General features: G+C 57.2%; 1 protein-coding gene across 3 annotated transcripts; it reads left to right on the top strand.

Moving 5' to 3' along the window:
• Positions 1-13802: 13802 nt before the first annotated feature.
• KCNJ12 (potassium inwardly rectifying channel subfamily J member 12) lies at positions 13803-60485 on the top strand. 3 transcript variants are annotated; one of them, XM_054571104.1, is made up of 3 exons: positions 54901-55060; positions 56215-56502; positions 58673-60485. In XM_054571104.1, the coding sequence occupies exons 2-3, from the start codon at positions 56250-56252 to the stop codon at positions 60016-60018; spliced, it is 1599 nt and encodes a 532-aa protein (XP_054427079.1). In that variant the 5' UTR covers positions 54901-55060; positions 56215-56249; the 3' UTR covers positions 60019-60485. The 3 variants fall into 3 exon arrangements, with proteins under 3 accessions (XP_054427080.1, XP_054427079.1, XP_054427081.1); XM_054571105.1 differs by lacking the exons at positions 54901-55060; positions 56215-56502 and adding an exon at positions 13803-14094; XM_054571106.1 differs by lacking the exon at positions 56215-56502.
• The last annotated feature ends 8883 nt before the right edge of the window (positions 60486-69368 follow it).

Below are 69368 nucleotides of genomic sequence, written 5' to 3'. Positions count from 1 at the left end.
CCATTTTACATAAAAAACTTTAGATTGCTGGGGCTTCTCAGGAGCTGGTCCCAGGGCCTCCACGTGCCCACCAGAGAAATGGAGATGCTGATTGTTCCTGTGGTTCTGGGGCTTCAGGCGAGGCCCGCAGAAAGGGCTGGGCGCCGATCGCTGAGGCCCTCGTGGTCCTGGCAGTGGCTGCAATGGCCTTGGGGGCGTGTGGCGGGGCAGCCCTCCTCGGAGCCCTTCCCAACACCCAGCCCTGGCCCAGCATCAGGTGTCTGGATGAAGCTGGGGAGTGGCAGGCAAGGAGCAGGAGCCTGAGGAGACGGGCGACTGTCCTGAGGCGGAGGAGGCCGGGGCTCAGGGGGAGGCTGCCAGGGCCCCGCAGCCGGCGGCCCTGGCACACTGGCCCATTTTGCTGGTGGGCAGTGAGGGCCTCAGAGGTCAGGGCAGAGAAGACGGCGGAGAGCGGGGAGCAGAGACCCCTAATCTTTGTCCTCATTCATTCATTCGTTCACTGGCTCACTCATTCATTTGTTTGTTTATTCTCTTGTTCATGTCACCCTCTTCCTCCCTCCCTTATTTAGTTCCGTTACTAGCCCCTCAGCTCCTGCTGTGTGCCAGAATGCCTGTTGAATGTTGGGGACAACAGGCCAGAGGGCTTGTTGCCAGTCTGGGCTTGACTGGAGAGGAGTATGGCGGTCTGAGAGTAGGCAGCTGTCCCTTCTTCTCCTCTGCCCTACGCGTCCACCACATGAACCCCAACGACGCTGCAGCTCCTGTGTAGAGGGAAAAGACCCAGCTAAACGTGAAGTTTCTGGGAAGGTTGGGGTCAGATGCTACAAAGATCTCTGGATGGGAGAGATGAGTGAGAAAGCTAGTGCTCTAAATGATGAAGGAAGAAAACAGGTGGATAAACAGATTAATGAGCAAGTGGATGGATGGATGGATGGATGGATGCACAGGTGGTGGGGTGGGTGGAAGAAGTATGGGTGGACCAATGCACAGGTGAATGAGTGGGTGCATGAATGAATGAATGGGTTGGTAGATGGATAGACAGATGGGTAGATGGACAAATGGACTGATGGATAAATGGGTGGTTGAATCAATGAATGGATGGGTGCATCAATTGATGGGAGATTAACTGGGTGGACAGAAGGCTAGGATGAGGAGGATGATGAGGAGGAGGACGAGGAGGATGATAAAAGTGCCTATTGTTTATTGAGCACATCCCGTGCACCCTGCCTGCACTCCACACACTCAACCACACTTCTCATTACAATGTATTGAGAGAGGGATTTATGTTCCCATTTTACAAATAGAAAACTGAGTCGCAGATGTGGAATGACTTACTAAGGCCCGCAGCTGAGGAGAGGCTGAGACCAGATTTGAGGCCAAGTTGGCTTAGCCTTCAGTGCTGCCTTGCTCTTCAGGTGGGGTCCCCACCGCATGAGTGGTCACCCTTTGGGGGCCGGCAGCCTGTCTGGGCACCTCCAGGCTCCCCCCAGCAGCCCTCTGGAGGAGGAGGTCTCTGTGATGATCTGTTGGCTTCAATCTGGTGTTTATGGCTACATTTGCCCCAGAGAAGTGAGGCAGTAAGAGCAGCTCACCCACAATCCTCCACGCTACACTGGTGCCCCGCCTGGGGGGCGGGGGTGGGGTGGGAGGGCACCTGACATGCCTGACTGCAGACAGAGGGGCCCGTCCCAGCCAGTCCCGTGATTCCAGGGCCTGTGCTCCGTCTGGCCCCCCAGACCCCAGCCTCACCGCTCCGAGCCTTGGTGCCCTAAAGGGACAGTGGGCATCCTTGTGAGCATGCTGGCTCCCTCGGGTGTTAGAAACGTGCAGCGAGATGGTGACTGTAAAGTGCTTGGCACATAGCGCCTGCCCAGCTCCCGGCGATGGCGGTTCCGAGCAGCGGGGCCGTGGCCTCGTGGGAGACCCCGGGCATGTCACTGCTCTCTGAACCTCAGTTCTCTTCTTTTTGACATTGGGTGCTTACCTTGTAGTGCCGTTAAGATTCTATTCTTTCAACAAAGCTTTATTTTTTCCTAGGCATGTTCTAGGTGCTAAGGATACAGCAATGAATAAAACAAACATTCCTGCCTTTGGGAGAGGCAATTAACATATGTAAGTAAATTATACACTATAATATGTGGGGATAACTGATATAGAAAACAATAAGGCTGGAAAAGGGATGATGGAATCGGGAGGGGTGCAGTTTTAATTAAGGTATCCAGAAAGACATGTCCCCGGGAAGAGGCACCTGACAGAGACCGGAGGTTGGTGGGGAGGGAGCCGTGCGGAGATCGGGGAGAGCTCTGCGGCCGAGGAAGGGCAAGCGCAAAGGCCCTGGAGTGGGCAGGGCCTGCTGTGTTGGCGCTGCAGGGAGAAGTGTGAGAAGGAGGGGGCAGGAGATAAGATGGGAGAGGTAACAGGGGGCCTGGGGGCTGTGGCTGAGCTGGGAGTCCTGGGCGTGTGTGAAGCAGAGGGTTTTCACAAGCTCCAAAGGCTGTGATAGACAGGAAGGGGCTGTTTCTCTTCAGCAGAACAGCCTCTCCTTTCTACTCAGCCCTTCAGGGACTCAGCCCTGCCTCCCCACCCCCCCGCCGTCCCCCAGCCATGGTGGCCGCTGTGGAGGCTTCAGGGAGCTGGTGGCTGCCCTAGACCAGGCCCTAGGCAAGGACTGGCCGTAGGAGCCCGAGCTGTGGGGCGCAGGCTGGGAGACAGCCTGCGTCCCGAGACCCAAACCCGGGCTCCCTGCTCCAAACAGGAGACAGGAGACTGTACATGGGAAGGCAGGCATGTGCCCGGAAGTGGCGTGAAGCCCTCATCACTGCTAGTGTCGCCTCTGGAAACTTTATCTTTTCCATCTGGAAAGTTTGTTGTCCACGTTTTCCTGCGGCAGAAACCCTAAAGATGCCCATGGCATAGGCACGCAAAAGTGGAAATTGTTTCGAAAGCAAAATGATAAAAATCCTTGCTGAAACCCTCACTGCCCTCCCTAAATGATGCTGGGGTAGGGGTGTGTCCAAACTCCAGAGGCCCTGAGATGGTGCGGCTGAGAGAGCCACTCCCAGGGACGGGGCCGGAGGCCCGTGGCCAGCAGCCGGGCCAGCGCCGGCCTCGCCCAGCATGGGTCTCGTGCTGACACAGCCCGGAGCCCTGTCTTGCTTCCCTCACTGTGCCCATTTTGTGCTTGAGCCCTGGCTCAGCCAAAGGCCCAGGAAGGGTCCAAGGACAGCGGTGCCCTGGCTGTGGCCCTGACCTTGTGGCCGCACCTGACCCTGCACTCCCCTGCCACCCACATGCGTGACGAGCTGCCCAGAGCATCCCCCCGGCCCCCCCAGACGCGCCAGGCCTGCGCTCAGGGACAGCTGGGTCTCGGCTTACTTGCACGCCCCTTGTGATGCAGTGCTTGCTCGCACGTTTGGCCTTGAGCTCCTTGGATCTTTAGAAAGGTTGTCCTTCCTTCTAAACTGATGCACAGAGGCTGAGCGTTGGCTTCCACGAGGCCTCGGTTCTACTGACCCCACACACCCCAGCTCTTAGCACTAACCGTGTGCTTAGTGCTCCCTCTCTGCTCCCGCTTTAGGCATCAGAAAACTGGGGGGAACTTGAACCCTGAAACCACTTTCCTCCGGGAAGGAAGCAGTGGTGAGGAGCTACTTCACGGCTACGTGACCCTGGACTTAATGTCTCTGTGACTCAGTTTCCCTCATCTGTGAAATGGCAGCATGTTCTAACTGGGGGAATGAAGGTCTGAGTGGAGTGGGCACCTGGGGAGTCGAGTGTATTGGTCACAGGGACGGACTGACATTCTGAGGCCCGTGGGGCTCCCCCAGAAGAAAAGGGTGCCAGCTTTGGGGACCCACGGAGGGGCTGATTTCTCCACGCGTTCCGCCCCCCCCCCCCCAAGGACCCTTGCCTCCCTCCGCCCTCCCAGTTCTTCTTGTAGCCCCTCCCCCCTCATCCTTTGAGCGCAGCTTCAGGGGCTGGAGATGGTGGGTGTGCAGCGGCTTCTGGAACGGCCAGAGGCATCCGAAGACTGGCCAGGGTGCTGGGGAAGGGTGCTAGACCTGCAGCTGGTGGCGGCAGGGTTCTTTGTGCAGACTTGGAAACCGGGGCTCCAGGGGTGACAGCATGAGGCCTCCCCAGGGCATGTGGGGGCCAGCGGCATCTCCCAGCCACAACACCCTGCCTGTCCCTCTAGCCAGGGCTCAGACATCCCCGCTGGAAGGGTGGGAGGCAAACTGGGGCGTTCTCCGAGGGACGTGCAAGGCCCAGGGTGCGGCACACAGGCCCAGGACTGGACGGTGGGGCCCAGCTCTATCGCGGTGCCATTCCTCAGGCCCTGTCCTGTGCCTCTGACTCTCCTCAGAGCCCTGTCTTACATGCATCAAAGAGCTCACAGAACCCCGAAGGGGCCAGATACCGCGATAGCTAAAAGGCATATTGTGATGGGTGAAATATGTCCTTTTTTTATGGATGCATTGATAATAAGGTTGAATGGAAGGTTTAATCTCAACAATTCCAGGCCAGAAATAAATGCAAATGACATTTGGGAGAGGCGGGCAATTCTGCCCCAGCCTCGCCCCCGGGGAGTGGGGCAGGAACACAGCTGTCAGCTTTCTCGGTGATAATGCCCCAGGCAGTGCTGATGGCGGTGGGTTTGCTGCCTCGGTTCGCAGTCAAAGGAAACACTGAGTTCCGGCATTCCAGCTGTGGGGCGACGGCAGAGACTCGGCTCCGTTCAGACAGGCAGACCCAGAGTCCCACCCCAGCCTCTCCCCCGCTCCAGCACTCCCTGCCAGGAAGAGTGACAGAAGCCACCGCAACAAGGCCACGTTTGGTGACTAACGGTGACAAAGGATGACCTCTGGTCTTCGGGATGCCTTGCATTGTGCCAGACACAGGCGGGTGCCTCTCCCTCCGGTGGCCCTCACCACAGCTCTGCAAGGCAGGCACTGGGCTGGTGCCCGCTGGGCGGGAGAACAAACTGAGGCGCAGTGAGATTAGGTGGCTTGCCCAAGGCTGCCCACCCCTAAGCGCCGGTGCCAAGCTTTGAGCCCAAGCCCTTCTGGCCCCAGACGCTGCGCCGTCCCTCAGCCCCGCCAGGAGGCCTGGAACGCGGGCGGGGTGCACCGAGGTCTGGCTCATGTAAAGGGTCGCTGCCGAACCCTCTTTGTTCACGGAGAGACATTCCCTCTGGCCGGGCTGGGCTCCCTGGGTTTACAACTGATTCTATATTTATCATTCCCATTCCAAGGCAGGTCAGTGGGTTTTATTTTATTTTATCTATTAAAAAACTTTTTTAATCCTCACCTGAGGACATGCTTATTGCTTTTTAGAGAGGGGAAGGGAGGGAGAGAGAGGGAGACACTGATGTCAGAGAGATACAGCGACCGTACATGCACCCCTCTGGGAACAGACCCTGCACCCCAGGCACATGCCCTGACCAGGGACTGGGCCTGCGACCTGTCGGCTCAGTGGACGCTGCGCCAGCCCACCGAGCCACGCTGGCCAGGGCCGGGTCAGTGGAGGTGGTACTAATTGCCCCCGTGCTGTGCGTGGGCCAGCCTGGCGGAAGTTTGCGCCAGCTCTAGGGCCAAATTCCCTAATCTAGACCAGCACCAAAGCTGCGGTGAAGACTTAGCCAGGCAGAGACGCAGGCAAGGAGGGCACTTGGCCGGGAGAACAGAGGGTCAAAGGCATGGCGGTGGGCACCCTAGGACCCCTCCAGGGGAGCCGTGCAGACAGGCAGGGCCGTCCTGCGGGAGCTTCTGTGAGATGCAGGCAGCCACAGAGGGTTTGTTAATCACCACAGACAGGACAAGGCGGGCAGCTCCTCGGGGAGTTGGGAGCAGGAAGGAACCAAGCTTGGAAGGGAGCAAAAGGGGGTGTTCAGGAGGGTGAGGGGGGCTGGGGCTTTCCGGACCAGCCTCCCAGTCTCCTCCTTCCCTTAGCTCTTGGCTATTTTAAAAATTAATTCATGCTGGGGACACAAGGAATCCTTAGATTGGGACTTATGGAGCCCAGCTCTCCAGGTAGCCAGTGTCTGTTACTTTTTTCCAGAATATTCTAGCAAACATACACGGGTGTGTGCATGTGCCTGTCTCACTTAAAAATGAAAAGCCAGGTGGCATCCAGTGCCCTCTCTTCTGCCTGCGTCTTTTCACTACTTCTTGGAGAACTTTTCCCATTAGATTCACTCAACAAGTATTTACTGTCAAGTGTTTTCGCAGGGCCAGGTGGACCAGACCCCTGTTCCCATGGAGCCGACGTCCTTACCCGCTTGCCGCTGCACCGGGGCTTGCGCCTGGGCCCCCACTCCCGGCAGTGGCCCAGCGGCTGCTGCTGCTCTGCGTGCATGAGAAACTTGGGCACGGTCGCACACATCGCTGCCAGAGCGCAAGCAGCTCGTGGGATAAATTCCTAGATGTGGGACTCCTGGGATGAAGAGGCGTGCCTTTTTATTTATTTTTTATATTTTTAAAGATTCCATTTCTTTATTTTTAAAGATTCCATTTCTTTATTTTTAGAGAGAGGGGGAGGGAGGGAGAAAGAGAAGGAGAGAAACATCAATATATGGTTGTCTCTCACGTGTCCCCCACTGGGGACCTGGCCCACAACCCAGGCGCGTGCCCCGACTGGGAATCGAACCGGCGGAGCCTTGCTTCGCAGGCCGGCGCTCAATCCACTGAGCCATACCAGCCAGGGCGAGGCGTGCCTTTTTAACTCGGCCAGCTGTCACCAGATTGTGATTGAAAGGTTGGGGTTTAGGGTTTGGACAGGGAGGTGACCCAGGCTGGAGGTGGTGTCGCTCCAGGTGGAGGAGAAAACACGGGACGGAGGCGGGGTGCGCTTGGGGAGGGAGGCAGAGGTCCCCCCTTGGCCCAGTGTGGGCCAGCGAGCCTCCCGTGTGAGGGAAGGCGGGGTCAGAGAGAGGGACAGCGACACCGGAGGGCTGTGATGGGGCACCCAGGAGGCTGTGGGGGCCCCGAGGGGGAGGAGATCCAGCGTGGGGGGGCACCCAGGGAGGCTGCCAGGAGGGGGCCTCTTCATCGAGGACCCCCTGTGCACGTGTGGCTGTCCTGGGCCCTTCCCAGGATCACCCCGGGGTCAGACGGCCCGAGCCGCCTAGGTGCCAGGCCGGGCCGTGCTGCAGGGGAGCAGCACGGCCGTGCCACAGCTGACAGAACAGGAGCTCGGAGGCCGAAAGCAGGGGCCGAGGCCCCAGGAGTCCAGTCACGCTCCTCACTGCCCGTCCCTGAGAACGGCCGGGCTGCGGGGGCTCCTGTGAATGGGAGCCTCCGCCAGGACTCCGAGGAATGGGCCTCAGCACAGCAGAGAGCCGTCCACCCCACCGCCGGGCTGTCAGGCTTTGCTGCACTGACCAGACAACGTGACTTATAAACATTGCTTGCTGTGCAAACTTCAGAAGCCCCGAAGTCATAGGATGTGCCCATGCGTCATGTGTGCCCAAGCTACTCTCAATCCTCACGACCCACCCAGCGGAGGAGGGAGGCTGAGCCGCGGCTCGCTGGGAGGGCGCGGGGCCCGGGTCCAGGCCGGTGGGCCCAAGACCGGCTCACTGAGGGGCAGGCGTGGGCTCTGCCTGCATGCCAAGTGGGGGAAGGGCAAGGTCCTCCCTCGGGAGGACACACTACTAACAGTTTCATCTCCAGACTTTCAAACTTTTTCCATGGTTAATGCCAATGTACCTGTAGTTTTTCTTAACATAACCAGGACCAAGCGCTAAGCCCTCTTCTGCCTCGTGGCCCTTTCTCGGCGGGTGGGGAGGGGAGCGGGGTCGCAGCCTCCAGCTCTCCAGCAGCAGGCCTGAGGGGCCTGCCTCTCTCTGCCTCAGAGCCAGGCCCTGCTCGGAGAAGAAGAGGCTGAGGCCCAGGACTTGAGACCTGCCCCCTTGTGAGGGGGGAAGGCTGCGGGGTTGGTCGCTGATGTTGGGGGCAAAGGCCCCGTCCCTGGTGTCGTGGGCCCACGTGAGGACCTCAGTGGGAGTCACACTGTGGAGGCAGGCAGTGCCCGCCAGGGTGGGGGGGCAGGGTAAGTGGCTGGGTTACTTCTGCAGGGAGGGAGGCCTCCTGGAGGGAAGCTATTTTTAACCGTGAGAGAGTGAGAGACACGGAAGTGACTTCCCTCCCTCCCTTTACTGCCCTTTGTTCCTGTCTTCCTGGGACCTGCAGGCCCTGCCTGCCTTTCTGGAAACTCTGTCCCCATAGAGGAAGGAAGAAAGGGAGGGGGGAGAGGGCGCGCCTGGCCTGTGCCACCTGGCGCATCCCCCACAGCTCTGCCCGCCGCTCTCCCGTCCCCGTTACAGGGGAGGACGAGGGCGAGGAGGTTTGAGGGGCATTTGGAGTCCTTGCTGCCCTTTTTACACCCACCGCTCCCACACGCGGCCCCTGAGTGCAGGAAGAGAAGTATTGGAACCCATCTCAAAAATCTCTTAGGTTAGAAAAGGGATTGTTTGGGTGGCAAAACTCTCAAGTCCAGAGGTATATCTAAGGGCCCCAAAGGAGCAGATCTGGAATCTTGTGTCTCCCAACATCTCAGCCCTGCTCTCCTCTGGGTGGGTGTTGTTTGAGGGGGTCACCGTATGAGGGGCCAAGAGGTCCCCAACAGCCCCTGAGAAACAGAGCTCCTTTTCCAGCTGATTCAGCCAAAGTCTGGGGACTGGTCCTCATTGGTTGGCTTCAGTCACATACTCATCCCTCAGCCAATCACAGTAAAGTTCACAGCCAAGCCTGGGTCACTTGCCTCCTACCCCTGGGCCCTGGAAATGGTCTCAGCCCCCTAGGAACCAAGTGACAGAGGATATTGGGTATAGGTGGTGAGTCTCCAGAGAGCAAGGTTCCCCAAAGAAGGGCCCAAACGATGGGAGGACATAGACCACTGATCCCTGCGAAGTTGTACAGCCAGAGCAAAAACTTCCCGACACGCAGGACAGGCCAGATCACCTGGCGCCTGAAGCCCCAGCTGGCCGTCAGCCCCGTCCCTGTTCCCCCCGCTTCCACTGCCTGTCCTCCCGACAGCCGAAGCTCCAGGGGCGGCAGGGAGGAGGGGCAAAGGCAGCGGGGTGAGTGTCAGAGCCGTTCAAGAGGGAAATAAGTCAGTCGGCCAGCTCCAGGCTGAGCGGATCAATGCCTACTTCCTGATGGGGTGGGCGGGGCTCCGTGTCCTGTTTCCAAGGCTGCCAGCCATTCCTGAAGTTCTGCTCTCCTCAGATCAATGCCACAGGGTCAGCCCTGGGCCTGTGGGTACCTGGGGACAGGAAGGGGCATGTGGCCTCAAACGAGCAAAACGGTCACTTTCTTGACCCCTCTGCGCCATTACCCCGTCCGCAGCACCCCTGGTAGAGGCCCACCAGGGCTGGGCAGCTCCCATCCCCCCAGGCAATCCCGTCCACTGCCACAGCTTGGCCCCATCTGGGTGTCATTTCTTCTTCCACCAACTGGGGTGGCATTTCTGTACCCATCAGCTGGAGCCATCACAGCGTCATCCTGGGTGGCGAGTCCATGCAGGGGCGTTTAGCCCGGAGCCCGGCACAGCCAAACGCAGGACTGGCGCCATCCGGGGTCACTGCCTGTTTTTGCTCCTGGGGAAAATGGCGTTGAGAGAAGGGGCCGGGCTAAGGGCAGGGCTCCTGGGCCCGGGGTCCTCCCGGCCCTGCCGCTCGCTGCCTGCCTCCTTGGGCAGCCTCCCTGCCCCTTGGCCCTGGCGCAGTGCCGTCCTGCTCGTTCTCGATTTCTGGCCAGGGGCTTTGTGTGTCCCACGGACACCCGTGTCTGGCCCAGCCAGGCACCGTCCTCTCGGACTGCCGATGGGGCGGGGGTGAGAGGCGGGTGGGGCGTGCGCCAGACCCTGGACACCTGCGTGGAGGAGGAGGCAAGGCTTCTGCTGGGCGCAGACCTGGGGTCTCCTGAGTCTCTCCCAGGTCCCTCTGTCCTGGGCCCCTTTCCTCTCACCCGGCAGATGTCCCCGGCAGGCCTGTGGTGTGCAGGGCCCCGGGCCGCGAACATGCCGAACAGAGCTGTGTCTGCCGTGGCAGACGCGGCGGGCCTCGGGGGACACCGGCAGCGACTGGGATGCCTCAGCGTGGGGAGGACAACACGGGCCACTGGGGACCCTGGGTGGCCTTCTGCATGAGGTGCTGCCTGAGCTGTCCCTGAAGGAAGGGTCGTTTGGAGAGAGAATCCAGGGACAGAATTAAGCTAATGGCATCTGAGGGCCCGAATAATGGGCCGGTGTGTCTGGAACAGGAAGTGCAAGGGGGCTGGGCCTCGGGGGCTTGGCTCTCACCTCTGCCCTAGAAGAGTTTGAACTGCGCCCTGACAGAAGCCTGCTTTACATTTCGAGGGTCTCCCCCTTGATGCAGGGGCTGGGGATGGGCTGAGGTCCCAGGCTGGCGGTGGGGGGTAGGAGAGACCTGGTGGGCTCCTGGGAGGAGGTAGTCCTCAAGGCACTGGGATGCTGGGAAGATTCTGGGGCCACTGTTGAAGCTGCCTGTGGTGGCTCAGTGAGGGACTGTCTGGTTTTCACATCTCAATCAATGATTAATTTATGACTGAAACAAATGCATTGGCATTGTCATATTAAGACATGAATATTACAAGAGCCGGCAGACTAAGCCTGCTGCCCATTCAGACCAGCAAACCTCAGCCAGCACGCTGCCTCCCCCCACCCTCTATGCCCTGATGGCTCTGTGGCCTTGGAGGTGACCTTTCCTGCCTGGGCCTCGGTTTCCTCAAAAGAAGGAGTGGCTGCAAAGGGGCTGAGGGGCCCTGAGGGCTCCCAGCCGGGCCCTGAGGCCGCCAGGTCTGCAGGTGCGTTTTGAATGGCTGCTGCCTGCCGGGCCCAGGGCCGGGAGAGAGGCTGGGCCCCACCCTGGAGGGGAAGAAAGAGGATTTCAGGTTAAGGGGAGCCAGGCACTGGGCAGAATCAGAGGGGGTCGGAAAGGTATGCTCGTTGCTGGAACCCCCACTCTGTGGGGGGCTGCAGACCCCTGTTCATCTCATCAGCTGTGACGCCACAGAGGGCCGTTATTATTCTCGCGGTTGCAGCCCCATTTTACAGAGTGGGGGTGGGACCTCAGCATGGGCCATGTCTGGGGCCCTTCCGCCCGGCCCTGCTTGCGGGCACCCCCCTCGGCACTAGAGGGAGCGGTGACGTGGGCCTTGCCTGGTGAGGGCTCTGCGCCCCTTTGCTCACAGGCAGGAAGCCAGGGGCAGGTGTGTGGGCTGGTTAGCGAGGTTCCTGTGCACACACCTGCCCTCTGTGCCTCGGTCCCTGTGTCGGGAGCATGCGCACCCCGCGTGGCTTAGCGAAGGGCCCTTCACCCACGGCCTGTGACAGCTGCTTGTGTGCCGTGATTATGATCGAGAATTGAATTCTGACATAGGAGGTGGGCCAGTGGGGGGAGGCAGAGCCTAAAGGGCAGTGGCCTGGGGCGTCAGGCCTGCACCTCTGCAGGGACATTCTTTGCTTGGTGACCTTGGGTGAGACGCTTGCTGTCTCTGTGAGAGACATGGGGCACTGGCTCTGGGGAAGTCTCTGGGCCCAGGAAGAAGACGTGGCTTGCCTTCCACTGGCCCTTTTAGCCAGCAGCAGGGTGAGCACTGTGTGTGTGTGAGGAGTAGGGCTGAGAGCCTCTAGAATCCTAGACACAGAGGTGCCCCCGATGTTTCTGTTCTTTGCGCAGCCAAGACCCAGCCTCCCGGCTGAGGAGATGTGCTGGGGCCTCGGGGGAAAAAGGGGAGGAGAAGGTGGGCCTCTGAGCCACTTTCCTCCTCAGTCACTTCGATGGAGAAGGAAGAAAAGTTTCCTGAGAGCTTTTGGTCCCCTGGGAAGTTGGTCTCTGAGAAGGATGAGGAAGCCAGGACACTGAGTACCAGCCACGGGCATCGTGGGGGTGTTTGGCTCGCATCTCCCGGGACGTCCCTCTCTCCGCCCTAGGCAACCATTCCTGGCAAGGGGCAGGGCTCTGGTCCTGGGGACAGACCTGGTTTTGAGGCCTGGCTCCACCTTCCTTCAGCAGCTCTGTGACAGGCAAGTGACCCTCCCTCTCTGTGTCTCAGCTCCTTTACCTGTAAAATAAGGCCAGTGACTCCAGGGGGTCACAGAGACAATAAAATGACTCTCGCAAGGTCCTTAGCAGGAGCCTGGCACGTGTGGAGTGCTCTTTCACTCAGTCGGGCTGCGCTGGGTGCTGCGGGCGGGCTGTGCGCTGGGTGCTGCGGGCAGGCCGCGCCACGGATCCTCGCTGCAGCCCCAGGCAACAGGAAGGCTCGCTATCCCCACTTGGCGAGACAGGAAGTGTGGCCTGGGGAGCTGACTCGGCTGCTCCTGCGGCTGGACAGCGGAGGTGGTGGGATTTAAATCCCAGGCAGCATGAGGCTGGGGAACTCTTTGGGTGGCTTGGGCCAGGTAGCACTTTCCACCTTCCTGGGGCCGGGATCCTGGGCAGGAGCCCAGGCTGGAGCCTGGGGCAGGTAGGGCCTGCAGACTGCGCTGTCTGAGCTGCTTACAATCTGGGCGTTGGCCAGAGAGCCATCCTCCTCGGTTAGAATCCTGCAGCCAGTCTCCCTGCTGTGCAGACACATAATTATATTTCACATTAAAGGGGCAGCTGGAGGCTGAGGGGGCCTGGGAGTCATTTCAGGCTTGTGCTCTGGTACAGACCAACCTCCTTGACCCAGTTCTGTGGTTCCAAGGCTGAGCTGGGGGTCAGACTGGTGGTAAAATGGGGTCTACCTGGGCCGGGGCCCAGCTGGCTAGGTCTGTCTGCCAGGATGAAAGTCCTGGGCCAGCAAGAGGCTGAGGGATCTGAGGCCCAGACAATAGGCCCCAGGAGGCTGGGAGGGCAGACCCCCTGGGGGACAGACTGGAAAAAAGCCTGAGCCTCCAAAGGTGGGTGGGGGCGGGGGGCGGGGGGGGGCGGGGGGGGGGCGGGTGGAGAGAAGGGGTCACATGGGGGTCAGGTCTGCAGAAAGCAGGGCCAGAGGGAGGAGCCCAGAGGGGACCAGAGAGAAGCCAAACAGAGTCTGAGATGGGCAGGGAGCAACGCGGGGAAGGAGGGGGATGGAGTGTGTGCCCGTGTGCGCCTGGTGTGCAAGTGGGGGGGGATTGTACAGGAATGTGCAAGCCTGGATCTGGGCGCACATGCACACACGTGCAGACACTGCCCTGAATGTGCACATACAAGTGTGTATTCCCCTGTGCACTTACACCCGTCATGTATGCCAGGGCATAGATTTTGTATGTGTGGATGAACTTGTGTGCCAGCAGCGTTGCACTAGTGTGTGCAAGATCCCCTTTGCCTGTGCGTGCACGCTCTCCGTGCACCTGTTTGTGCTTGTGTCCCTGGAGGACATGCCTCTGTGTGTGCTCGCGCACTGGCGCGCGCGCGCGTCCCAGTGGGCAAGTGGCTGGTGGTGTGTGTGTGGGGGGCATCCCAGGGCTGGGGAAGCGTCTAGCTAGGCCAGGACCCGGGTGGGCGGGGGCAGCGGCGGTTCGGCGCGCGGCAGGCGTGCTCTCGTTTGAGAGTTAGAGGAGTTGCACAGCTGGGTCTGGTGGCAGCGAGGCGCGGAGCTGGGTGCGCGCCGAGCCTCAGCCTCCCGCCGCTTCCTCGTCTCCATCCCTCTCTTGCCGCTTCCACGGGCCTCGCTGCTGCCACAGCCTCCCTGGGAACTGTAGTCAGGGTCGAGGGGCTGGTGCGGCTGGAGCCGGCGGGGAGGCGCGGGGCGCCGGAGCGTGGGGAGCGCGCCCGGCCTGCCTGAGATCAGATAACAGTCGGCGGGGGAGGGGGTGCGTCGCCCGCGCTTACAGCCCAACGGAGGGACGGACTACAGCCGCGCAGCCCGGAGCGAGCGCCCGGTGCCGCGGGGCGCCGTCCGGGGACGCGACCCCAACCTATGGCTAGATCGGAGCGATTGACGGCCGGAACTGGCGCGCCCCTCGGCATGGAGCGCCCCCGGGTGCTGCCCTAAGGCGGCGGCGGCGGCGATGCAGCCAGCGCGGCGGCGGCCGGGGCCAGGAACGGCCGCCCGGAGCTCGGAGGACGCGGAGTGCGCCGCGCCCCGGGCACTGACCGAGGTAAGTGCGGGGTCGCCCGCTCTCCCTGGGGGCCCGGTTTCAGCTCCCCGCAGGCCCCCTCTGGGCTCAGAGTGAGCATGAGGTGGTGCGACTACTGGGAAAGTGGGGTGGGAGGATTTTTCTTGTCGTTTTCTGTTTTTTCCCCCCCTCCATTGATGAGCCATTGGAGGAAATGCTGACTGCAAGCTTGTCTTTCCCTGCCATGTCTCCGGCTACCACGCCACCGGGAACTTTGCTCCTTGCTAACCTTCGTTCTGGGGGCGCTTCGGGAAACTTTGAGGCGCTCTCGGTTCCTTTTGGCCGACTTGCACACGGGGATTCAGGAGGCACTTCGGGCGCAGCATCAGCCCTGCGCATGACCTTCCCGGAGACCCTGGGATCAGGGTGGGGGCGCCATCTGCCAATGGCCCCGAAAGTGCCCCTGGGCCCGAGACCCGAGGGTCTTTGGATTCGCTTCTCCTTGTCGCTTTCCGTGCCCTAATGGAGTAAAATGTTCTGGAAATGCTGTTCTCTGCTGGTGAGCGAGCCGAGGGCTCCCGCTGAAGCTTTTGCTTTTAGACTTGGGCCTGGACCGCAGAGGGTCTGGCCCCACAGCTGAGCAGCCCCTGAGGCGTCAGGGCAGGGCCCCCGCGACTGTGCTGCTTGGCTCTGGGTGTCTGGGGAGGCAGGGGTGACGCGGGTGGAGGGGACTCGTCCCTCCCAGGGCAACTGGGGCGGAAGCTCCTGGGGAGACTTGAGAACGGACTGAGGCCCAAGCGGGCGCCTGTGAGGCTTGTTCAGAGGCAATGTGCACGCCTCATGTGAGTGCTTTAACACCTGTGTTCGGAGTGGGAGGTCCCAGGAAAGTGTTCCTGTGGAGGTGGGCTTCAGGTCTAGGAGGTTCTTCTACCTCTCCACAGCCTGGACTTGCTGGGACCTCGGGCCACCTGCTTCCCGTTGTCTAGGGGGCATGCCCATCCTGGAGAGCTGTGCTGTCTGTGACTATTTCTCCCTTCTCATTTACTCCCTGTGCTCAGGCCGGAGCCCTGGAATAAGGTGCTGGGGAAACCCTGCCATCCAGACCCACATCCTGATCCACTAGTTTGCAGGCTCTGTCCCTTGAAGCACAGAGGCACCCTTGGGGGGCTGATATCAACAGCCACCTCCTTGAAGGTGTGAACCCAGAAGCACCGGCCTTCTGGCCGGCCCCTGCCCACTGCCGGCCACCACTCCAGCCTCCCCTTGTGCTGGTGCTCCAGACTCTAGGCTGCTGCCATGTGGCCACAGAGGGTCAGGTCGGAGATCCCAGCCCTGCGTATAGCCCAGGGAGGCTTCTGGTAGAAGAAACCCCGCCCCCCCGGCCCCCATGTTGGGCCTTAAGAGACTCCCCAGCAAAGTCTACCCATAGCTTTCTGGGTTACCCCTCCCTTCAGACAGGGGACCAGAGGCTGGCAGCTCCAAGGGGGTGCCTTGGAAAGGCACCCATCAGGTAGGGCCAAGACCCCTGGGGGAGAGCAGAGTGCAGAGGGGCAAGGACAAGGGTGGGGGGCGTTCCATTGGGCTGGATAATGGAAACCTCTCCACCGGTGCACCTGCTGAGCATGCACAGTGGGCACCCTTCATGCTGGGTGTTGACAGACACCTGGCAGACACAAGCCCTAAGTCCCTGACCACCTCCTTGTCCAGGTGAGGGCACAGCAGAGCCCCCTCCCCAGCCTGAAGAGAATTACCCTTCTCTTGGGGAAGGGAACAGAGCCTGAGTTTGTCAGCCTGTCCCTGGACCCTACCCCCTGCCCACCTGCCACATCAGACTCCCATAGGGCTTCCAGGATGCTCAGGAGGGCACCCTTCCAGGTGAGTGCCTGGGGGAGGGATATTCAGGAGCTGTGCTCTGCAAGGAGGAGGAGGTGCCCAGAAAGGGGTGGGGCCTTGTGAAAGCCACACAGCAAACCAGGACTTTGAGCAGAAGCCCCCTAGCTCTCTGCTGCCAGGCTTCCTGTCCCAGGGCCATTGTGCCCCTTCCCTCAAGTCTGCCCAGAGCAAGACAAGGCACTGTGAGTGGTTTGGTGGCAGTGAAATAATGACAGCAATGACAATAGATGCAACAGTAACAGGGACAGCAGCACCCTGCAGCACTGGGACCCTGTCTGCCTGCGGACAGTTTCCTCTGGCCTGGCCAGGCCTCCGGTGTCCTGGGCCATAGTTGGCAGTATTAACCATGGCACCCAGAGGCTTTGGCGTATGTCTCAGGTGAAAGCAACTGTGTCGTCACCCCCGGCAACCTCTGTGGTCCTTGCCCGGCCCCAGGCTGAAGGCTGCTGGGGCCTCCTCTCGGGCTACCCAATGGCCACCCTCAGTCCTGCTGCTCCCGGGCCTGGTGCTGGGCTGGGTCAGGCCTCTGAGAGGGGCAGCTGACGTCTGCTGCTGGGTCCTGCCAGGGCCTTGCTGTGACATGCAGGCACACCTGCCCCTTTGCTGGGCCTGCTGCTGGAGCCCTGCCGTGGGCTGGCACGGAGGGGATCTGGGCGGGAGGCAGTCTGCGGGCAGCAGGAGGGCTGGAGGCTGGGCCCGCCGCTGGGAGGGTGCGGTGGGCGTGGCCTCAGCCCCAGGACTGCTGTGCTGGAGAGCCAGCAGCGTTGTGGACACAGAGCAGAGGCTGAAGACGAAAGAAAGAAAGAAAGCCGAGGAAGCTGGGTGATGGGCCAGGCAGGGAGGAGCCTTGGGGTGGGGAGGGGAGCTGGGCCAAGCAGGCAGGTCTTCTAGAGGAGCTGGGGACGCAGGCAGGACTGGCTCCTTAGCTGGTCGCTGGCTCAGGGCTCAGCGCTCTGCCAGCTGATTTAATTTCCTAATGGTTTGCCAGTGCAGAGGGTGGCATCAGCTTCATTGTGCAGATGGAGGATGCGAGGCTCTGGGAGGGACTGGAACCTGTGCCCCTTGGTCCCAGAGCCCAGGCACTCTCCTGGGGGCAGTGCTGTGTATTTCCTCATTCCACAGACACCTGCCAGGAGCCTCTGTGGACCAGGCTGCCCGTGGGGCTGCCAGAATGGCATGACATCCCCTCCTGCCACCCCTTCCTGCGGAGCTGGTCCCACATAGGCCTGGGTGTCTGCTTGCTGGTCCCAGCTCCCAGGCTGCGTGTCCCTCGGACCTAGTGAAGGCCTGGCCTGCACTTGGTGCTCAGAAAGGTTTGGTGGGTGCTTTCTCTGGCCACAGAGACCTCAGCGGGCCCCGTTGTGTGGCATGGGCTGCGGCTGGTGGTGAGCTCGGGGTGGAGACCCCGGCACTGTGGTGCTCAGCTGGGCTCCAGTCAGCGTCTGGCATACAGACGGTGCTTAATGAAGCAGTGATGAGTAAGTGGAGACCTGGCCGTGCCCTTGAGGATCTCAGTGTTTGGGAGGAGACCAGAGCAGACAGTGAGGGTGAGCGAGGCCTGTGGTGTGGCTGTGGCTGAGTTACTTCTCCTCTCAGGCCTCGGTTTGTCGTCTGCGTAGTGGGACTGAAGCCCCAGCTGGGGAGGCTGCTGAGAGCGCCCAGGGTGGGAGAGGAGAGATGTGAACCTGGTGCGCGCACCTCTGGGCGAGGGGTCTCAGCAGCAACAGGTGTGTGAAAAGGGCGCTCTCTGTAAGGGGAGATGTCAGCATTTGTGATGCCAGAGCCTTGGGAATTCGGCATTCCAGCCCAGCCCACCCTTGGACGCGTGAGGCCCAGAGAGGGTAGGCGTCTGCTGCAGCGGAAGGGGCTTTAGACGCAGGCCTCCCGCCCCTGCTGCATCCTCGGTGCCCCGCTCCCTGCACGCTCCCCGCACCATCCGAGGGAAGCACGCTCCCCGCACCATCCGCGGGAACGTTCCAGAGCTCAGGCCTTGCTCCCTGGCTGCTGAAATGGAAGCCTCAGGGGGCAGCATGAGGCTGAGGGGGCCTTTAGGACCCCTGGTCTGGTGCCCTAATTGGCCTTCTGTCCTGAAGCACGGGACACGGCTCTGTTGCACGGCCAGGTAGGAGTGGAAACCCCTTTCTCGTGGCCTCAGGGAGCAGGTCTGCCCACCAGGCTGGACTGGCTGAGCATGAGGACACAGGCTTCGAGAAGGCCAGGGGGCAAAAACTAAAGCCTGCAGAGTGGAGGCTTTTGTCAGGGCCCCCCCAGCTGCGGCTGCTCGAGCTCTGAATGTGCGTTTGATACGCCCTGGGTGTTTTAGTCTCAGCAGAGCCCCGGGCTCAGCACCCTGTCATGGCTTCGCTCTCACGCAGAACAAAGCCACACTCCTCCCCATGGTCCCCACGCCTGGCACAGTGCGGTCATCATTACTGGCCTCATTTCCACCAGTCTGTCCTTCCACGCAGGCTACTTGCCTCCTCCCTTGCTGTGCCCCCAAAATGCCAGGCCTGCTGCTGCCCCAGGGCCTTTGCACTTGCCGCTCCTGTTGCCTGAACAACCTCCCCCAAATCTCCACAAGCCCCTGCTTCCCCGCTTTCAGGTCTGGCCTGGGTGCCGCATCCTCCGCGAGGCTCCTCCTGGCTCTCCTGGGTAACAGCATGGCCTCCCTCTCCCGCGCTCCTTCTCTTGCATTTTTCTTTTTAAAAAAATCTTATTGAATTTATTGGGATGACATTGGTTAATAAAATTTTATAAGTTTCAGGTATATAATCCCACAACACATCATCTGTATATTGTATTGTGTGTTCGCCACCCTGAGTCAAGTCCTTTTCCAACACCATTTATCCCCCCTTACCCTCTTCAGCCTCCCCCTCCTGCGTTTTTTCTATGCAGAGTGTAGGGCTCTCTGCCACATGATGTTTTCCTTGCTTCCCTTGTTTGCTGCCCGTGCCCCTGACACGCGAGCTCCTTGAGTGCAGGGTTTTTGGTCTGACTCGCTCGGGGCCGATGCCCAGTGCTACAGCAAGGCCCACCATCTGTCCGGGCTCCGTAAGTGCACGGGGAATGATTGGCTGCCTCGTTCGCGCATGGTGCCTGCCGTGGAGTGAGCACTCCGTAGCCGTGGGAGCCAGGATTATCGTTCCATTCTGCAGATGAGAAAACTGAATCTCAGAGAGGTGCCAGCACCGCCTCAGAACCGTGGAGCTGGGTGGGGGCAGAGCTCCGAGCCTTGGGCCGGCCGGCTGTCGGTGTCAGAAGGCGTGACCTGGCATTATGTCAGTCAGGCCCCTGCTCTGCACTGGGCTGTGTCTGCGACCTTACCTGTTTCGAGCTCTGAGCCTGCTGTATCCCTGGCCCTTGGCCTGCTTTCAGCTTAGGATGTCCCCACTGCACCCCTGTGAGGGGTAGAAGCTGTTCTCATTGCAGATCCGAGCAAACTGAGGTGCAGGGAGCCCTGCCACACAGCCGCCATGGGCTCCCGCTTCCCGTCCATGAGTCACAGTGGCCTTCTGCGCACCTTCCTCCAGTGAAGTGTGCGGGGCCCGCTGCAGGGCTGGGCTGGCCCGGGGCTCGGTGTCTCCAGCTCTTGCCCAGTTAAGCATTTTCAGGTGTCTGCTGGCCATCTGTATTTTGTGTCAGTATGTTTCACTTCCCCAGCCCAGTCTCTTTTTTGAACATGACACCAGGTTAAACATTCTTGTTTTTTATTGTTTAAGATTTGCTATTTTCAACTTGAGCAGCTTCCAGTTTAAAAAGTCCCACATGCTTCCCACTCCGACGGCCTGTGGCAAGGCGAGGCGTACTGGAGCAGACCGGTTCCCAGGGGCTGTGGCCCGCCAGAGCCGCGGGGCTCTAGCCGGCGCTGGCCGGACCTCTCTGCTGGACCCGACTCGGGCAAGGCTCTGTCTCTTGAGGCCCACCCCTGGCGCAGGTAGAGGACTGGGACCTCACGAGGACCAGAGTTGTGTCCGGCTTGCCTGTGGCTGTTGCCAGCTCCTGACCTGTTGTTACCCTGTGAGGGGTGTCCTGGGTGGGGGGGATGTGACATCCCCATTGTGGGAGTGGGCAGCCTGAGATCCAGAGAGGGACAGCCACAGACGGAGGTGGCACAACTCTATAGAAGCAAGGGGGGACAGTGGAGGAGACCCTCTGCCCCGCGAAGCCTTCTGGCAGCTGTTTGGAAACTTACTGAGGGAGCTGGGGCTGGGAGGGAGGGGCGTGTGGACATGGGCAGGTGTGGGCTGTGTGTGCACCTGTGTACAAGTGCGCATGCCTGCCTGCATGTGTGTTCTGTGTATGTGAGGGAGAGGCTGAAAGGCCAAGGACAAGAGGGATCAAGGAGAGGTTGTGTGTCCTCTGTCCCCTGCCCGTCCCCCTCTCCTTCCAGCTGCAGCCCGAGTGCCCGAGCTGGTGGCAGCAGCCCTGCAATCCTCCAGCACTTAAAGCACAAATTAAATGCCACTGGCAGCTGGTATCCTGGGGAGCAGCAGCCGTGCTGCCCCCGGCCCCTGATCCTGTGCCCCTGGGCCTTGGCTTCAGGCCGAGTCCAGACCAGACTTCCATTAAGGCCTGTGGGGGCCGAGGAGGACTGGGGAGGGCCGAGGAGGGCTGGCCCCGTCTCTTCACTGGACCAGACGTGGCAAAGCACAGAGTGTGCGGGGCCTGGGTCAGAGGGAGGCAGGGACACAGGGACGCATAGACTCGGGGGTTCCTGAAGGTACGGGGGTCTTGGGGCAGGTGGGGAGCCCAAAAGTGGGCCTGGTGGAAGTAGGGTGTGGACAGGACCAGGTACCCCCCTTAAACACCATCTCAGGGACCAGCCCTCAGCACCTTTTGTCTTGCTGGCCCCTCTTCCTTTCCCCGAGAGGCCTCACCTGTCACTTTGTCTTCATCAACGAGCTCTGTAGCCAGCACGCTGGGCCGGGTGCTGGGGCCAGGGCTGATGCCTGGGCGGGTGGGGCGGAGAAAAGAAACAAGTGAACAAATACGTAGGGAAGTGTACAGACTTTGCCATATTTTTCTTAATTATTAAAAATTTTAATTACAAGGGCTACAGGCTCACAGAGAAGTAGTAAACAATTATAAGGGTAGAAAGTGAATTTCCCCTTTCCAAACTCTGTCTCCACCCCCTACCCCAAAACTTTATGTTCTTGAGGTGTCCATCATTAGAGAATCTTCTGGACTCTCTGAGTGCTTATGGAAACATGTGAATGTAGTTATATAAACGTGCCAGCATCTAACAGCTCCTTCTCCTCTCTTCCTTCCTTTGTTTTTTCCCCATGGGATCATTCCATACCCGCTGCTCCTGCTGGAGCCTGGTGCCCTGGACCCGAGGGACTTCATCCTCTCTTTTTATGGGCATTGGGTTGACGGCTGCATCATGAGTCTCCAGATCATAGAATCATAGACTGTTAGCTGTGGAGTCTTTTTTTTTTTTTTTAAGATTATTTATTTATTTTTAGACAGGGGGAAGGGAGGGAGAAAGGAAGAGAAACATCAATGTTTGGTTGTCTTTAATGCACCCCCAACTGGGGACCTGGCCTGCAACCCAGGCATGTGCCCTGACTGGGAATTGAACCAGTGAGCCTTTGGTTTGCAAGCCAGTGCTCAGTCCACTGAGCCACACCAGCCAGAGCAAGTCTTTGAATGCACAGATCCATCAAAATGCATGGGTCATGGATTCTTTGAGGCATGAACTTGTAGCCTCTTTGAACCAGAGAACCTGGAATTGTAGAATTGGCTCACCTTAGCCCCAGGAGAGGTGCTAGGTCATTGCCACCTTCCTCAGACCCTCTGGGAGCATTTGGAAAATCAAGATCTCTGGCTCCATCCCCAGAAATTCAGGTTTGGAAGGTCTGGGATAGAGCCTGGGAATCGACACTTTTCCATCTCCCCAGTAGTACAACCCCCAGCTCAGCCCCCTGTGGGGAAATCACCCCACTGCAGTCAAGTTCCCTGACCCCGGAGCCGGCCCTGTCCTCTCCGGGCCTTGGGGACCCCGGGTGAACCCCGTCCCCACTTGGCGCAGTGCAGACAAGTAAGAGGCCACCCCTGCGCCTGAGCCCTCCAGGGAAGCGCTCGCCTCCGTTACGTGCTCTAGTGCGCGTCTCAGATGGGGGAGGACCTCTGTCCGGGGGAACTGGTTCCTCTGATCCAGCTCCGAGCTCCTCCATCTCAGGCGCCCGCCGCCATGTCATTTCTGTAAGGTGGTGTGAGCCGAATCTGAAGGACAGTCCCCGCCTTGCTCCGTCGAGGGCCCCTCTTGGAAAGGGCCTGAGAGACTAAGTCTGAAGAGGTGTCAACTGCCCCTGGTGCGCTTGTTCCTGAGCCTCAGTTTCCCCATTTGTGAAATCTGGGCATCTGTCCTCTCACCCGCTCTCAGCTTTGGCTCTTCAGGCAGGGCAGGGGAAGGCCGCGCGCTTCCTCTCTCTGCTCCCTGGCCCCCCGCCCTCTGCCTTGTGGACCGGAGGCTCAGCTCCGTCCCTCACGGTGGCCTGCTGGGCTTCAAGCTGTCGGCAGCACCTGCCCTGCTGCGGCAGCCAGATACCCCCACCGCAGGCCCTGGGAGCCTTCGGGCCGCTGGAGGGGTTGCTGCAGAAGTCTCTGGGGTAGCCCGGCCCTCCTTGGGGGCTGCATAATGGAATAGACCCTGGCTGCCCTCTTCCTTTCCTTTGCTGGCCTCATAGGCACCCACAGGGGCCTGGCCCTGATCCTACAGCAGATACCTTGGCCCTGGAGCTCTAGGGCCAGGCTCTGGGCCCTGTCCCGACTCAGCTGCTCTCTGGGCGGCCTCAGTCCCAACTGCGTGGGCCTGAGGGGTTATGCACTCGCTCTGCCCCGGATCAGAAGCAGGTAGACATTCCCCATCTGAGAACTGTAAAAGGGCGTGAGTGGCTGGGGAGTAGCGCCCTGGGAAACGGACCTGATGAGCCTGTGGTCTGTCTCCTCCTCTGTGAAATGGGAACCATGGGGAAAAGTGGTTGAATGAATCTGTACACTTGACTTTGCATCTGGGGTGGGGAAGGAGCTCCTGGGCAGCATTCCAGGACGACAACCTCTCAGGTCCAGAAAAGAAAATGGGCAGGGACAATGGGGAGCAACATTGGGCCCCGTATTAGTTTCCTGTAGCTGCCGTCACAAATCACCGCAAACTGGGTGGCATAAAACAACGCAGATTTATCTCCCAATCCTGGAGGCCAGAAGTCGGAAGTAAGGCTGTCATCAGGGCCCCGCCTTCGGAGGTCTCTGAGGGAGAAGGGTCACGCGTCTTCCTCCGGGCCCTGCGGCTGTCGGCAGTCCCGGAGCCCCTTGGCATTTGATCGCTGCCCCTGTCTTCACCGAGCCTTCTCCTCCCTGTGTCTTCTCTTGTCTCATAAGGACACTTGTCATTGGGCCTAAGGCCCGTCCTTCTGCAGGACAACCTCATCTCCAGCCCCTCACGTGATCCCGTCTGCAGAGACCCTTCGTCCAAGCGAGGCCCATTCCCGGGCCCCGGGCGGGCGCGCCCTGTGCAAGGGGCCATCACTCAGCCCATCACACACAATCAACCTGAGCGCAGGGTCCTGATTTTGTCTTTTTTTTTTTTTTTAAGAAAAATATTGTATTTTAACAACATATCTTAGAGACATTTAGAGTTGGGGTTATGTGCTTGGTATCTGCTCTTTATCAGCTGCGTGTATGTGGGCAAACTACGCAGCTGTTCTGTGTCCCAGTTTGCTCACCTGCAAAATGGAGATGGCAGTGGCCCGCACCCCTGTGAGGCTGATGGGAGCCACGGGAGGCAGCGTGGGGAAGCTCTGGGGCAGCCGGGGGGCAGCAGATGCACCCTTTCTTAGTGCATCGATCGACAAAATGGTTTTCAAATCTAACTGGCATTTCTTTCATGAGGCTGAATTTCCATTCAGTTCACTTGTTTGGATGCACTTCTAGGTCTCTGTCCAGCACTTAGCTGTCACCGCATGCAACGCTGCGACAAAGAGCCAGGGACTTAGGTCCTCATGCCTGGGCCGTCTGAGCAGAAAGTTCTGGAAATGGCCCTACTGGGTCGGACAGCCTGTGCCTTCGTGACTTTTGAGAATGGTCACCGCTCTGTCTTCCGTGGTGCCATTCCAGCCCTCCCTCCCCTTGGCTGAGCGAGGCATGCCTGGCTTCCCCCACCCCCGCCCGTGGCCGCCAGCATGGCCTGTTGCGTAGACCCTGCCCGTCCTGGCCGTGAAGAGTGGCGCCTCCATGTCAGCCACTCGCCTTGCCTTTTTCTTGCTTCAGAGCCAGGTGGAGCATCCTTTCATCTGAAAACACCTTCCTGCAGTTCCTTCTCTGGCAGCCACCGCCTCCTGCAAGGCGGTTGTTTCCCTCACCACCCTCCCCCCACCCCCCGCAGGTAGAAGTCTCTGGGAGTTGGGTGGGATGCTCCTGTCCAATGGGGGGCCCTTTCTTATCCTCGTGGAGCTTCATGGTTGACGCCAGGGACGGGAAATAGCAGTCCCATTTTACAGATGCCAAAACCAAGGATCAGAGAGGCCGCACAGCAGTCTGGTTTGAGCCTGGATGCCGAGAGGGGCTCCTCAGGCACCTGCGTTTCCCGGGGGCTCACTGTGCTGGAGGGTGGGTCTGGGCTTCATTCCTGCCAGGCGCCCCTGCGCGGCCCCCTTCCTGGGCTGCCAGACAGAGTCCCTCTGGAGCTGGCTGAGGCACTGATGAATTGCTGCCATGCCCTGGCCTGACCCCATGTGGCCTGGGGAGCCTGGGTGTCCTTGGTCCCCTCCCTTGCCTCCCGGCCATTGTCAGGATATTTTGGGGGTTTTAGCAAAATGCATGTCCTGGTGGTGAATTCCGCAGCCCGTGGTGTCACTGAGGGCCTTCGTTTCTCAGGAAATGGCACACTGTTGTGCTGAGAACTGGCACTCAGAGATAATAATGGATTATGACTGCTTACCCGGGGCCTTCTGTTGCCAGGTGCTGTGCTCAGTGCTTTCCCGAACATCTCATTTAATTCTCAAAACATCCTGGCTGGGTGGGGAGCAGGGCTTGAGAGAGAAGGCCACTGAAGGAGGCAGGTGGCCAAACCGCATTTGAACCCGGACCAGAAGCCTTGTGAATGGGCCTCAGTTTTCCTCCAATGGCACAAAGTCCTTTAAGAACGCCTGGGCCCTGCGGGCCTCCCCCGAGGGGAGGTGGGGGTGCCCCGCCCTGAGGGCCCGGAGAGGTCTTGTTTGTGAAACACCTCTGGCTTGGCGCTGCAGAGCTGGCCGTGTGCCAGGGTGGTCTGGATTTAAAGGGGCACGCCCCTCTCTTTGCTGTGTGACTGGAGGCAAGCAGCTTCCCCACCTGGTGCCTCGCTTCCCCTCTCTGAGAAATGGGTCAGTCTGCTCTGTTTGCGCTGTGGTCGTGTGTGCCAGGCGTGAGAGCTGCTTCAGAATTCTAGATGACAGCCAGCTCTCTGAGTCCCATAATTTTCCGTGTGGAGACACTGAGCCCCCGATGGGGTGGGCGTGACTGGCAGAGCTGAAGCCCACACTGCATGACTTGCAGCCTTTCATCCCCTGCGCCGGAACATGGGTCAGGTCTAATAGTCTTCATTTTTATTTCCACAGGACTAGGATAGAAAAACAGTCTTTGCCTGAGTGCCTGCTGTGTGCTGGGGGGCTCATTCAGGGGAAAGATTTCAGCCAAGGTCTTGCTGAAACTCCCAGGGTGGGGCTCGTGCCCCCTTTATCCACTCCCTGGACAGAGATGGGCTCACCTCTCTCCATCGGCCGAGAGCCCACCCCTTGGAGGAGTGTGGTGCTTCTATAAACGTGGAGGTGGGCGCCTCGGGCGGTCCTGAGCCTGTCCACAGTCCGTAAACATTGTCTGATGCCCAGGGTGTGATGAAGCAGCTTTGCTGCTTGGGGAGAGAATGGAGCTGTTGCTCACTTATTCATCCACGCACGTACTCACTTAACTTTAGATCCGAAATAAATGAACTGTGTGGCCTGGGCAGAAGTCTTTGAAGACAGCAGAGGTGTCGGGTGCAGGTGGGGTGGTATGTGGCAGAGCAGAGAAGGTTCTCAAGGGAGGGGACTGTGGCTTCTGGTCCCATAGGAGGCTGCTGTGGCACTGGTGCTTCCCGGCACGAGTGTCCAGCCAGCGGAGACCTTAGAGAGCCCTTCAGAGCCATCCCTGGGTCCCTAGGCAGGGGCTAGGGCAGAGAGGTCCCTCGCCACTGGCCTTCTGAACCCACCCTGGACCTCCTGGACCTGCAGGGAGAAAGAGCTAAAGGACACGACCCCCAGTCCAGCAGTAGCCCTCTGCTGCTCAGGGCGGCCACTCGGCCTCACGGCCCTCTCACTCCAGGTCCTACTTTCAAGCTAGGGGCGCTGGCCCCAGGCCCACCCCTCTTCTCCAGGAGGACACAAACCCTGCCAACACCCTTTTATGATAAAACTTTCAGTAAAGGAGCAGTACAGGGGAACTTTCCCAATTTGATAAAGAGTATCTACAAAACACTCACACCTAACATCATACTTAATGGTGAGAAACTCAGAGCTTCCCCACAAAGATCAGAAACTAGGCAAGGATGCCTCATCACGCCATTCCTTCTCAACACCACACTGGCAGTTCTAGCTAATGCAGTAAGAGAAGAAAAGGGAGATAACAAGCATACATGTTAGGAAGGGAGATGTAAAACTGTCTTCGTTTACAGATGACATGATGGTCTATGTAGAAAATCTGAAAGAACTGACAAAGAGGAAAAAGAAAATACTCCTGGAACAAATAAGCAAGTATAGCAAGGTTGTAGAATACAAGGTTAATATAAAAAATTGGCTGATTGCTTTTCTATATATCAGGAATGTACAAGTAGAATTTGAGATTAAAAATAATATCATTTACATTAGTCCCTCCAAAATGAAATACTTAGGCACAAGTCTAACAAAATATGTACAAGAGCCACATGAGAAAAACTACAAAAATCTGATGAAGGAAAATAAAGGACCATATAGATGGAAAGGTATTTCATGTTCCTGGACGGGAAGACAATATTGTCAAGATGTCAGTTCTTCCCAACTTGATCTATAGATTCAATTAAGTCCCAGTCAAAATCACAGTGAGCTGTATCATAGATATTGACTGATTCTAAACAGATTTTTAAAATAATAGCGAAGCAAAAGACCTAGAACAGGCACCACAGTATTGAAGGAGGTGAACAAAGTTGGAACACTGATAGTGCCCAACTTTATGACTTACTGTAAAGCTACAGGAATGAAGACAGTGTGGCTTTGGTGAAAGAATAGACAAGTAGATCAATGGGCAGAAGAGAGAGCCCAGAAACAGAACAACAAACAGTCAATGGATCTTTGACAAAGGGACAAAGACAACACAATGAAACAAAGATGGTCCTTTCAACAAATGGTGCTGAACAACTGTTGAGCCACATGCAAAAAAAAAAAAAAAAAAAAAAGAAAAGAAAAGAAAAGAAAAGGAAAAAGAATCTAGACACAGTCCTGGCCCTTCAGCAAAATTACCTCAAATGGATTGCAGACCTAAATGTAACATGCAAAATGTAAAACTCCTAAAGGAGAATGGAGAAAACCTAGATGACCTTGCGTATAGTGATGACTTTTTAGATGAATACCAAAGGCCCAGTCCATGAAATAAATAAGTGATAAGCTGGACTTCTTTAAAATTAAAAATTTCTGCTCTGCAAAAGATGTCAAGAGAATGAGAAACCACAGACTGGGAGACCATGTTTGCGAAAGGCGCATCTGATGAAGGGCTGTTATCCAAAATACGAAGAACCTTAAAGTTCAACAGTAGGAAACAAACAACCTGAGTATAAAAAATGGGCCGAAGTCCCGAACGGATTTCTCAGCAAAGAAGATACATGAATGGTAAATAAACATATGAAAAGATGTTTCACATCAGATGTCATCAGGGAAATAAATGCAAATTAAAATGAGATACCAGTACCTATTTGAATGGCCAAAATCCAGGATTCTGACATCACCAGGTACAGGGAAGGATGTGAAGCATCAGGAACCTAAATTCTTGGTGGGAATGCAAGCTGGTACAGCCACTTTGGAGGACGCTTTTACCATCCAGCAATCATACTCCTTGGTATTCACCCAAGGAAGTTGAAAACTTAAGTCCACACAAAAACCCACACATGGATGTGTATTGCAGCTTTATTCATAGCTGCCGAAGCTTGGAGGCAACCAAGATGTCTCTCAGTAGGTGAATGGCTAAGTGAACTGTGGTGCATCCAGACAATAGAATATTATTCAGCACTAAAAACAAATGAGCCATCAAGCCATGAAAAGACATGGAAGTACATTTCACTAAGTGAGATAAGCCAATGTGAAATGGCTGCATATTGTATGATTCCAACCACATGCCATTCTGGAAAAGGAAAAGCTAGGGAGACAGTAAAGATCAGTGGCTGCCAGGGATGGAGAAGGGGAGATGAATAGGCAGAGCACAGACGGTCTTTTAGGGATGTGAAGCTACTCTGTGTGACACAGCCATGGTGGTTACAAGTCATTCTACATTTGTCCAAACCCATAGAAAGTCACCACCAAGAGTGAACTGTAGGTAAACTGTGGACTGTGGATGATTATAGTGTGTCAGTGTGGGTTCCTAAATTGTGACAAATGAAACTCCCTGGGGAGTTGATAATGGGGGTGCTGCGCCTGTGTGGCGTGGAGGGTGTGTGGGAAATCGTTACCGAACTCAAGGGGCTCGCCACGGGAGGTGCTCTATTCAAAAGCGAGAGGTGGTTGTTGCAAGGAAGTTTTATTTACGTGCAGCAGTAAAGGAGTCAGGGGATCTATAATCAAAGCTCTGCCTCCGTGAAGGGCTGCTATACACTATTTGGGCAATTACACATTTATTTCAGATCTCTACATTTATTCATTGGGTTGGGTTCCTGTCAAGCTCATCCTGTTACAACTGGCTTGTGATATGCTGTGTTACATTTTAACAGTCAGCAAGAATAGCATTGAATAAGAATGACCCAACCTTGGGACCCTTGTCCTAACAATACCCGCTGAGATTCTTCACTCCACATTCTTGCAGGAACAGGGCTGAGGGCCATGCCTCTGTAACTCATTCCTGCTGAACAAGGGCGGAGTCGGTCTTCGAGTTGGAGCAGTGAAAGTCTCTGGCTGCCTGGCTTATGACAGTCTTGGGGTCTGCTAGGTTCTGGGGCTCCTGAGCACAGGCGTGCTCAGGGAGAGCTCTCCTCTAACAGGAGACATGCGCCATAAGGTGTGAGGCAGAAGCAGGAACAATCAAGGAGACGGAGACCCTGCCACTCAAAGTCACACCCTGGTGGCGATCCAATGAGCAAGAGGGACCAGAGTGACAGCCTCCCTGGAGACAAAGGTGCCAGCAAGGGAGCGAAGTGGAGGTGCTGTCATATTTGAATCTCTTCCCATAACATTCAGGACGCGAGCCATGGTTTTTATTCGGGAGCCACCTTTGGAGCGGCTAGGTCTGTCCAGGACTCGAAGGACGGGTGGGATCCGGGCAGGGAGTGACTCTGTAGAGGGGCGAGCCCAGTGGGTGAAGCACGGTGACCCGGGTGGGGGGTGATACCAGGCGTGGAGGCCTTCACGACATCCAGAGGGTGTCCCGCGGGCTCTCAGGCACACCGATGCTCATTGCCATGTGGCCGAGTAAAGAGCTTCCCCCGTAAGGCACCGGGGCCTGGGGAGGAAGTCCTGACGTGGCCGCCTGCACCGCTCTCCTGGGACAGCGCACCACAGAAAGGCCCCCGGGAGGGCAGGAGCCACTCCCGGGGAGCACAGCGCTGTGGGTGTGCACGCACGCATGCACAGACGCACAGGAGGAGGATCAGGCCACACGAGTGAGCCACGTGGTTCCGGCCCTCACGGCACGGGGTCCTCGGTGATCAGACATCCTGTGGGACATCACCCGCTAGTCAGCTGGCCACCCACTGCAGCTCAGAGGCCAGCAACCCCCTGAAAACCAGGGTGCAGGGAGAAGACGCCACTCACTCGCAACCTCTTTGTCCCCAAACCCCCTGCCCAGCAGGCGCCTGGACGAGGCTGAGAAGAGCAGGTCACCTGAGCTGTTTACAGCCCACAGTTCCCACCTCTCACAGACTCTGGCTCCGTCACCCCTTGTCCCCACTTTGGAAACAGTAGGAGCTCAGGCCTGAAATAGGTGCGGCACAGGCTGTCGTGAGACAGAGAAGCAAGGACAGTCGGCCTGCAGCGGGCCCCGCCCCGCTCCTCTCCAGCTGCAGACGCTGCACAGTCGCTCAGCACAGCGCTCACCGCCTGCTGCAGCCCCAGGTCCCGGCTCCTCCCGCCCTCCAGCCCGGGACTCCTGGAGACACGGGCGCCCTGAAGCTGGCCCCACGTCCCACACGTGCGTGGGCCTGAGAGAGGCTGAGGACAGGCCCGGGCTGCCTGGGTTCGCAGCCTGGCCCTCCTGCCACCGTGCAGACCCAGTCTGCTCCCAGGAAGGCTCTGGGTGCTGTGGCCTCCCTGCGGCTGTCTCCGTCCCAGCTCCCGCCCAGCAGAGCGGTGCTCTGGCCCTACAGCCCCACGGCTGCCTCTGCCGGGACAAAGCACCGGGCTGCCCCACCTGGGCTTCCCCAGCGGGCGGGCCTGCCTGCCATTCCTCTGCACTTGGGCAACTGCCTCCCTGAGGCAGGGCAGGCCCCCGCCTGGAGCAAGGCTGCCTTGACCGGACAGGCAGCTTCCCACCACTGACCCATTTGTCCTATTCACACAAAGGACAAAATCCACTTTCTGCAGGGCAGGCAACCAGACAATCAGACCAGAGACTGTCTCGGAGGATGTCGTGGGTTGCCCTGCAGACGCCCCTCAGCCCTCCAAGTTAGACTTCGGTGGGGCCCCGAGTCTGGCCTCCTGGAGACAGCTCCTGCCTGACCAACCAGAGGCTGTCACCCAAGGGTGCCTTTTCAGTGTTGCTTCTCTCACTCAGCAGATTGTTTCTGAGGCTCATCCATCTTGTAGATCCGAGTGTCAGTCCTTTTCATGGCCGAGGGAGGTCCCACTGTATTGATACACATTTTGTTTATCCTTGAGCAGTTGGCGGACCGCTGGCTGTTGGGAATCATAGTGCCGCGTGACCATTCTTGCACATGGTTTTGTTTGAATACCTGTTTTCACTTCTTTGGGGAGTACACTTCAGTGACGCTGCTGGCCTGTGGGAGTTCTCCGTTTAAGCTTCTGAGAACATATGAGGTGGAACCCTCAGAAAAACCGGAATTACCTTCTGGCAGGCCCCTTGAGGCCCAGGCTTCCCCCCCAAGGCGAGTGTCCCAGGAGCCTGTCTGGATCAGGGCACCAGCTGGCGTTGCTGTGAGGGGCTCTGTTCTGCTACAGTGAATTTTTTTGAAGACTCTTTTGAATAGGTTTGCCCATTTCATAAAGGTGATTTACCGGCACACCTGCCCACACCTTGCTGAGTGTTCGGCAGTTTTTGACCCCAAAATGGCGTGATCCTTGTGCCCCATCCTCCCTATTTACCTGATCTCACCCCGTTTCTTTGTTTCCCTGGACAAAAAAATTCCTCAAAGGGAAACGGTTTGCCAATATGAACGAGGTGAAACAAAGCAGAAGCACTAAAAGGCATCAGAATCGATGAGCTCAAACCTGTTCTGAGCAGTGGGAGAAAAGTCTTAATTGGCATATTGCATCGGATGGAGAGCACTTAGAAAGTGACTGAAGTTTAAACGTGAGAGAAGAAATACACAATTTTTAATAAATAAATTCCATTTTATGGGATGCCCCTCGCATTGTCTTTGAAAGGCATCTTCCAGCATTGAAGCCCCCCAGGCCCCCGCTCCGGCCTCGCTCCTCTCTGTTGGGGACTGCGCACCTCCGCGGTGGTGTCCCCGCTCGCCTCCTTCAGCTGCTCCTCTTGGCTTCCACCTCTGCGATGCCAGCAACACGGGTGAGGTTCACGGTCACCTCCGGTCTTTGCCCTGCCTGCCCTTGAGCCCCTGGGAGCGCCTCGGTGGCCTGGTGCCCCTCGCCTTCGGGCCCTCCCCGAGGCCTCGGCCGCCTCCTCCCTGGGGCCTGCTCGCTGGGGCGCCCCTCCGTCCCTTGCCCACCTTAGTGCATCCCTCACCCAGCTCCCAGGTGTCATCCCCAGTTCAGACCTTTCTCCTACCTCTAGGCTCAGCCACCCCCCTGCCCCCGTGGGTTTCCCTGCGGTGTCTGCAGGCGCCTCAGGTTCTCCGGGGCCGGAGCTGAGCTCCCCCTTCTCCAGAGCTTCTGCCCGCTGTCCCCCACCCCCCGCATCTTCGCCTCTCTCCTTGAGAGAAGATGGGGCTGCCGCATAGACCTGAGGATGACCCCTGAGAAATGCTCAGGACACCCCCGGTGTGGAGGGCTAAGCAGGCTTCCTGCTTTCGGCAGGGCGCTTCCTGGCGCCTCTGCCTCACCGTCGGGGCCTCCTCTGCGCAGTGAGTGTGAGAGCCCAGCCTCCGCTGCCGGCGCTGTCCTTCCAGGGAACCCAGGTGCCTTCACAGACGGCCGGGTCCTCGGCCTGCGCAGGGGCTTCCGGAAGGGGTTTCCCCTCCCCTCGCACTTGCCGAGCAGCAATGACTTCTGCAGGAAGCAGCTTAGGCACACCACAGAGCTCTTCTGAGCCTTAGTTTCCTGGGCGTAAAATGGGAGTAATCTGCCTACTAGTGGGGCCATGTGTCCAGGGGTGCCTGCGGGCCGGGCACACAGTAGGCGCTCTGCATGTGCTTGCAGGGTTATGGGCACGGACGTGTGTGCAGCAGCGCTCAGTTCAGTGGGTGGGTCTGCCTGGTTCAGTGGGGGGTAAGTGAAAAGCCAGGAAAGACACAGATGTCCCCCCACAGGCTCTCTCCCCTGTGCACCGCCGTCCCCCAGGCGGCAGCTGTTTGAGGCAAGAGGCACTGGCCCAGCTGAGCCCCCCACTCCCAATTAGCCTGTCAGCACTGAAATGCTGGTGGCAGCCCCCCACCAAGCCTGCGCCCAGTGGCTGGATTTGGAGGGGATACAAGCCGCCTGGCTCCCCTTGGCCTGGGGGTGCTAGTGCTATCGAGAGAGCGAGGTTTTATGGATTCCCCTCTATTTTCCCCTTCTCACAATTGGTGGAACCTAGGCCAGTGGGCTCGGAGGGTGGGGCCTGGTGTAGACAGCGTCAGGCTGTCCGGGCGGCAAACAGCACAGAGAGGCCGCAGGCCACCGTCAGGGATCCAGCCTGGGGGCGGCGTGGGGCACGCGGACTGCGGAGACAGCGGAAGGCCTGGTGGCAGGTACGGGCGGGGGGGGCGGTGGACGCCGGGCGCCTGGGCCGCGTGTGCTGGAACCAACGGGGTGGGCGCGGCCTGATGGCAGAGGCGGGGGGGGGCGCAGTGTGGGCCATGCGGGCTGGGCCCCCAGCCCCCCCGCCCCGTTCTGGCCCTCGGTAGCCTCTGGCCACTCTTGCCCAGCCCACCACTCTCCGTGGGGGCCCGAGGTGCTTCTAGCCTAGGGCTGGATTTTGAAGTCCACGTGTCTTTTGAGCCATTTACTGTCTGCCTGCCCAACAGTGCCTTCATCTCCCCAACTCCCAGCTTCTCTAGCTCACCTGCCCTCCTCCCAGCCAACACCCCCCACCCTGCTCAGCGGGAGGGAATGTGCGGGCTCCTGGATCTCAGGAAAGGACATTTGCTGTCGCACGTAACCCTGGAAGGTGGCTTTCTCTGTGACCTCCATTTACAGATGAGGACCTGAGGCTCAGGTTTAAGGGATTTTTGGGGGGCCCAGGTGCTCTTCTGAGCCCTGGCCTAGGTGTTGTCAACTGGTGGTCATTGGCATCAGTTCAATGCTGACAGGAATCCTTAGTTTGGGGTGTGCTGAAAAAGGAAACTACTCAGTGCAAAACAGCTCAACTGTGACGCAGCAGGGCTGTGAGAACAGCTCAGCTGTGGAGCAGCTTGGTCGTGATGCGGCTTGACGGCAAGGCCGCGGCGCAGCCGTGGGGCCAGGCCCCGTTCCAGGTAGACGGCTCTGCTCTGTTCTGCTCTGCTCTGCACCGGTCTGCTTTGCGCAGCGCTCGTCTGTTCTGCTGTTCTTTGGTCTGCTCTGGCGACACACCAGCCAGGGAAATGCCACCTTTGGTCTTTGGTGGAAAGGGAAAGTGCACTCCCAGAGCCAGAAGGGAGCTGGCTTATGTAGGTGGAAGTCTCTGCCCCTGGTCTCTGATTGGCCTGTCCTACATGAGGGCTCCAAATTCTCACGTTTGATTGGTCCAAAGGACACTGTCCGGATTGGTCAGAATAGAGCCACTCTGGTTGGTCAAAACTGCACAGCTCCTACTTCCTGGGGAAAGCCTCCATCCGATTGGCTGAAACAGGACTCCAGGGGCTCCTTTGTAAGGGCTGCTCAGACGGCAGGGACGCGGGGCCGGCAGGCGGCGCGGGGCAGGCGGCTCGGCGCAGGCTTCTCCCTGAACTGCGGTTTGCATGACGGGCCTCGGTGTAGAAATGGCTGGCAGGCTCTGTTTTTTGAAATTTGAGCCCATTTAGCCACCAGGATCCCTTCTTAACTAGGTGTTTTCTTTCTCAGCATTCAGAGTTCTCAGGGTCAGTCTCTGGCAGATGGGCAGCCCTCAGAAGCCCAGCATCAGGGTCCCACACAGCCTGTCTGGTGTTGTTGACTGCTTCCAGGGCAGGCTCCGCTTACCCCGGCCCCGAGGCTGCTCTTCCTGGTATGCAGGAGCCTTTGCAGCTCCTCGCCTTTGTCCAGCGTTTTGGGGGCTTTGTCCATCTTGCTCACGGGGCCAACGTTTTCTTCAGGCAGTTGATCCAGCACCAGGCCCTTTAATATCCATCTGGGGGCCTCAGACCCCTATCTGGGCTGACCTGCCACCAGGGGGCAGAGACAGGAGCAGAGGGAGGCCAGTGGGCCCCGGGAGGCCCCATTCTCCCAGGACTAATTGCTGGGCGCCCACTCTGCACTGGGTGACTTCTCATTCCAGCCCCCTGCACTTCACAGGCGGGGCCACAGAGGCCTGGATGCGCGGTGCCGCCCCGCGGGACTGAAGCCAGCCCCGCGGCCCTGCTTCTCCTCGGTCCTGCTCTCACGCTTGCATGTGGCCTGGTGGCTGGCGGAACAGGGCTCCCCCAAGCTTAGGCTCAGTGGGTGCCACTGAGGGCAAGGGGACCATCCCCACTGCAGGGCCCTGCTGGCCACCAGCGCTGGCCTCACCCGCCGGCCCCACGAGCTGCAGCAGAGAAGGGAGTTTGAGCCCTGCCTCTGGTCCGTGAGAGGTCTCCAGTGTTCTCAGGCCGCCGCTCTGTGCCTCAGTTTCCTCGCCTGCAAAGTTATATCTTCCTTAGAATTCTTGTGAGGCTTAAATGAGAAACACCAGGCAGAGCACTCGTGGACAAGACCTGGCGCACAGTGCCCGCCCGCTGCGCACGGGACCTCGTTTCAGGTTGTCTTTGCTCTGAACGCAGCCTCAGAGACTTTGCTCGTGCCTGGCCCTGTGCTGGAGGCCTCCAGACGCAGGTTGGCGCCAGACGCTCAGCTCGAGGCTGGGGTCGGGAGGAGGCCTAGCGTGGTCAGAGCAGTGACAGGGAGAAGCCCAGAGGCTGCAGAGGGCGGGGTGAGACCCCACACCCAGCCTGGGGGACTGGAGGCCGAGCCGGAGCTGGCCGGGAGCTGGGCCCTGGGGGTGCGGCGGAGTCGGGGACCAGCCTGAGCAAAGGCATGGGGGTGGGAAGGGGTGGGAGTGGCTGGGAGTTGGCTGTTGCCAGAGGTAAACCATTATCAAATGTCAGTTCACTTTCTTTCTAGAAACACTGTCTAGGTCCTGCAAGAAAAGGGGTGCCTGGAAATGCGTGAGGCCCCTGGAGCTGGCCGGCCTGCGCACAGGCTGAATGCGGAGTGTGGCCAGTGCTGCACAGGGTGCTCCTGATGCCGATGCTGATGAGGGCGACGATGATGCTTCTCTTGTGCGGGGCACAGCGCTAAGGAACTTAAGAACTCGTTGCTCCTAACCCAGGAATCACACCTTAGTACCCCCGTATTACAGGCAGGGGAACTAAGGCCCCAAGTGGTGAAGCGACCTGCCCGAGGTCCTGCTGCACTGGCTCACAAGGCTGTGGTTTGAACATGGTCCGTGTTCAGACAGGGGCTGTGGACCGGCCTGGGGAGGGGCAAGTGTGTTCTGGCTCCCGGTGAGTGGGCGGAGCTGCTCCCGAGCAGAGCCCATTCTGCCCTGCCCTGCCCTGTCCTCCTGGTGGCCCAGGCACAGCTTGCCCTTTCTGGGCCCCTGGGCCTCCATAGCTGGCCTGGGACACCCCAGCTGGGTTACACTTCTGCTGTTCCTGAGTCCCTACCAGGACTGGCCCAGTGGCTACTCTGGGTCCCCAGCAGTCAGGTGTTGACTGGGTGGTCGCTCAGTTGCGCTGGCTTTCGAGTTGGAATATGTGTGAGGGGCTGGTCAGCTCTTACTGCTTGTTGAGGCTAGAGATGAGCAAGCGCTGTGCACGCCCAGACTTGCTTTGTCCCTGCAACGCGGTAGGGAAGCAATGGCATCCTCGGCCAACAGACCAGGAAACTGAGGCTCAGGGAGGCTTGGCAGGGCACCTGAGACATACACCAGGGTACCACAGAGCCGGAATTTGAACCCAGAGCCAGCCCAGCAAAGGCTGCACGTCCTGCATGCAAGCAAAGGTGCTGCCTCGGGCTTTGCAGGGGACGCGACCGCCGGTCTCAGCGCCCACCTGCTGGGTAATCGCTGCCTGTAGGCCCCAGGCTGGCCACCAAGTCCTGCCCTGTCCAGTACTGCCCTTGGAGGGGCTTTTGGCGCCCATCGTCCAGATTTGGGATTTGGGATTCTAGCTGGCTCTGTTCCCTGGAGTCTCAAGGGAAGCTAGGGATTATGGGATGCCCTGCAGTTGGGCAGGGGGTTCCCGGAACTCCCAGCCCCCTGTGGACGTGGCTGGGCCTGTCCTGTCCAGCGAGGGGCCTCTTCTCTGTGAGCTGATGAGGAGAGGTCAGCCCCGTGACTCCTGGACCCCTTCACACTCGTCTCGGTGCTGACAGCTGGGTTCCTGGGGCTGCCGGAGCCGGCCAACCTGGGCTTCCACTTGGCATTTGGGAGGTAGGGCCGGACATTGGAGCATTGAAGAAACCAGGTGAGGGGACTCCATACAGCTGTAGTTTCGGGTAGCAGTGGGGCCTGACTGCACTGGGCCATTCTCATCCTCTCGGGGCTGCTCCCTGGGCACATCAGCAGAATCACGCAGGCCATGGATTGGAACGCACTGTTGGTCAAGGTCATCTGTCTGTCTGGCTTCCATTCTGGGCTGTGCAGTCCTGGGAAAGTTACCTCACTCCTCTGAGCCTTGGTTTCCTTATGTGTAAAACAAGGAGCATGACGGGGCTCCCCTCCAAGGGCTGCTCTGGGACCCAGGGAGGCCAGATGCTGTGCGGCAGCGGCATGGGCCCTGGGGCCCCCGCCTAGCTCTCGTCCTCGCCCCTGCCTCGCAGCGACTGCTGGCCTCGGGTGCGTCGCGGTGCCTCTCGGATCCTCACTTTCCCTGTCTGGCAAATGGGGGTACCTGCAGAGTCTTTCTTGAGGGCTTCCTCAGGACACGACGAGCAGGGGGCCTGCCACAGGCTCCCAAGCAAGGGCCGCTCCCAAAGACTGGGAGAAACTGCAGGCGTCTGCCTAGAAAGCCGAGCCCGCTTCCCACACCCCCCTGTGGGGTTCAGCTTATGGCTGCCCATGGGCAGCGATCACACCGCTCTCATCCTTGTGCGCTCTGTCGGATGGAATATAAATAGCATACAGTGCTTTCGAGTGCGCTTAGGGGAGAGTGTCTGTGGGCTGGGCTCTGCCCGCAGAGGCAGCGAGGCTGATGAGCTGGCTGCGGGGGTGAGAAGGAGATAGGAGCTCGTGAATAAATCACCACATGATCTGGACTAATGGACTAGCCACGGGGTAGCGTGTACGATTAAGTGCATTAATTGTCCAGGGAAGGTGACTTCTGTGCTGAGTGGCCCAGTGTCTCCTGGTATACAAAGTGCCTGGCGTCTGGGGCGCCCTTTGCTGGGGCTCAGCGAATCTGGGAGTGGGCCCTCCCCAGATCCTACAGAGTCAGCGTGGTGGGGTGCGGGAATTGTGGGAGGGCACCTCATCCTGCTTGCCGTTCTCCGAGGCGGGCTCCCCAGCACTCTGAAGGGACTCTACCCTGGGGACGCACGGCTCGTCAGGCCTGGTGAAGGGCCTCAGACCAGTCCCCCGGGCCCCAGCGGCCTCCAGCGGCCCCGGTGCAGGCGGGCCCCGGTGCAGGTGGGGCGGTGCCCTCTCCCAGCCGTCCAGCTCTTCTTTTTTCCTTCTCAGCCTCTTTGGGCTTGGTGGTTTGAACCCAAGCTGTCCCAGTTGAGCTGGCTCCTGCCCTGTTGCCAAGGTGACCAGACCATCTCCGCTGCCAGGGCTGGGTGAGGGACTGTGGCACGCACCTGCACACAGCCTGGGCCCGTGCGCATGTGAGTTACCATACCTGGTACACGTGTGTGTGCACAGAGCTTGACCATACACATACAGGTGTGCACGAGCAGACACACAGAGACCTGGCCCAGGGTCCAGCAGCAGCACGAGTGTCGGCACAGATTCGTCTTCATGAGGACACAGGCTTCTGCCTGCGTGCACACTGCCCATGCCCCGTGTGTCCCCGCAGAGGGGCAGAGGTGCACGGCTGATGCGCACGAGACCTGCAGACACACATGGCTGCATGTGAGGCGTGAGCTGCCGGATCGCCTGCTTCATTCCTTGCACTTTCATTGGCTGCGTACTCATCTCTGCATGAGCACCTCCTCTGCCACCGGTTGCCCCCCGCCCTCCCCCTTGGTGTAGGAACCAGGCCGCTGCGGCGCCCCCGCCCCGGCACCACGGGCCCTCTGCTGCGGAGGGGATTGAAGGTGCCAGTTTTGGGCGCCGGCAGGCTGGAGGCCCGGTGCCCGCCACGTGAGCCGCTCATCAAAACACCGGTTCCTGGCTTCTATCTTTCTCTGGCTTACTGTCCCCGGGGTCACCTCCCAAACTACCTGCTCCCAAGTCTTTGACTCAAGGCCTATTTCTGGGGAAATGCAAAGTGGGGCCGGATGCACACATATTCCCGGCCGGCCTAGAATGACACACGCTATACTCCAGGTGGAGTGTTGGTGAAAGGGTGGTGCACACCTGATCACCTGTTGTGTGCTGGACCACGCCTGGGCACCTTGCACCCACTAACTTCATTAGTTCCCAGCAGTTGTACCAGGGAGGCACTGACATTAGGCCCATAGTAGCAGTGTGGAAACTGAGGCAAGGACTAACAATACACCTGTGCACCTTAGAGGCAGAGTACGCACTCTAAGAGCGGCCTCTAAGAGAGGCCCGGGCAACCCCACCACTTCACAGGCGAGGCCGCAGTCTCCACCTGTTTGGCTGTGGACACTTCTGATGTCCACAGTGCATGAGAGGACCCGCATAGGGCCGCAAAGGAAACCAGAAACGTGAAATACGTATTAAAACCTTATTTTATTAAAATTAAAACCTTATTTAGAGGCCCAAGCAAGTCAGAGCACGTAGTGGCTGGAGCCAGGCCTGGGACGGACCACGCCTGCCTTGCCCTAACGCGACCCCGCCCCTTTGCAGGCAGCTGCTGGGGTGCGGGTGGTGGTGGGGAGCACCCTCGCTCGCCCTCTCGGCGCTGGCCCTGTGCCCCAGCCTCCAGGGGCACGTGACCTCTCCAGGATGCCTTGTTTAGGAGGGGACAACCCCTCTGGCACTGGTTGGCCTGTCAGTTTGGGCCACATTCTCTCTACCCCTTTTCTTCCTCTTGGGGTACAGAAAAACCCAGGCAGTCTCATAAGGTTGGTGGGTGCTAAATAACAGCTTCAGGCACAAGAAAGCTTTTGCTGGGACTTTCAGTAGCTGCCTCACGTGCTCTCAAGGCAGAGACCTCCTGGGAAGACCCCTTGTTCTAGGACAGGTGCCCCCAAACTTACCTCATTCTCCTGGGCACAGGCTCAGAGAGGGGCCAGTGGCACAAGATCACATAGCACAGCAGGGGCCAAACAAGGTCCAAACGCCAGGCCTTCGCCCCACCAGTCCCAGGCTCTCTGCAGCCCGTCTCCCCACAGCATCAGCTAACCGTGCGGGACAGGCAGTGGGAGCCGTTCAACTAGGAGGTGGTCCTGAGCCATCCGGAGGGACTGGTTTCTCCCAGAGACGTTAGGACCAGGGGTGTATCGTTAAGGGCAGGGTCTCTGTTCCCATGGCCCTCAAAGTGCTAGATTCTCATGCCAGGTCTGCTGTGGACTGGCTGTGTGGCCTTGGGCCAGGTGCTCACCCTCTCTGAGCCCAGTCTCTTGTCTCTATTGAAGGACACTTCATTGATTGCATGAACCGAAGTAGCACGTGTCAAATGTTGGGCATGCCTGATGCACGATGGTGTACAGTTTCAGCTCCTTAGGATTGGAAAGGCTTGCATGCATGGTAAGTTTGGTGTGAGGTGGCTGTGGGGTCAGAATGTCAGTCCAGTCACCCTCTAGCAGTAGGTGCCTTCGCACCCTGAGCCTCATTCTCCGTGAGGCTGTGCCAGGAACAGCCCGCACCTCACTCTGGAAAGGTGAGGTAATGCATGGAAAGGTGATGCTGTTGATATCTTTCTCTGTGTTCCAGAAAATTCCTCAGGTTCAAGTTCTTGGCCTGGGCCCTGGGAAGACTCCCAGGGGACTTTGGGTTTGGCCTCGGACATCCTAGATGGGTCACATGCAAGACCCCGACCTGCCCACTGCACCCTTTCCCTTTCAGACCACATCTTCGCCTTCCTTCCTGCGGAGCCTCTGGCCTCAGGCTCCTTCTTGCCTGTTCCACGCCCTGGCTCTCTCCCAACCAGCGGGGTTGCAGCTGCCCTAGGTGATCCTACAGCACCTTCTGCAGCCTGAATCTTTTTCACTTACCCGTTTCTTCTGAAATGTCTGTCTCCCCTGCTGTCTGTTCTGAGCACCAAGGCGGCAGGGGCTTTCTGCCGTTCTCACTATGCCTCGCACGGGGCCTCGTGTGGTTGGTACAGTGAAGATGTGCTGTGGGATGGATGAACGAACGGGGAGGCAGAGCCCAGGCAACCCCACCACTCCACAGGCGAGGCCGCAGTCTCCGCCTGTTTGGCTGTGGACACTTCTGATGTCCACAGTGCATGAGAGGACCCGCATAGGGCCGCAAAGGAAACCAGAAACGTGAAATACGTATTAAAACCTTATTTTAGAGTGTGTAATACAGTGATTAGCATGCTGTCACTTAACAACGGCTTTGACAGCACGGCCCCCAGACCGGCTGCCCCCAGGGGCGAGCTGTAGGCAGCGTGTCCAGTGTTTCGGCGTCTCTGGGCCACACTGGAGGAAGAAGAGTTGTCTGGGGCCACACATTAAACACAGAGATACTAACAAAAACTGATGAGCAAAAAACAGCCCGTGCATAATTTTTGTGATATGTGCCACCACAGATAAGTAAAAATGTCCTCACATAATAACCCTAATTATGCAGTGGCCCTTTCTATAACCTTTTAAAATCATTAAGCAGGTCCCAAGTTTGTGATCACCAATATAGAAAATGTATATATCTAAGTAATAAAATGTCATTGATGCCTTTTTAATATTTTTTTATTATAAAGGTAAAAGAGGGCAATATAAAACTAGTGGAACATTTGACATTATATTTGAGAAACTATTGCATCAATATCTGGTTTCATAGAAGTAGTTGCAATTCTCAGTGAATTCTCAAGGTGCTCATCAAATATTTTGGTTCTAATTTTACTCTTAATGTGTTTCATTCTTGAAAATAGTTGCTTGCAAATGTAGGTGCAAATGAAAACCCAGTTAAAGAGACACGATCAGATTTTTTTTTAAGTTGAATGTCAGATTGCAGCTCCGTGCATTCCAGGTAGCATATTATGTCAACTGAAAATGGAGTTGCAAATACAGCAAAATATTGATTATTTTCCCAGAAATCTTGAAATCTGTTTTCAAATTCTTGTATCAAATTGAAAAACAAGGCTGCATATTTTTCCCTGCTCACAGGACTGGCTGAACATAGCCAACGTGTCGAAATGCATAAAATTGTTTGCCTTAATTTGACCTTGCCATAATTTCAGTTTCATTTGGAATGCTGTTATGGTTTGAAACATGGTATTGATAAGTTGGTTTTCACCTCGAAGACACATGTTTAACTCCTTTAAATAAGCGGTTAAGTCCACTAAAAATATTAAATCTGTAAGCCAGTTTTCATCATCAATTTCTGGCACAAATTTGTTTTTTGATACCATAAACTACTTGATAATATATAACAAATCATAAAATCTTTACAACATTTGGTCTTGACTTAGCTATCCTCCTTCCAAAAAGTAAATGATGTTGCCTTAGTCAGCATCAGTACTTTTAAGGATTTCCTGGAATTGGCTATGATTCAGTCCCATGGCTCTTATGAAATACTCAGTTTTGATGATGATTTGCATGACGTTATCCATTTTTAAAACTTTTGTTCATAAATCTTCTTAATGCATGATGCACTGATACTTCATCAGATGTGAGTCTTGGGTGGCAACTGCATCGTCTTCCATTAGTTTTGCAAGTCCCTCTCTTTTACCTGCATCGTCAGGGCACCGTCGGTCACTATACCGGATGTGTTGACAAGGGACAAAGAAAATCACTTTAATGTATTTTTTTACTGTTTTGTATAAATCTCTTGATTGTGTCTTTTAATGGCACTAAAGAAGCCACTTTTTCAGTGACATTATATTCGTCATCAGTACCTCTAATAAAAATGGCAAGTTAAGCCGTATCTGTAGCATCATTGCTACCTCCTACCGCCAAAGCATAAAATTTAAAATTAGCAGCTTTACTCTCCCAACCTCTTTTGATATATTTTCCAGTTTCTTCAATTCACCTGGCTATAGTCTGGTGAGACAAACTGATTTTAGAGATATCCTCCCTTTTTTCAGGGCAAATTATATATGCCATGCTTTCTATACATTGCTTAATAAACTCACCACCAGTACAATTACTTTTTTGCTATTAAATATGCTACCACATAACTAGCTTTTACAATGGAATCCACACAACTTGAAACTTTTTGAAAAAATTTTTGTTGAGAAGACAGACTTTTTTTCAGTTCCACTATTTTGTCCTCATGACACAATCCTTCATACGCAGAGAACTTGGCTGCATGTTTTTGCTTATAATACCTTTTCAAATTATAGTCTTTGAAAACTTGCACAAAGTCCCTACAAATTAAGCAGAGCACCTTACTGTTTGCATGAACAAAAAAGCAGTCATCAGTGTACTTTTCATTGAACTGTAATTTTTTTCTTTTCCTTCATCCGTAATTTTTCATTTTTTGGGTTCTTTTTTTCTTTTGAGATGTTGTAGAAGCCATGCTGGAATTAAAAAAAGATAGATAAGGGACTTTATTTACTTTTATTACGAAAATTAATTGACAGGAAATAGAAAGCAAGGTTTGGGCCCTCCCGCAGCCTGCTCGGCTGCCAGTACAGGGTGAGGCGGGAGGGCCGATTGTAAAGTGATGTGTGAGGCGCCACTGAGATGTGGAAGTACCTTCACTAATCAAATGAGAATGCTTACCTGACTTCTAAATAACATTAAATGCCAAATGTTGCAATGGTAGGTTTTGAAATATTATTGATAATTGCTGCCTTGTGATTTATTTATTTATTTAAAAGATTTTTATTTATTTTTAGAGAGAGGGGAAGGGAAGGAGAAAGAGGAGAGAAACATCAATGTGTGGTCGCTTCTCGCGCGCCCTCTACTGGGGACCTGGCCTGTAACCCAGGCGTGTGCCCTCACAGGGAATCAATCTGGCAACCTTTTGTTTCACAGGCCAGCCTTCAATCCATTGAGCCACATCAGCCAGGGCCGTACATTTATTTTATGTGACATTGTAACACATAATCACACACACACAAAAATTTCATAATGTTTTAAGTAAATTTCTGATTTTGTGTTGGGCTGCATTTATAGCCACTCTGGCTGCGGGGTGCAGGTTGGACACTCTGCTTTAGGGCTTTGCTGCTTCCATTCATCACAGAGGCAACGGCATGTTTTGCAGAGAGGGACGGTCATGTGTTTTCCTCATTAAGTTCCCAGAGCCCTGGATCCCATGTTGGGCCCCTGGGTCAGACCTCCTGGAATGGGCTGAGTTGTGGCAGAGACCACACAGCCCTGCCCGGCCCTGCCCTGCACAGCCTGCCAAACCCGTCCACATACCCTTAGGCTTCCTCACTTCACCTCCAGTGACCCTGGACAGCCCTCCTCGGGGTCTGGGGACCAGCACATGCCTCTCAGGTTGTGGTCTGTGCTTCAGTTTCCCCTCTGCAGTGGGGAGAAGCGGCTCCACCAGGCCCGCCCACTTGGCTGTCCCGGATGAGATGCCCAAGGAAGGTATTGTGCTGTCTCCCCGCAGGGTCCTGTTAGAGGTGGGAGGGCCTCTGACACCCCGAGGCTTGGCCTGGGGCCCCCTTGCTAACATTTCCTGCCCTGCGGCTCTCCCAGTAGTCCCAGGGGCCTCTGATGGGACGGCCACACCCCTCCCTGCCGGGAGCAGGTGATCAGGGACGGAGGTGGGAGCCTTCCCATACCCTGGGCCACAGCCTTTTCCCTGCCCCAAGTTGAACAGGACCCAGAGGAGCCTCTGATTTGACAGGTGGGGAAACTGAGGCCTAGACAGGGCAAGGGCGCGTGACAAGCTGAGACTGGAGTGGCCCTGGGGCGGACGGCGGCCCTGCCGTGGGGCGGTGCGGGCCTCAAGGGCGCTGTTGGGTGAGGCTCCGGAGGGGCCTTGAGGCCTGGTTCCTGTTGCCCTCCTTCGCCTCCTGGGCGCTGGCCCCAGGCTCCGGGCAGTCATACCGAGGTCCTGGCCTCAGGGACCTCCTGGCTGCAGGGGGACACTTGGAGGGCTAGGCAATTAGCACCCGAATGGTCTGGCCTAGGACGGAGGGAAGCGCAAGGGGTCGGGGCTTGGAGGTGGGTGTTGAAGGGTGCGTGGGAGTTGGAGGGAGCATGAGGAAGAAAGGGCATTGGGCAGAGGGCCTGGCGTGTGGGCAGAGCAGGGAGGTGGGAAGCATTTCCTCTGAGCGCCATTTCTGGGACATGGTAAATGAGGAAGAGGAGGTCCAGGTCCTTCCACCTGCCCGGCTGGCTACCTGTCCCCAGCCACGTGCTCTCTCTGCGCTGTCCCTGCTCCCTGTCACCTGCTGCGCCCTCTCCCTGGCACCTGTAGCTCCAGCCCCATTGCTCTCCCTCCAGTTTCTTGAACACACAGAGCAACATTCCAGCCTCAGGACCTTTGTCCCTGCTGTTGCAGAATCGCTGTTCCCACGTTCCCTCAGAGAGGTCTTTCCTGACCTCTAGGATAGTAGCCACCTGCCTACAGCATCACCTGGGTTCTTTTCTCCTCAACATGGTTTCTGTTTGACTTGCGCCATTCAGATGCCAGCCACAGGCATGGAGAGGCTCAGCAGAGATCTGCTGAGTGAGCAAGAGTCAAGTGTCCTTCTGGTGAGCAGGCGGAGGCCTGGGCAGTTGTCTCAGGCCTGAGCTGTAATGGGAGCCCCGGGTGGAGGGATAGGACACCCCCCCTGCCCCGCGCCCTTTTCCTGGACTCCTGATCTCAGAACTCAGCCTCCTGCTTATGGCAGTTGAACCCTAGGACCCTGAGAGGCCTGTCAGGCAACCCCCCCCCACCCCGCCCCAGAATGCCTGGTCCCCAAACAAAGCCAAACTTGCAAAATGAGGAGGAAAAGAAAAGGGAATCTGAGAAAGCACTTGTCCCTGTGTCCCCCCAGCAGAGCCTTTGGGCCGCTGTGGGACAGAGGCTGGGGTGTAGGCCGTGGCCCTGCCTGGCCTCCGCCTGGACAGGCCGCAAGTCGGGCCCAGCCCGTTGTGAAGAAGTCTGACCTCCAAGGTGGAGCTTTTTCCCTGTTAGGGACAGGCGGGCCTGGAGGCTCCCTGGGGCGGGAGGGTGGCGAGGTGGCTGGAGCCTGGAGGGGCCAGCGGCAGGGGCCCTGGTGGCAGGCTCGGCTCTGTGGCCCATGGACTGGGGACCTTGGACCAGGCCGTGCGCATCTCGGGCCTCATTCCCTCCTTTGTCATAGGTGCTTAAGCTGTCCCACCTGGAAGACTCTGGTGCAGAGCCGGGTACGCACTGAAGCCAAGCCCTGGCTCCAGGGGCCCAAGAAACATGCTGTGGACTTGGCAAGGAGCCCCAGGGGACCCAGGGGAATCTTGGAAGGCCTCATAGAGGAGGAGGCATCCTCTGAGCTTGAAGGGTGCATCGAGTTCCAGAAGGCAGAGCAAGGCATTTCGCAGTGAGGGATCAGCTTGCGGAGGCCCGGAGGTGCGGGAGGCCTGAGAGCCACTTACCGGCACAGCCCTCAGTGGGGGACCGGCCCGAGCCCTCTGTTTGTTCCCAGTGTGTGTCCTTTTCTCCTGTCGGTTTGTAAGAACTCTTTGTATAATAAGTACATCAATGTTTAATTTTTAACAACAAACATCAGACAAACAAAGCGTTTATACCTTTTATTTCGCTTATGGTGGGTTTTGATAAACAACATCATAAATATTTTTATGTTGGCAAATTTTCCAGCCTATTTATTCGTGACGTTTTTTTCTTTTGGTTCAGGGTGTTCTTTTTTTTTTCTACTGCATTTTTCCATCACCGTTTAGCCCCCTTACACCCTCTTGCTCCTCCGCCCCCTGCGGCCCCCTCCTCTCCGCAGTCACTGCACTGTGGCCCGTGCCCACGAGTCCTTTTTCTTTTTCACTCGATCCTCCCACCCCGTAACCACACCCCTCTCAAAGCTGCCAGCCTGCTCTCTGTCTGGGGGTCTGTCTCTATTTTGCTTGTTAGTTCAGTTTGTTCATTAGATTCTACGTATGAGTGAAATCGTATGGTATTTGTCTTTCTCTGACTGGCTTATTTCACGTAACATAATGTTTTCTACGTCCCAGGATATTTTTTGTTACTTCCTCTCAGGTCTTCGCTTTCCCACGCACATGCTGGGCACTTAGGAAATGTCTGAGACTCAAATTAGGTTAAAGCTTGAGAATGTGCTGCTGTAAGGAAAATAGGAGCCACGAGGCCTTTGCTCACGGGGTTTCTCCCCCTGGAGCTCCTTCTGTCCATCCGCTCACTGCTTCCTGCCTGGAGCGAGGTCCAGCTGAAGTCCTCCGTGAGGCCCCCGAGAGGCCTGTGGCCTCTCTCCAACGTGAGGCAGACTCAGATGTGATGATGGAAGCGGGCGGCGGCGGGGGGTGGGGGGGTGGATTTCCAGCTGGTCAACTTCCAGGTATTAACTTGCTGAAGCACCGCCTCAACCCATGAGATATATACTATGAGTGATGCCATTTTACAGGTGAGGAAACAAGCTCCGAGAGGTTATATGACTTGCCCAAGGTCATATGGGCGGGGACAGAGACAAGATATGAGCCCAAGCCATACTGCCCCAGAACTCATGCTTTCACACTCTCCTCCGGGGTCCAGTCCAAGCTCATTGACACGCATTCACAGCCGCTCAGGCCCCGTCCCCTCCTTCTGTTGGTATAATGCCTCGGCTGCGGTGCCCGTGCACCCAGGCAGTCCACACACCTTCCCCTTCCCCGGTTAGGGCATGTCCCCCACCTGTTTCTCTACACCCCCTCATCCCCTAATCCCTTCGAATCCTGGAGTGTTGGGCTTGGAAGGACCAGCCCCTCATTGGCAAATAGCAATGGGAAGACTCCGAGGCAGGGAGACCTTGGCCGGTGCCCAGTGTGTGAAGAACAGGGCCAGGTGTGCACCGCGATCTGTGGACTTCAGAGCCCCGCTCGCTGTGTTTGCGCTGTGGTCGGTTTCAGGCTGGGCTCTCTCTGCTCCTGCTGTTTCCCCCAGGAGCCCTCTGCCCACCCCACTGGGTCAGATGCCTCCCCTGGGATGGGGCGCTGCCTGGAATAGAGTGTTCAGGGGCCTCTGTCCTCTGCTGTTCCCAGAGGCCTGGGGCCAAGGACACTCTGTCTTCCTTCTGCCCCCTCCCCCATGGAAGGATGTTCTCAAGATAAAAATACCCCCGGAAACATTCCCTGGTGCCTGGCCTGACCGAAAACATTCCTTGGTGCCTGGCCTGACCCGTTGTCCACCCCTGGGGCCAGAGCCTTCTGCCCTGGATTCCCTTCGGGTATCAGAGGATAGATGTCTGCCCCTCCTGGCGACTTGGTGTGGCCTACTCCTGGAGTCAGTGTGTCCTGCCTGTCTCCAGATCGTGGAATGGGGGGCCGGAAGGGTCGTGGGCACTTGTGGTTGCTGCACCAGCTTGTACCAAGCACGGCCTGCTGGCCGCACTCTCCCAGGCAGAGAGAAGCAAGGGAGCTCGGCTGCTCCCGGCGGATGGAGCCCGTGGCTCGCTCGCTTAGTTGACTGCTGTGGCGCATTTGGAGAGCATCGCGTGGGGCCAAGGAGGACGGTCGGGGATGTGCCAGCTTTAATCCTGTGGGGAGCCCCTGTTTCTGCTCTGAGCTGCCCATGCCAGCTGTCAGAGCTGGAAAACCCCTGTCAGAGGACACTGGGAGGACCTGGCACTGACTCTGGGTCGGCTGCATGCCACACACTGGGACAGGGCCTCGGTTTACCTACTTGGCAGGCTCCTGAGGCAGGTGGGGTCTCCCCATTTTGCCGATGAGGAGGCAGAGGCCCAGGGAGAGGTCCACAGCCAGCTGGGGAACGGCCAGGCCTTGAATTTGGGACTAACGACTGTCTTGCCCCGTGTGTGCCACCCCTCCAAGGAGGGCTGATGTCACGATGGCAGCGATGACAGCCGCCTCCTCCTGGGGCCCTGCTGTGCCAGGCAGGCCCTGTGCCCAGTGCACGCCTCCCCCGTCCCAGTGAACTGCACATCCCTTGGGAGGCTGGTCATTAGCCCATTTTGTGGAGGAGGAAGCTGGGCCTCAGGAAGGGGAAGTGCCCTGCCCTGTTCCCCGGGAGGTGTCAGCCCCGGCCTTGGCTGGCAGGTTGGCGCTGGCGGGAAGGCACGGACAGCACTCCCGGGGCGGCCCAGGTCCTACCCTGGCTGCCTGGGGGGCTGAGGGCCAGCCCGCCCTGTCTGGGCTCTGGTCGCCCCTCTGTTGTGTGTAAACCCTGCCCCCCACCCAGGCTACCCCGTCCAGGACTGGGACCGAGCGTGACCCGGGAGAGTGCCTGGTGAACTTCAGGTGGCTGAGCTCTCACTGGGCTGCTGCAGGGTGGAGGCGGGGCACAGGGCAGGGCCTCCAGAGACCGGTGTCCTTGTCTCCAAGGTGCCTCTCATTCCATTGCTTTGTGATCTTGGGCAAGTCACTTTTCTGCGTCTCAGTTTCCCTGTAGAACGGAGCTAATTTTGCTTCCCTCATGGGCGAGAACCAATCTGACCGACTGGGTGTGTGAGTCTGGAGAAAACCCCTTTGAGGAAATAGGGAGTCAGGAATGAGGCCGAGAGGGCCGGGGGGCAGGTCAGGTGACCAGCAGGAAGTGGGGAGGGGCAGGCTGTCCACACTTCTCATCCTCCTCCCTTTTCCCTAACTCTTTTTTGGCTCCCATTGACCCATGACAGACACCTCCTCTGTTCTAGCTCTTAGATGACCTGGGGCAAGGGACTTAACCTCTCAGCCTCAATTTCCCCATTTGTCCAGTAGGAAGAATCATCTCTTCTTCAGGGCGGGGCCATGAAGGCTGGAATGACTGAAGCCCAGAGCTCAGCACACAGGGCCAGGCGCAATGTGGGCCCACTCGAGGGCGGGGGTAGGACTGGAGACCTGGGCACAAGCCCTTGCCGTGGGCGTTCCCAGCTGCGGGCAGCAGTCTGCAATGGAGCCTCCCTGAGCCTCAGTTTCCCCATCAGTTTTGAGAGTAAAGGACCCAAGAGAGCACTGAAGGGCCCAGGGAAGCTGCTCAGGGAGTGATGAGGGAAGGGGACGCAATGGGTGAGGACTGAAGTTTTGAGGTGAGAGCCTGGAGGGACCACACAGGCCATCTCCACACAGAGTAAGCAGAGGCCCAGAGAGGTGAAGTGACTCTCCCAAGGTCACACAGCTTGTGAGGGGCAGAGCTGGAACTTGAACCCGACTCTGTTTACCCACTGCTATTGTCTGCCCCAGGAAGCTTATAATGTGGGGTGACTCACCAACAGTTGTCTTAATGCCCAGCCAGAAAAACCAGTGTGACAATGGATCACAGCCAGCCTCAGGTGTGAAAGGGTGAGGTGGCCTGGGCTCGGTGGCTGGAGTGGGGGTGGGGGGGTGACAAGGCCACCTCGAGTCAGCTTGCTTCTGGATATTCGCAGAGCCCCTTCCTGGCACTCTCTTCTGTGGTCCTCACAGCACGCAAGAGATGAAAGCGGGGGGCCCCTTTGACAGGTGAGGAAACTGAGGCTTGGGGAATGCAGAGACCACATGGCATGTGTGTGTGTTCAAGGCAAGTCTCTGGCAAGTTACTGTATAGTCATATATTCCCCCCCCCATTCATTTATCCATTCATACACTCACCTGTGCATAATCCATCCATCCATCCATCTGTCTATCCACTAATGTATCCATCCAAACACCCACCTACCCATCCATAATCTGTCCATCTATAATCTATCCATCCATCCGTAATTATCCATCTATTATGCGTGCATCCATCTATCTATCCACATACCCACCTAGCCATCCATAATTCATCTATCTATAATCCACCCATCCATCCATTTACACACCTACCCACCCATTTATAATGTGTGGTGACTCACCAACAGTTGTATTTATTTTTTATTTTTATTTTTTAAAAGATTTTATTTATTTATTTTAGAGAGAGGGGAAAGGAGGGAGAAAGACAGGGAGAGAAGCACGATGTGTGAGAGAAACAATGATTGGTTGTCTCTCTCATGCCCCCAGCTGGGGACTGGCCCGCAACCCGGGCATGCGCCTTGACTGGGAATCGAACTGGCAATCTTTTAATCCACAGGCCGGCGCTCAGTCCACTGAGCCCCACCAGCTAGGACAACAGTTGGATTAATAATATACCTACCCATCCATCCATAATCCATCCATCCATCCATGCAGCCACCCATTCATTCATTTATCCGTCCACATACATATCCATTCATAGTTTACTCACCCGTTCATCCATTATCCATCCATCCAAAACCTACCCATCCATCTACCTCATAATCCACCCACCCATTCATTCATCCTACTATCTATCCACCCACCCTTTTGTTTATCCTTTTATACACCTACCCACCCATCATCCATCCATCCACCCATTCATCATCCATCCATCCATCCATCCATAATCCATCTATCCATCCCTCCATCCATCCATCCATCCATTTATCCATCAATCCATAGGTGGGCCCCATGATTGGAATTGGGAAGGCTCTTCAGGTGGTGGCTAGGGGCACAGGCTAGGGACCTGAGTTCCCCTGTGACCTTAGGAGAATTACCACATTGCCTACCTCTCCAGAATGGGAACAGCAATAGTTCTAACCTTGTGGGTTTGTTGTGAGGGTTATGTGAGTTGATGTCTGTAAACCACCTACCATAGTGTCTGGATGCAGTAAACATTTACCAATTATCAGCTCTTATTTTCTCTGGGGACCCATCTTTGTCTTGCCCTTCTCTGGTTCTGAAAGTGTGTCATGGACAGGCTGACAACATGCTGGGAAGGTGGGGGGCATCAGAGATGTGGAGGGCATCCTCCTCTCCCGAAGGGCCCTGGGGGTAGCAAGCAGAAATGTGGGTTCATGTGGAAATTTCGGACTTCTGAGCCTGTCTTAGGAGAGTGGACCATCTACAGTGATTTGGCTTTGCTTTGTTAACTTTAAGGTCTTCTAGCGACTGATTCATCTCTAGCTGATGCTGGAAAAATGGCAGTTGCTGCTAATGCGGCCTTGAAGATAGCCACGTGCCCACTCAACACCGTTACTTAGAAAATAGGATTCAAGAGGTAAGATCAAGGTCACTGATGCACACCTGTCCACCTCGTCCTCCATTCAGCCAAACACGCGTCTGTGCACCCACTCATTCATCTACCTGTTCGTCTATCTACTCACCCATCCATTCCCGTATTCAGCCTCTCATTCACTCACTATCCATCCACTAGTTCCACACATCCTCCCAGCCATTAGCCATCTACCCACCTACCCAACCCATCCAGCCATCTTTCCATCTGTGTATTTACCCATCTCTCAACTATTCATCCACTCCCAGCCATTCATCAACTCGCCCAACCGCCCATGCATCCTTCCACCCATTGATTCATCCATCTATTCCTCCACTCACTAGTCTATCCACCCAACCCATCCAATAATTTTTCACCCATCTAACCCATCCAGCTATCTGGTTACCACTCATCCATCCATCCCCTTACCTGCCAGTCCTGTTTATCCATCTGTACATGTAGCTGTCTCCTCATTCATTGGTCCCTCCATCTCCTCATCCATTCCTCCATCCGGGTGCTTATTTCCTCTTCCCTTTGTCTGGTCAGTGAGCATTTCCTGGATGCCCTTTCTGTGCCAGGCCTGTGTCAGCCTTTCTGGGCAAGGTCAACTCTCACACAAAGTAGAGAGTGGTTTCTGACCCTAACAGGAGAATCCAGGGCCAGAGAATCTGAAGGGATTCTTGGAAGTAGTGGACTTCAGCTGATCCCTGATGGGTGAGAAGATTTTAAACATTCCCTTTAGCTGTGGTTTGGGGGTTGACCACATGGAGGCGACGGTTGCCACAGTGCAATCCACCAGGAGCCCGTTGCTGTGTCCAGACAGGAGAGGCCTGGATAGGAGGGTGGCTTTGAGAATTTGGGAGGTAAAATACATAGGACCTGTTGAAGGAGTAGATGTGGGTACTTATGGAGAGGGAGGAGGCCAGGCTTGTAGCTGGGGCAGCTGGAGAGGTGGTCAGGCTGCCAGCGACCCCGTTAGGTGTGGGGGGAGGAGGGGAAAGGTGAGGGCGAGGAGAAGGTGAGGAGGGGGAAGGGAAGAGGAGGTGGCAGAGGAAATGGGGCAGGAGGCAGATTGGAGGAAGAGAAGAAACCATGTTGACCACGTGGTGCTGTGGGGCATCCAGGTGGGAGGCTTGAGTTCAGGAACCTTTGCCACAGGGGGACCACCTGAGGCCCGTGGGGGAGAGCCCAGGAGACCAGGTTCTGTGCAGGTGGTTTAGTGGTTGGTGATCCCAAGGAGCACTGTATTTGCGGTGAGTGGGGAAGTGAGCCAGGAAGGGAAGGAGCTGCTGTGGGGTGGATTTTTGACGAGGCTACTGCCGGGGGCAACTGGCTGAGGAACCTGCATATGCTGCCAAGAGGCAGCCGGAGAGCAGGCCCTCCCGTGGGCCTCAGGGCGCTGCCCTGCCAATCGCTGGTTGCCGGTTGCTCCTGGGGCATTCATTCCCTGGCCTGCCCTGGAGCTGTCGGGCAGAAAGACCTTGTTGGTGATTGGGGAGTGGGCAGTGGGTCCTGGAAGGGTGAGGGTCCAGAGAATGGGTGGGACGCCCACCGCTCCCACCCCCAGCGCAGTGCACGTGGTTGCTGGGTCTCTCCTCAGGCCTGGCCAGGCCTCGGGGCAGAAAGCCTGCGCTGTGTCAGCCTGAGTGTTTGCAGGCCCAGGGCGTGCGCCCGGGCGGAGGGGAGGGGGCGCGGCCTGGGGCGAGGCCCTGCGCAGGGGCTTGTGCTCTTCTCCCGACTTTGCAAATGCGAACGGCCCCTTCCAGCCCCGCCTCCCCGCCCCCGCCCCAACTCTCGGCTGTCCCCAGGCCAGCCTCAGCCTCTCGCTGGCCCCCTGAATGTGCCTGCACGCCTCGCCCTGCTCTTTGCTCCACAGTGCCCCCCCGGAACGCCCTCCTCCTGGCTGCCCTCCCCGCCACCGCACTCCCAGCCCCTGGTGCCTGTCCTTGCCCAGCGCCCTGACTTGCTGCAGAACACCCTCAGGTCTGCCCATCTGCAAATGAAAGACTGAGTTTTGAAAGATCTACTCCTAAGTCTGATGAATAGCGAATGGATTAGGAGATTCTGAAGCTGTCCCAGGGCACGGTGAGAAAGTTCCATGATAGATTAGTGATATCTGCCGCAGGCAGGCGTGGGCTGGAAAAAGGTGTGTATCAGCCACATTCTGGAACTAAGTGATCTCTAGGGATCCCTCGGGGGTGGACTTGATCATCAGGAGTTGGAGCTCCCATCCCTGGACATTCTAAGCAAGGGCCACATGCTGGGGTCAGGGGTGCTGGGATGGGTTTTGTCTCTGCTGTCGAGTGCTGAGATTCGGAATGTCCGTATGTCTTGTCGCTGCATGGGACTGCAAAGGCCTTGAGGACTGAGACTGGAATAGTGTCATGCCTGTATTCTGGCCTTGGGGTCTGGGGGACATGGCTTTGTTTTGTTTTTTTTCCCCCTCACCCTCAGACTGGGAGCTCATCCCTTGAAGGTTGTGTAACCCCGGGCAGGTGACCCAATCTTTCTGAGCTTCAGTTTCCTCATCTGGAAAATGGGGTAATAGTCATAATGTTGTTGTAGGGATTAGGTGAGTTAAGTAGAGCTCTTAGAACAGTTCCTGGTGGGTAATAAGCACTGGATGTGCATTGATTACTATGCTTATACCTTTGAAGGGGTCCCGGCCGGCTGAGAGGTCCCTGAGGGTGGGGGATCTTGAGCCCTGCCCCTCGGGGCCCCTCCATTGACCATTGTAGTCACTGCTTTCTTGGCATTGAGAATGTGAGCCCAGGCCTTCCTCTTGTCTCCTCCAGATGTCATTGAAACCTGAGGTGTCCAGAGCCTCAGGGGATGGCATGGAGCCTCCTGCTCTATCCAGAGGCCCTTCCCAGTGGCTCTCGGGCCCCTCCCACGGGTCATGTGGTGGCTGCCTCTCTAAAATCCCAGCCCAGGCCCGACCAGTGTCATAAGTATGCTGGATGCTGCAGGCTGTGTCCGCAGCTGCTGGGGTGGCAGGGACAGCTCTGACCCTCTCAGGGGCTCTGGGTCCATGCGCCCCGCTGCCTGTCTCTGCTGCTAGACCTGCTTCACTGCTGTCTCCGGTGTGGAAGTCACCCTGTCTCTTTTGGTTCAGGTATTGCACCCCAGTGTCTCTCTCCCATTCCCTCCCAGCAATGCCCAGGCCCTCGCTGGCCAACCTGGGCACCTGCTGACAATGGTCCTGTTATTTTTACCGTCTCATCCGAGCCTGCAAGTTGCTTTGTGACCTCGGGAGAATCTCAGCCTCAGTTCTCCCATCTATAAAATGGGGAGCTGGGGCCCTTGCTTGCTAAAGCTTCTTTCATCAAAACAAATCTAATTTCATTTCTTATCTGATTTAACTACGTGCAGCCACTGAGCAAGAGCTAAATGCCTGCATATCCCTGGTTGAGGATATTGTCCCACATTTCTTTCTTTTTAAAAAATTTGTATGTATTGATTTTAGAGAAACAGAGGAAGGGGGCGAGAGAGAAACATCGCTTTGCTGTTCTACCCATCCATGCACTCACTGGTCGGTTCCTGGGTCTGCCCTGACCGCCCAGGTGTCGAACCCGCGCCTCAGTGCAGCGGGACGACGCTCCAGCCAGTCGAGCTGCTTGGCCGGGGCTTGTCCCACATTTCTTAAATCAAGTCCTTAGGGACCACAGAGCCAAACAACCTTCTTGCCAAGCCAGTATTTGTGTGCGAGGAGTGTCCTTGGGACATTTGGCGAGTAGGTGGTGCTGGGGCTTTTGCTCATGGGTTTTCTGCTGGGGCTTTCTTTGTGGTGCTGTGCTCATCACGCCTGTGAGGGGCCCTCCACACCCTGAGCGTGTCATACACACATGCACCCACACACGCACATGCATGCACACACGCAGCACAAGGAGGGCAAGAGAAGCTGAGGATGGGACTACACTCGGCTTCTACTCTGTCTCTGTTCTTTAGTTTCTGGGTGACTTGGACAACTGACTTTGCTCCGAGTCTCAGTTTCCAGCTCTGAGAAAAGGGGGAGGAGGTATGAACATGACCTTGTTGATTTTTTTCTATGTGGTTCTAGGAGGAACGTCAACAGGTGAGAGGGTTGTCAGGCCTGTGTGACACAGTCTGGGTGGGTCCTGGGTGCCCAGCCTTGCAGAGACACCGGAAGACACTGCAGCAGCCCCACCTACCTGGGAGCTGGCCAGGTGTGAGGCTGTTCCACTGTCAGGAGCCGTGTTCCTGGATGGGCTCTCTGGCCTTTGATTCTTGCAATTCTGTCCCGTGCAGGCCTTGAGCTGCTTGGAGTCCCAGCTGGAGTAACCATGACCCGTTGGACGTCCCTCAAGGCCTCCAGGCCACACAAACCCACCCCCAGCAATCTGGCAGCCTCCTGCCGGCATCAGTGTACCCCGACCCTGGCACCTCCCCTTGGAGGGTCCAGGAGTGTGGGGCTGAGCTGTCTCCCTGGCACAGGGAGTCCTTGGGGTCCCCACCACCGCCGGCTCCCTGCTTCCTGGCCCAGACAGAAGCAGCATCCGCCATTCCAGCCTCCGGCCTCAGCTCCTCCAGTCCATGGTGAGGTGGGCAGGTGGAGCTCCTGAGGGGGAGGACAGCAGCATGAGGGGAGGCCCCGCAGAGTCTGGGGCCCCATGGCGGGAGGCCTTGCATTAGACAAAAATGGTTAGAATCTCAGCTCTCCTGCTTATTGGCGGTGAGGCTTTGGGGAAGTCACTTTACCTTTCTGAATCTCCACGCGGGGAGTAGAAGTACAGATAGAAGCTGCCTCCTTGAGCTGTGGACTGGCTGACCTAAGAGCATTTATTTGCTGGTGTGTCTGGCCTCCGCTCCCTGTGGCTGGAGGAGCCGGGCCTCCCAGGCAGTACGGGCCGTATGAGCGCCGTGTGCGAGCCAGCCCTGGGGGCCCAGCAGCGCCCAGCAGCCTGGACAGACCTCGGGAAGGGTCTGCGGCCTCAGGGCTCCCCCCTCGCCCATCTCCCAGATGTTTGGAACGGAGGTCAGAGGTCGTGCCCTCCGAGGCTCTGGCTGCACCTGGTCATACAGATGCATCCCAGTGTTACTCCTTCCTGGCTTTGTCGCTTCCAGTGTCTGAGCCTCTGGTGGGTGTCCAGCCGCCTGCCTCCGTGCTCCTGGCCCGGCTGTCCTGGGACCTTCTCCTCTGCAGCCTCACTGTCTTCTGGGCACTTCAGGGCTCCCAGCCTTGTCTAGCTCTGACCTCACAGTGCAACCAGGTGGGGTTTGGAGGTGCCTGGGGCCCCCACCCTGGGGAGGAGCATGCCTAGCTTTCTCATCCTCATGTCCAGGCCAGCTGGCCAGCGGTCTCCCTCTCCTAGTAGCTCGGTCCTGCTGAGACAGGATGAGGTCCGGAGTACCCGCAGCCCCAGTGCTAATGGCCAGATGGCCTCAGTGCCCACAGGGCCAGGTGGTGCCGTGGCGCCCAGCCCGCAGATGCCTCAGCCTGGCACCAACAGGCTGTCCCAGAGCCAGCAGGGCATTGGGGGAGGGGTGGCCACTGGCTTGTGTGTCCAGGGGCTGGACAAGTACCGCCGGCCGTGGGAGCAGTGTTTGCCTGGTGTGGGTGTGGTGCTGGGGGGCATGCCCCGAGACCACCCAGTGTGTGTGCGTGGCAGGCTGACCAAGGGACACTTCTGAGTGCTTCCCGTGTGCTCTAGTTTAGAGCTGAGGGACGTGGCTGTCAGGGAGGCCCCTGGGATGAGGTCAGCCAGTCTGTGACTCCTCTGGGCACTGACGTAGGGCCCCCTCCTAGCTGTTGCTCATGACAAGGAGAGAGAGGGTGTGGCGTATGGGTTTTGAGAGTGGGCGCCTTGGGTGGAGTACGTGAGCGTCAGGAGGGTGGGTGGGGCCCAGCTTGGGGTGTCCTTGGGAACAGGGCCTTCGATAGACCCTGGGCAGTGAGTCGGCAGTGAGGGAGACAGCAAGCTCCCTGTGCTCAGGTGGCTGCCCGTCTCGTGGGAGGGACTGCAGCCCTGGGCACGTCATCGCTGTTGTTATTACTGCCTTTATTAGATCAGAGGTCAGGGTTGTGGGTCACGTTGGGGACCTGAATGGGGTGTAAAATCCTCTGAGGACACAGGAAGAGCCTCTGGAGATGATCTGGTGGCATTAAAGCCAAGGCCCGAGAGAGGGCGGTGGCGGGGAAGTCCTGGGAGGAGGGGTCAGTGTGGGTTTAAAGAGCAGGAAGGGGGCCGCGGGCAGCAGCGCGGTAAGTGGCGGGGAGGCTGGGAGGTGAGGCCTGGGGGTCCCGGGCTCTGTTCACACATGCGCCGCAGACGCCAGCGGGGACTCTGGCTGTGGGGAGATGATGGACAGGCTCCCTCTGGCTGCTGCTGCACTGGGGTTTGGCAGAAGCAGGGAGGTGGGCAAGGTGGCTGCCAGGTTGGTCCAGGTGGGTGACGATGGGGACTCAGGCCATGCGGACTTGGAATAAGGGGGTGGATCCTGAATATATTTTGAAAGCAGAGCCCTTGGTGTGGGAGTGAGAGAAACTGAGGACAAATTTAAGGTTTTTGGCTGGAGGTATTGGGGGATGAAGTGGCAGATTGCCAAGCTGAGAAGAAGGGTGAGGAGCTGGCTCGCAGTGGGAAGGAAGGTTGGGATCTTGGTTGTGGGAAGGTTAGGGTCAAAACGTCTGCCAGCCACATCCAGGGGCCCTGGGCGGGGGAGTTCCTGGGCTGCTGCAGGACATCTGCTGTCCTATCTGTTGCAGGAGCTGTCCTACCTGGAGCCGGCCTGGGGGCGAGAAGCCAGGGCTGCCCTATCCCCGGGATGACCGCAGCCAGCCGGGCCAACCCCTACAGCATTGTGTCATCAGAGGAGGACGGGCTGCACCTGGTCACCATGTCGGGCGCCAATGGCTTTGGCAATGGCAAAGTTCACACACGGCGCAGGGGCCGAAACCGCTTCGTCAAGAAGAACGGCCAGTGCAACATCGAGTTTGCCAACATGGATGAGAAGTCGCAGCGCTACCTGGCTGACATGTTCACCACCTGTGTGGACATCCGCTGGCGCTACATGCTGCTCATCTTCTCGCTGGCCTTCCTCGCCTCCTGGCTGCTGTTCGGCGTCATCTTCTGGGTTATCGCTGTGGCCCATGGTGACCTGGAGCCAGCCGAGGACCGTGGCCGTACACCCTGTGTGTTGCAGGTGCATGGCTTCATGGCAGCCTTCCTGTTCTCCATTGAAACGCAGACTACCATCGGCTACGGGCTGCGCTGTGTGACAGAGGAGTGTCCGGTGGCCGTCTTCATGGTGGTGGCACAGTCCATTGTGGGCTGCATCATTGACTCCTTCATGATTGGCGCCATCATGGCCAAGATGGCGCGGCCCAAGAAGCGGGCACAGACGCTGCTGTTCAGCCATAATGCGGTCGTAGCGCTGCGCGACGGCAAGCTCTGCCTCATGTGGCGCGTGGGCAACCTGCGCAAGAGCCACATTGTGGAGGCCCATGTACGGGCCCAGCTCATCAAGCCGAGGGTCACGGAGGAGGGCGAATACATCCCGCTGGACCAGATCGACATTGATGTGGGCTTCGACAAGGGCCTTGACCGCATCTTCCTGGTGTCGCCCATCACCATCCTGCATGAGATTGACGAGGCCAGTCCGCTATTTGGCATCAGCCGGCAGGACCTGGAGACAGATGACTTTGAGATCGTGGTCATCCTGGAGGGGATGGTAGAGGCCACGGCCATGACCACACAAGCCCGAAGTTCCTACCTGGCCAATGAGATCTTGTGGGGTCACCGCTTTGAGCCTGTCCTCTTTGAGGAGAAGAACCAGTACAAGATAGATTACGCACACTTCCACAAAACCTATGAGGTGCCCTCCACTCCCCGCTGCAGTGCCAGGGACCTGGTGGAGAACAAGTTCCTGCTGCCCAGTGCCAACTCCTTTTGCTATGAGAACGAGCTGGCCTTCGTGAGCCGTGACGAGGAGGACGAAGCCGATGAAGACCAAGAAGGCAGCAGCCCTCAAGCTCGGCATGACTTTGATAGACCCCAGGCTGGCGGCAGTGCCCTTGAGCAGCGGCCCTACAGACGGGAGTCAGAGATCTGACCTGCTGTTAGCCACGGTGCTGCATCTGCCCAGCCAGGGAGAGGCCCGCATCCCCGAGGGCCCAGGGCTGGGGTAGAATGGACCAGGCACTCTGGTTGCAGACTCAGTAGTGTTTTAGATGCTTTATGTATCTTCACGATGGGCCCAGACGGTGGGCGGGAGAGTGGGTGGCTGGTGCTGGCAACCCCCAGCTCAGAGGCCCAAGCAGGCCCAGGGGCCAGGAGGTGGCCTCCCTGGGGTTGGACCTTCTGCCCGAGGAAAGGGCAGCCACCAGCCCAGAAATGGCTCTACCGCTGGCCACCCAGCCTCGGGGGAAGGCTGGCAGGCTGCAGGGAACCCTGTTGCTTTGTAACTTGAGGAGAAACAATGGGTTTTGGCTTTCTCAATCTTAGCTTGAGTAAGACTGTTTACAAAAAAAAAATTCACATGCGATTAAAAATTTTTTTAATTTGTGAGAGTACAAAAAAGGGACAATTAGAATTCCATTTGTTTGCCAGAATGCGAGCAGCTAGGTGGAGGCTCCTGATGTTTCTCCAGGGCTGGATGGACCTCTGCCTCCTCCGTGAAGGCCGGGCCCTGGTGGGCGGCTGGCCCACAGCAAGCACAGCGCCACCGCGGTTCTTTATGTTTGTGGGTAGATTAGATTCCAATTGTGAAAGGAAAACCAAGACCATGCTCATTATCATAATACAAGCTTTCCATTGTCACAGAGGAGGAGGATAGGGACCAGGAAGAAAACTAGTTTGAGCTTTTTGAGTTTGACTTTGCCCATTAGAGGTGCTTCTCAGGGTTGAATAGGAGACCTGCCTGCCATGGAGGGTCCCTTCCCCCCCAGCGCACTGGGTTCATCTGATTTACTTCTCTCTTTTTTTGGCTGGTGGTCTCCACCCCTTCCATGGGGAGGGGCAGCTGGGAAATGCAGGACTGGAGGGCTCCACGGGAAGGAAGCCCGGTTCCCAGACTGGGAGGAACCAGACTGGCCCCATCCGGTCCAGGGCCCCAGCGTGACTTGTGCCTTAGAGATACCGAGGGGTGTGGCTCCAGCTTCTGTTTTTATAGGGCTCTCCCGCACTGCCCTGACTCCGCCACGAAGTCCCTGCCAGCCCCTCTGTCTGCAGAGGCCGGGCTGACTGGTGCTCTCTCTGAACCTGGGGCAGCGTGGGTGGGGCCGGGTGAGGGGCAGCCAGGCCGTCCCGGGCCTGAGTAGCAGAGGAACAGTCCTAGGAACGATGTGGGATTGCTGGCCGAGGTGATAGGCGTGGCACACACATCCAGCAACACACACAGTCAGGAGGAGGTTTGGGGCTGACAGCTCTGCTGCCCAGAAGCCGCCCTCTGGACGAGAAGCTGCCCAGTGGGGCTCATTCCTGGCAAAGGAGACAGCTGGCGGGGGCGGGACACTGGGGTGGAGCTGAGGACAGCTGAGGGCGCTGTTCTTCCAAAAGACCAGGCGCGGGCAGAGGTCAGTACTGGCTTGCCTGTGCAGGCTGCTCCAGCCTGTGCCCTCAGGGTAGCTTGCAGCCTGAGGCACCAGAGACTCTGGCTGAAGTGGGGGAAACTGAGGTAGAGTGCAAATAAGGGGTGGGACTCTAGTGACTGGGAGAGGCCAGGGCCTGGGTGGGGTCTTCTGCCTCTTCCCTCCTCCTCTGACCCCCTACCACAGCTGGAGACCCAACCCGAGGTCAGGGGCTGCGGAGGGCCTGAGCGTGGGCTCTCAGCTCCCGCCCAGAGACACGCTGGCAGCCCCGCCGTGAGGTAGGCCTGACTGCCGGCACCCTGTCCAGCCCTAGACCTCGCCCTAACTCCTGGCCTAGAAGATCCACCCCGAGGCACTGGAGACAGCTCTTTCAGGATCTGCTGGAGGAGCCTCCGCTCTGAGCCCCGCTGGCTCTCTTGGCCTTAGTTAGCCTTGGGGGTGGAGGATGGCGCTATTGTGGGACCACTTACTTATCAACCCTGTCCCAGATTGTCAGGCTGAGCCAGGGTGGAACAAGGCGGCCCCGGCTAGTCGGGAGGCATTAGGGGCTGGCGCCCTGATTGGTCCAGCAGCCGGCGACCCTTCCAGGGCCAGGTGGGCCGGCCTTCCACTCACCCCACCTGGAGTACAGCTCGCCGGCACTTCAAAGCTCCAGTGGCTTCAGGTGGCCTGGTGTGCCTCCTCTCAGGCCTGTCCCCTCCCAGGCCCATGCCAGGCAGCCTCGTCCCTGGATCCTGCAAAAGAGAAGCTCCAAGCTGCCTTTCATCTCCCACCAAAGGCAGAAGCTGTGTTTTTACTCTTCTGCCCTTTCCCCTTCCCCTGTATGTATGTATGTATGTATGTATGTATTTATTGCTGTGCTAAAGATCAAAATAGTCTCCCTCTTTAGTGCACTTGAAACTGGAGGGAGGATGGGAAGAGGAGCTGTTGTGTGTGCAAAGTGAGGATCACATGGCTCCTGGGGAGTGTGTGAGGGTGTGTGTGTGACCATGTGTGGTGTGTGGACAGCATGTTAAGCCATTGAATGTACCATACACCCGTGAGTGGGGAATGGGAATGCTTGTACATGTGTGTATGCATGTGGCGTGTGGTGGGTGTGTATATGCATGTGTATGCATGTCGGGTGTGGTCTGTGCTGAGCAGGTGTGTATTCCAAAGTGCTCCCACTCTTGCCCTCCCAGGCAGCAGAATTTCCAAGAATTTTCTCAACAGTCTGAACCAGGAGGCCCGAGGCTGGAATGGGCTAAGGACGTGGCCTCCAGCCACTCTGCCTGGGGCGCTGAGCTGGTTACTGGGAAAGGGCTGTGCTGGCAGAAGTTTGCGTGTGTGACTGTGAGAGTGGGAGCATCCCGCGTGTGGGCTCGCGGAGGGTGGGCTCATCTGTGATGACGTGAAACACACAGTTGTTGCTTTACCTGGAGGTACAGGAACGCATGGACTCATCGTACGTGGGACTGTGGTACAGATATGTGCACCTGAAAGTCTGTGTGTGTGTGAACCTGGGATTATACAGATCTGTGATCTGTATGTGTACATGTATGTACGCACACAAAGCTTGTGCATACTTACCTGTAGGGGTGTGTGTGTGTATGTGTGTGTTTTACATGTGGATGTTGGTTTGAATGCTCGCCAGGCTGTCAGGCTGGGCACATACCACTCGGGACGGACGCCAGCGTGGACGTCCGCATGGCGGACCCTGGCAGTCCCGCTGGCCCTCCGCGCTGGTTGCGTCTGTGGGGGCTGTGTGGCGTGTGTGTGCCTGGGCATGGGGCGACATTGGCACATGTGTGTGAGTCTTGGCATCCAGCAGTGAACAGGTGTGTGCAGGAGGTGTGTGTGTGTCTGTTCGTCTGAACGTGTGTGCGCCTGTGGCACATCTGTGTGGCAGCTGTGCCAGGCCGTGAGTAGGGCTGGTGCCTGCCTTCTGGGGACAGTGTGTGTGCGCGCGCATGAATGTCAGGGTGCTGTGTCCACATGTGTGTCCTTGCATTGCCATGCCGCCCAGTCCCTGCCTGTGTGAGGGTCCCGGTGGAGGTTGGGGGGCTTGGTGGAAAGGAATCCCCAGCACTGGGGTGTCTGCCCTGCATGAGAGCACAGAATGTCAAATATATTTTAAGTGGTGAATTTTCATGTTATTTTCAGTACACAGCAGTATCTGAAGCTATAGGCCATGAGACTAGACCACATTCAATGCGTTCGATCTCCTTGAGTGCCACCATGTGGAGATGTGTGTTTAGAAGGCCCTGCTTGGCTCCGACACTTGCTGGCAGTTCTTGCGCTTCCTCAGCCCTGTGTCTGGAGAGATGGGTCTCCCCAGGGGCCTTTGAGGGTGGGGGTAGGGATGGAACATGGCAGCGGCTTGGAGACAGGGGATAGAACAGAGCTTCCTCACAGACCTGGCGTGCCCTGCTGGCCAGCACGCACACCCGCACTCCCCCGTGACCAAACACCTCTCCCACGCGGGCCCCGAGAGGGCTGGGCCCCCACTCAGACTGCACGTCACGCCTCCCAGCTGTGAACTTGCCTGCTGCCCTGTCTTTTCTGGGTCTGGTCTCCCACCTTTCCTCCCTTCTGCAAACATGCGACAAGCACCTCCCTGTGCAGGAGACCAGAGGTTCACTCTGGGACCGACAGGACTGGGGAGGTCCCAGCAAGACTGCAGCCTGGTGCTCACTGCTGTGACAGGAGAGGAAGCTGGGCCGGGGGGGGGCGGGAAGACCCCTATGCCAGCCTGGCAGGGCATGTAGGGTAGGCAGGAGCTGCTGGCAGGGGGGCCAGCACAGGCAGGGAGGATGGCATCTATACAAGGCCTATTTGGGGGAAAGGAAAATTTCTTCTGCACCAAGGGCCTAGTCTCTAGGATTTCAGTGGCCTTTGGCAGAGGACCACAAGGACAGAATTCTTTCCTTTTGCCAAACTGTTCTCACCACTGGAGAGATGTGCATCGGGGAGGGGCTTGGGGGATGTTCCCTTGGGTGGCACCTGGGGCCCCTACCCCAGGACCAGATGGGTCGGTCCATCGAGGCATTCCAAGGAGGCTGCACTGGCAGGCAGAGAGTTTTGACAAGAAGAACAAAAAATAACCTGGCGCCCAGTTCCATCCTTCCTGACTGTCAGCAGCAGCCCCTCTCCGGGCCTCAGTTTCCCCGCACATGATCTGATAGAAGGATGGTGCTCTTTGAGGACTCCGAGTGCTGGGCCAGGCTGTGCAGACCCTGGGGTTAGAGAGCCCTTCCTGTCCTGGGTCAACGCGGAGGTCAGCGCTGAGGCCGGGGGCTGCGCTGCCTCCCGATAAGTCCTGGTGCTGAGGCTGAGACCACAGCCTCGGGCCAGGGCGGGCCCCAGGCCAGCTCTGGAGCAGATTGTGTGCCTTACAACCCTGGGGGGCCATTTGCTACCTACGGGACCAGGCGCAGCAATGGTAACCCCTGAGGCTTCTTGCCTCTTCCCCTCACTTGCTCGGGCTCTGAGGAGGAGCCACCCATGGGCTCCGGGAGGGGATCACAGCGTCCCTGGAACATGTGGTGTGAGCCTGCAGGGATGGGGCGGGCAGATGGGGCCACTTCTGCAGACACTTTTTTTTGTGAAGCCACTGACTGGCTAGAAAAATGAAAGGGTGTTTCAATCTCATACCAACATACACACAACTACGCACACAAACATATAAATGCACCAAAAAACACATACAGACACATACAACTGTGTGGAATATTATACAGCTCCAAAAAGAAGTTACCTGATACATGCAACAATGTGGATGAATCCCACAGACACAATGTTGAATGAAAGGATCCAGACACAAAAGGTGTTCAAGTCTATTCAAAGGAAGTCCTAGAACAGGCCGTCTATGGCGATAGAAGTCAGGACAGGGGGCTGCCTGTGGGGACAGGAACCAGTCACTGGGTGTCAAGTGACAGAACTCTCCTGTTAGAGTAGGTGGCTGAATTTGGGCTCAGAGAACGGGCAGCGCCTGGATTGGGAGGGAGGGGCTGACGAGGGGAGGCCCTCGTCCACATGTCCTGTCGTCGAGAGCGGGCCTCTCAGCTGAAGTTTGGAGGTGAGTGACTTTCCCGAGGCCACAATGTCCTGCCCCTTTGGCTGGCCACCGCTGGGGGTCACCACTGAGGAAGAGCTGTCCTGGGACAGGTACAGAGGGGCGAGGAGGCTGGGCTGCCTGGGAAGGAGAGGTGAGTTGGAGGGGCAGCTGGCGTGTGGTGGGACCCTCACTGAGATGGTTGGCGGACAAGGGGCAAGTGATAGATATTGGGACCCTTGCTGTTCAGAGACACTGAGGAGGCTGCTGGCCACAGGTCCGGGCCCTCCCAGGAGTCCCTTAGCACTTACTGACACCCTCACCTCAGCCCCTCAGAATCAGGCCCCTCGTGCCCTGCCCCTGGGAGGAAGAGCAGTGCCCAGCCTCTGGGGCAGATGGGCAGGTGGTAAAGGTGCACTAGTGCACTCTGGGAAGCAGCCTTGTGTGTGCGTGGGGCGGGGGGCTGGTTAGGGGGTGTCAGTGAGCCCAGCTCCTCCAAGGGAGGGGCCCCTGGGTCCCAGCCCAGACATTAGTGACCCGAGTGACCACGAGGCCCCAGTCCACACAGTTCGCCCATAACTGGTGGGCTCTGCTGGGCTCATTTCTTGAACATTCTGCTGAATATCAGAGGCGGGGCGTTCTTCTGCCCACCTAACCAGGTGGCCCCTGTGGAGTACTGGTGGAGTCCAGGTGGCTGTGGCTTCTACCCAGCACCCACTCAGAGGCAGGGACAGTGAGGTGTGGCTTTCATTAATTTAGTGGGTGGGCTCTCCCTCCTAGTCTGGCTCAGAAGTGATCAATGCTGCAGACGCGACAAACCAAGTGGGCAGCAGAGAACAAGGGCAGTCAGAGGGGCCCCCAGGGAGGTGACCTTCACGCCATCCCTGAAACCACCCAGGCAGCGAGGATGGGCCCTGAGGAACCACTGTGTGGGCGCAGACACGGCTCCACCTTTCCCTGCTTCTGTGTTCCGGCCCAGGGAGCTCACTTCTTTGTGCTTGTTTTCTTCTCTGTAAAATGGGGCTGGTGATCACAAAGCAGGGGTGAGGGATGCATGAGGAAGAAGCGGGCGTGTGTGAGTATGAGCGCTTTTCTCTCATCACCATTATTTGGGGATAAGCACCCCGGGTTGGGGCTGGTGCTCTGTTGGCTGGGGGCAGGGCAGGGCAGCCGGACAACTTAGAGCCAGGGACAGAGTCCAGACGGGAGAGGAGCAGTCAGGGGCTGAGGCCTGCCCACTCCAGCTGTGCTGGGAGTGAGAAGGAGCTGTGAAAATGGTCAGCCTTTTAAGAAGATCAGTCTGGCTGCTGTGTAGAAAGTAGCACAGTGAAGTCAGCGTAGTAACTGGGAAGGGAGGAGGAGACTTGGGCCAAAGAGGCAAGTTGGGGATTGGACCAGGTAGGAGCTTCAAAGCACAGCCGGGCTGAGGGGGCACTCTGACTGAGCCTGTTGATTTTGGTGTGAGCTTCTGGGTGGATGAGGAGGACCAGAGAGGTGGCACCTCTGGACATTTTAAGATGCCAACAAATGACACTCCACTTTGGAAGTCAGTTTGGCAGTTTCTTATTAGGTTAAAAGTACACTTAACATAAGATGAGGCCGTACCACTCCTACATGCTGCTCAAGAGGAAGAATAGCTCATTTTTCACTCAAAAAACTTCAAAGTGATATTTACAACAGCTTTATGTGTAATTGCCCAAAACAGGAAGAGACCCAAATGTCCCTCACCCGTAAGTGGGTGACCAGACTGTGACCTGTCCCTATGATGGAATGCTCTTGAACAATGAGGAGGAATGGGTGTCGATTCATGGACCAATACGATCCATCCCGAAGGCATGACACTGAGTGAAAGAAGCCAGGCTGAGAAGGGTCTCTCACGCGTGTAGCGTTCTGGAAAAGCCAACACTGCAGAGCTGGAGAGCACATCGGTGGTTGCCAGGGCCCAGGGCAGGGGGTAGGGTGGCTCCAAAGAGGGGAGGGGATTTTTGGGGCATGATAAAAACGTTCTATGTCTTGATCATAACAATGGTCACAGAGATATGTGCACTTTGTCAAGACACCTGGGACTCTAAGTAACAAAGGGTGAATATAGGTCATTTATATGCTTTTTTTAAAGGGGAAGAAAAAGCACTTGCCAATGAAACTCCTAGGTAGGGAGGTCCATGTGTCTGGATTTTGGAAGCGAGGTCGTGTCTGAAGGCCGCGACTGGGAAGTCACTGGGGTGTGGAGGAGCCGAACAATCGTGAGAAGTCAGTCCTGGATGACGTGGCAGGTCACGAGAGGGAGCGAGAGGTGAAGAGCGACTGGGGCCTCTGTGGAACAGAGCCGGCACCAGGAGACTCAGCTTGGGACACCTCACGTGCAGGGGAGGTGGTGCGTCCAGGGCGTCCCCCATCCCAAGGTGACACTTCAGGGGCAAAATGGGTTCTGGCAACCTCAGCCAGGGCCGAGACCCCGCAGCGGGTCTGGGCTTCTGGGAGGAGAGGCTGAGGAGCAGGGGCTCCACTCCAGCCCCCGTGCAGAGTCCCTGGGACACTTCGAAAATGACTAAAAGACAAAGGTGGCCTACAGTTTATTGCCCAGGTCCCTTTTGCAAATGGAAGAAGGCATGATTAACAATAGTTAGGTAGGGAACAGAGGGAGAAAATGAGACTGTCTGGGGAGACCAGCCGGGCTCCATGCAGAGGGAGCTCAGGCGGCGGTGAGGCCTTCTCAGCCTCTCCCCTCCTTCCGCCACACCCAGCCCTGCCAGGTGCACTGACCGCATGCCCTTCCTGCCCCCAAGGGACTTGAACGTGAGTATGAAGGGAGAGAAGGTTCACATCATCTTTGCTTGAAGCCCTGCTCCGCCCTTTGTTGTCCATCTGTAGAATGGGGTTGTTGGTACCAAAGAACTCAGAAGCCATGTGGCTTGGAGGTTCACAATGGAAGACGTGAAGACATGACGCCTGCCATCACCCCCGGGGCAGCCACCCAGGCGAGGTGCTCACACACGTACCTCGCCATGCAGTATCTCTCACACTCCTCTAAACACAGTGCCCCTCACGTGCATCAAGGAATACCGTGCCACACACATGTCGGTGAACACAGTTCACCACACTCACACTAGTGATGCAGCTGTCACACACACGCAGGCATGTATGCACACACAGTGAACAGTGATACCAGTAAACATGGGTCTTAAGCAAACACATGACTAAACACAATTCATCAGAAACACATTAAACAAAGTGTTAAATAGCCCTGGCTGGTGTGGCTCAGTGGATTGAGCACCAGCCTGTGAACCGAAGCATTACCGGTTCGATTCCCAGTCAGGGAATATACTTGCGTTGAGGTCCAGCTCCCCAGTGAGGGGCACGTGGGAAGCAACCACACATTGATGTTTTTCTCCTCCTCTTTCTCCCTCCCTTCTCCTCTCTCTAAAAGTAAATAAACAAAGTCTTAACAAATTAAAAAGAAAGTGTTAAATAAAAGACTGAGAAACAGACAGACAGACAGACAGACACACACACACACACACACACACACACACGACAGGCAGGCAGAAGAGATATTCAGATTGAGACAAAAAGCCTGACAAACAGATTTTATGTATATGCATACACACAAATATACAGAAAAAAATAGACAAAAAGATACAGAGATAAAATGACAGATAAATCTAAAGACATATAACCCAATAGATGAGCTAATACAGATAATCAGAAACACAGACACATCAACAGAAAGGTGGATAATACATAGAAAGACATACAAAAACGTGAATAGAGATACATGCAGAAAAACAGCTATATGGACAGGCACATGAATAGAAAAATAGGTAGACATGTAAGTGCACA

Source organism: Pteronotus mesoamericanus, unplaced genomic scaffold (assembly GCF_021234165.1).
Source record: "Pteronotus mesoamericanus isolate MK-2021 breed Mesoamerican mustached bat unplaced genomic scaffold, CSHL_Meso_final contig_22, whole genome shotgun sequence".
Classification (NCBI taxonomy): domain Eukaryota; kingdom Metazoa; phylum Chordata; class Mammalia; order Chiroptera; family Mormoopidae; genus Pteronotus; species Pteronotus mesoamericanus.
This window is presented reverse-complemented; position numbering and strand designations above follow the sequence as displayed.

Coding starts and splice junctions, on each gene's coding strand:
- KCNJ12 (XM_054571104.1), top strand. CDS start 56,250: ATGACCCGTTGGACGTCCCTCAAGGCCTCCAGGCCACACAAACCCACC. Junction 56,503..58,672: donor CTCAGCTCCTCCAGTCCATG/GTGAGGTGGGCA, acceptor TATCTGTTGCAG/GAGCTGTCCTACCTGGAGCC.